Below are 72,089 nucleotides of genomic sequence, written 5' to 3'. Positions count from 1 at the left end.
CATCGTCCTCGGCTACCCAGCCCGACGGAGGTCATTCAGAGCCGCTAGTGTATCCACTTAACCGGCCCCGGTTGACCCCACGCTCAGGCCACCGGGACCCCAGTCCCTCGACGCACTGGCCAGGCAAGGGTCCCGGGGTACGCTCGGTAAGTTCCAGCTCAAGGACGCGCTTCTACAAGGATGAGATTCACGAGTTGCATAAAAAGACTAGGAGGCTGGAAATCATGATGGAGAACATGCAGAAGGTTTTAAACAACCTACGGCAAGGGAAGTCAAGCATGCCCCTCCCAAAGCATAAAGGGAAGGAGCATGAAAAAGGGGAAAACACTGTCCCCATAGACGGTGGGGGAACCCAACTTTCTGCCAGTGAAACCCCCCAGGCAAAGTACCATGGGGGACATAGGCCAACGAAGTGTCCCCAGGAGCATAGGCAGAGAGAAGATGAGGGTCATAAGAAAGATGCGGAAGTCCCCCCAAAAGGGTCACCCCCTGGCCTAAGAAAAAGGCTCCATGAGGAGAGGTCAGAAGTGAGAGACGCACCCCCCGCGGTTCCACCGAGGGACACAACCAAGGCGAGGGATCAGCCCGAGAACCCGCAAAATTCCTTATACGAAAAGAGGAGGGGACTAGACACCAAAATGCGATGCCCTCAAGGCAAGATCACCACTGTACTTGGGGGGCACATGGATGGTGGAGAATTCGACCGTGATTCACCCTTCACAAGGGAGATTCAGGCTGAACAAATGCCCACTGGCTTCAGAGAGCCTCGCATGACTCCGTATGAGGGTACTACAGACCCAAAATATCACTTAGACTCCTTCAATAACTTGATGAGGTTAAGGGGGGTCAACAGCAGAGCAAAATGTCATTGCTTCGTCGTTACTCTTAAAGGAGTGGCGTACAAATGGTTCAGGAGGTTAAGGCCAGGAACAATCAAGTCATGGCAACAATTCTCTGATGAATTTCTTCAGCAACACCATGCAGCGTGTGACTACGTCATGCCAACTACCAGCCTCGCTAACATCAAACAAGGCGAGAATGAAAGTTTGAAGGACTACATCCATAGATTCGGTATAGAAGCAACAAAGGTGGGATGTTTAACCAAAGCAGAGCTCAAGATGGCTATTACAGCCGGAGTTCGTCCAGGAAGCAAGTTATGGAGTAACATGCTCAAAAGAGAAGTTTCGGATTTGGACGACTTCTTCGAGAGAGCACAGAAGTACATACGTGTGGAAGAGGGCCATAAGAACTTCCATGTCGAAGAGAGCGAACCTTCCTCCAGTGGCCATACTACCAGTATGTCTGGGGATTCCATATAGAAGGGGGGCATCGTGCTAGAGGGGTCCCTGACCAAATTAGAGATCGAACGAAGACCATCTAGCCATGAAAGTCTCCACCAAAAGGGGTCTACAAAGTAGACACCTCCCAAAAGGGGTCTCCAAAGTAGACACCTCCAAAAAGGGTCTCCAAAGTAGACGCTTGCAAAAAGGGTCTCCAAAGTAGGCGCTTGCAAAAAGGGTCTCATAAGTAGACACCACCAAAAGGGGTCTACAAAGTAGACACCCACCAAAAGGGGTCTACAACGTAGACACCTCCCAGAAAGGGTCTCCAAAGTAGACGCCTCCAAAAAGGGTCTCCCAAGTAGACGCTATCCAAAAGGGTCTCAAAGTAGACGCTTCCGAAAAGGGTCTCAAAGAAGACGCTTGCAAAAAGGGTCTCAAAGAAGACGCTTGCAAAAATAGTACTATGCCTAATGACGAGAAGGACGCTTCTCGCAAGATATAATAAGCGCGCGCGAAGATATATAAAAGGATAACTAGAACCCAAGGGGTCAATATATCCTTACAGGTGCAACTAAGACGCATCACAGAGAGGCCTACCGAACCCCCTTTTCGCGTGGGTTCCAAAGGACCTCGAACATGATAAATATATAAAAAAAAAAAAAAAAAAAAAAAGAAGAAGAATAAGAGAATAATAAAAAGGAACGGAAGAGTCTACAAGAACGCCTAAAGGCCTCCCTATAGACTAGGGGGGTAAGTGTGGATGCCGAAAATCCACCAAATAAGAAAAACACACAAAAGAAGTTTCTAGTCCCTTAAAGAAGTAAATAGCTAAGGGGCACCAAGGGCGCCAAGTACGCAATGAAGGCAGAAGGTAATTATAGGCCATCGAAGTGTTAGACACTCGCAGAGCCCTAGGCCTCATGAGGTCATTCCAGGCCTCCAAGCTGCATCACCTTGTTAGACGTGTTTGTCAAGCACACATGGCCCTTATCCGTGCCCCTCGAAGTTAAGGCCCCAGCCTCGCGAACACCACTCCAGCATCACCCCGCGCATGCCAACACCTCATGCGCCTAGCCTTGCCCCGAGGTGTCCCACACAAAGGACCTCACGCCAAGAAGACGTTTCGCACCTAGGATGTATCCCATGTCTCATCAAGGCATGCGCCTCGCGCCCCGCGCGCACCAGGGGCCTCGCGCCCATGCGCCTCGCGCCCCGCGCGCACCAGGGGCCTCGCGCCCGCGCGCATCAGGGGCCTCGCGCCCCACGCGCACCAGGGGCCTCGCGCCCGCGCATGCGCCTCGCGCTCCGCGCGCACCAGGGGCCTCGCGCCCCGCGCGCCCATGCGCCTCGCGCCCCACGCGCACCAGGGGCCTCGCGCCCCGCGCGCCCATGCGCCTCGCGCGCCCATGCGCCTCGCGCCCGCGCGCATCAGGGGCCTCGCGCCCCGCGCGTACCAGGGGCCTCGCGCCCCGCGCGCACCAGGGGCCTCGCGCCCCGCGCGCACCAAGGGCCTCGCGCCCATGCGCCTCGCGCCCCGCGCACACCAGGGGTCTCGCGCCCTGCGCGCACCAGGGGCTCGCAATGAGGTATGGCCTCTCCCATGGCCTCGACCATGGCCTCGTCCATGGCTTCGCCCATGGCCTCGCCCATGGCCTCGCCCATGGCCTCGCCCATGGCCTCTCCCATGGCCTCGCCCATGGCCTCTCCCATGGCCTCGCCCATGGCCTCGCCCATGGCCTCTCCCATGGCCTCGCCCATGGCCTCTCCCATGGCCTCTCCCATGGCCTCGCCCATGGCCTCGCCCATGGCCTCGCCCATGGCCTTGGAGGTGAGAATACTCACAAAGGGCAAGGTACATGCATGAATATGGAATTTTCCTACAAACCTAAAGAAGTCAGAGTACGGATATAGTACCCTTACCAGACAAGTAGTGGGAATGCCAGGAGTGGTTATGCAAGAATAGGAGTTATGGTCCGTACGTCTACGGCCATGGGTCAGAGCCGACACCACTACCTCCTGCGCCACTACGCCTGCCACCACGCATTAGACATGGGTACCGACAAGTAGTGGAGACATCCTCCTGACACCTGCTTCTGTACGGGGTGTACGACCGCAACCTCTGAAGCCACTCCCCTGACACAGTACGTATGTACCACTTGGTCCCCTGGACCACTATGCATCTAAGGCCATTAGAGCCTACTATAAAAGGAACCCTAAGACCACCTGAAAAGGGGTTGGAAAATTCATTGTAAGGAGAGGCTATTGAGAAATATACTAGGATTTGCTCCATCATTTATCTGTGTCTACTTTTTCTTAAAGTTTATTCTTAGTTCTTACAAAAACCTCACTCGACTTACCTTTGAGTTTTCCGATCTAATTTCGTTGACGAGATTTCACCGTCAACACATCCCACGGAACCAATCCCGAGCTCTCGGGACCTCTCGGACCCCCACACAAGGTGGCGGAACGTCCCCCGAGCCCCCTGAGCAAAATCCTAAAAACTGAATTTTCCCCATGCCCAGAAATGGCCTAGGGCTACGGCACTAGCCCTTAAGGGCCGCAGTGCCCAGCGTGGCCTCCTTCCCTGATGCAACCTAGCACTACGGCGCAGAAGAACAGGGCCGCGGTGCCCCTTCGCGAACCCAGAATTCTGGGTTTTTCCCCAACATTTTCCCGAGCCAAAACACTCCCAAATCAATACCAAGGCATACCTAAGTCTCAAATTCAATCCAAAACCCCATATAAACTATCTAATAACTCAGAAACATCAACAAAAATCCTAAACACACAATCAAATCCCCAATTTACAAATTGGCTTAAAACTTTATAAAACTTAAACCAATAAACCAGAAACTTGAACCACAGCAGCTAATACATAACAGAGATGCATAAAACGCTTACCTCAAGTAGAAATTCGCCTCTGAGCCATCTCCAAGTCCAACTCCAAGAAAATCCCTCTTATTCCCAAACTGAACCTAGGCAAGCTTCACCCCCAAGAATCCACCAAACAGCCACACATATCAGCTGTTAACCTTAATATTTCTCTACAGAATTCAATCCAGATATTGAATATAACTTACCTTTGAGCCTGGGTCAATCCCCCAATTCCCAGCCTTGAATCCCTTGAACTCTAGCCTAGAATCCTTCAAAACTTAGTAAGTCTCCAATCACCAAGGAGATGAAGAAGAAATCGCATGGAAGGAAGAGAGAGTTGAGAAGTTTTGTTTTTCTTTCTTTCCTTTGTTTTCTAAACTGTTCTAAAATTCCCTCAGCCTTATCCCATCACAACTAGCTACCAAATGACCTAATTACCCTTCCATCTAACCCATACTCTAACTAATCCTCAAGGACAACTTAGACCTTTCCTAACTTCTTACAAATATACCATTTCCTCAGTTAGAGTAACCATTCTCAATGGTTACCTATGGTTACCCAAGCTACTAGAATACCATTAGCCATTAACCAAAAATCCCCAAACCCAATTTATAAAATTCCCAAAATACCCCTAGGCTCCTCCCGAGCCGGGTATTTAATCCCGTTGTGACTTTGAAACTAATTAGCTCCCTAGGACCGTCTCGGAACGTGCATCACAAATATATCACCGTTATATCAACAACATCACATAAATTTCATTTATGCCCTCAACGGGCTAGAATTACCAATTTGCCCCTAACAACCAAATGGGACCCACATGCATATTTATTTCACCTAAACATGCATTCTAACCACATATTCAGTAAATTCACATAAATTAATACAGTTTAACAATTATTTCCCTCTAGGCACACTAATCAAGGTTCCAAGCCTTATTAGCAAATTTGGGTCGTTACATTTACTTTATGGTGTATAATTTGTTGAAGATGGTATTTTTCTGCACTCTATGTGTTTGATAAAAAGCTTGTGAGGAATGGAGTATATGGTTGGTGTATGAGTGTTCTTGGGGTAAGTTATAATTTGTTATGTAGGAGTTGAGTTGATGCATTGTGTCACTTTGACCCCGCAATTGGGGGCATTTAAACTTTGGTATGGATCAATGTTGGCCATTGTGGTGTTTTTCTCTTAATCTTTTAATGACTAACAATGGTGTTTTTGGGTTCTTGTTCTTCATTTTTCTAATTTTTGGACAGCCATGGCTCCAAAGAAAAATAGAAATCAAGCTTTTTCATCGACGCCAATTCCCTATGATCTCCAAAGGTTTATGTCCACCGAGGCCTATGAGAGTTACATGAATGCCATTGCTCATGACAATGTGTGGGTCCTTGAACTAGGATTTGATCTTCGTATGCATCATGATCAACCTTTCCTCATGCATCAAATTGAGTCTTGGGGTTTGGAAAAATTGTGTGCTCATCCTGAACCTAGCATTGGTCCTATTGTTTGTGAATTTTATGCCAATGCCGTGGCTCATGAAAATTACAAGGTGCAAGTGAGAGGTGTGGAAGTATCATTCAAAGCATTTGATATTAATAGCTATTACGAGCTACCCCACTTTCAACGTGATGAATATGGTTTGGTTAAAGATAATTTTAATCATCAAGCTATTATTGATGAGATTGCAATGTCGGGTGCTGTATGGACTTTATATAATAATGGGGCTCCTCACTACATCAAAGCCGCTAATCTGGATAGTAATACAAAAGCTTGGCAGCAATTCATGGGGGAAAAATTAATGCTGACAGCCCAACTTGATCACGTTGATATTCATGAGGCAATTCTCCTTTATGTTATTCTCACTGACGAAACAATTAATGTGGGGAAAATTATTCATGGTTCCTTCATCCGAAGTATGATCCAAGTAACGAATGGATTTTATGTTCCCTCATTGATCACTGCGTTATGTAAGAAGGCGGGTGTTCCTGGGATGAGTCTAAAGACAAAGTGCATCTATTGCGCATTATTGATCACAATACCCTTGATTGATTGAAGGGAAAAACCGCTGATCAAGTTAATGATCAAGGCCAATCTTCTATTCCGGCGCCTGTTCCCCCTCTGAACGATAGTAGAAGAACCACTCAACAAAGTTTGCAAGCTTTGGAGCAAGAGGTTTATTATGGCCGACTTGATATTCAGGCCAACTCTCAACATATCCTGGCTCCCAACCAGAGGTTTGTGGAATATGCGAGCTATTAGGATACTTGTTATAGGATGGATCAGGCTCGTTTGAATGTAGGTATGTCTAGATATCCACCTGCTCCTACTTGGCTGCTGTAGCGACCCAAATTTTCTAATAAGGCTTGGGGCCTTAAGGACTAATGCCACGGCGCTAGGCCATTTCTGGGCAGGGGAAAATTTCAGATTTTAGGCTTTTGCCCAGGGGGCTCGGGGGATGCTTCCGCCATTTTGTGTGGGGATCCGGGAGGTCCCGAGGGCTCGGGATTGGTTCTGGGAGATGCTTTTGATTTGGTTAGTTATGGGAGTGCTATTTATGTGTTGTGACTAGGTTCTCGGTGAGGCTCGGATTAGAGGATTGTGCTCGAGGGTTCAGTGCTCAAGAAGCTCGGGACAAAGGTAAGAAAGCTGTTGTACCCATAGAGCAGGGCGAGGCCCCATAGTTGCGTTGCAGGGCACGACCCTATATGATTATGTGTTGGGTGTAGAGCATTGATTATGATAGTATATGTTTAAGTTATGTTTTAATGATGTTGTGTATGCATATATGTGAATGATCGGCAAGGGCCGGGATTGGCGAAGGCCGGGAATGGCAAAGGCTGGGAATGGCGAAGGCCGAGAACGGCAAGGGGCCGGGAGCAGCGTTTAGCACGCGGAGTGCGAGCTGCCAGGGTAAGACCCTAAAGGATACCTGGGATATCCTTATGGTGTAGACCGTAACTCAGGGCCTGGTAGAGCACCTGGGACGACATGGCTGTATGTGTTTAGCTTGTTGGCATATTGGATTATATGCTCAATGGTTCATATGCGTATGTTATCTATTTACGTGGAGTTTTCTTGCTGGTCTTCAGCTCACGGGTGCTCTGTGGTGCAAGTAAGGGCAAGGAGAAAGTCAACCAACCATGAGTATGGAGTGCGTGAAGCGGTGCGTACATGTCTGGTCTGCCTCGCCACCACGGCCAGGGGTATTTTTGGAAGTTGCTTGTAATGAACCCTATTTTGTCGTATAGTCGACTTTAAGTATGTTTTGAGTAGTAAATATTTATAAACAGTATTTTGGGATCCCAAATGTTAAACATTTTATGATTTTTAGTAAATGGAATTATTTTCAAAGTTTATGACTCTGTTTATAGTTTGATTACATATCTACCTTAAAACCTCGATTAGCGAGTTAAAAGCACGTTTTAAACTCATTTAGTAACGACTCTAAGGAAGTAGGGCGTTACAACTTGGTATAAGAGAGAGCCAAGGTTTATTGGTTCTGGAGATGGAGCGAACATGTACGCTCACTGTCCGTGACAAGCTAGACTCAGAGTTTGTTGGTATGATTGATTATATGCTTGAATATGTGCTTGAATGCCCTGTTTGCCTGCTTATTTCATATAGACCATGATGAATGAGTTAACATTTGCATGATGCCAAGGCATGGCCCGTTGTGTGTTATATGCTATCTGTATGTTATCTGGATTGCTGTTCATGGTTGGCTGTTGTGATTGGGAGGTGGTATTGGATTTTGTTATCATGCTTGATGAGCGGCATCATTGGTTGTAGGCATATAGTTGTGATGCCTCGACAATCATCTAGACTCCGCGGTAGTCGGGCCGAGGATGACAATCAGGGTCAGGACCCTCCACTTGCCCCATAGAATTGGCAAGAGATGTTTGCTGAAATGGAAGCCAGGTTGCAAAGAGTAGAAGAAGAAATTTGTCAGTTGAGGCAGCGGGACCCTCCACAGGTCACTGGGCTGCCAATTCAACAGGGTGTGGCACCAGTGCCGGTTCAGCCTGTGGTTGAGAACAGGTGGGAACCCTGTCTGAGAGATTCAGGAAGCAGCATCCTCCCACCTTTGAGGGTGGACCAAACCCACTGCGGGTAGAGCAGTGGATGAATATGGTTTCCTCTATCCTGAATTTCATGAGGGTTGAGGGAAATGAGAGAGTTTCCTGTGCTAGTTACATGTTTAGAGAAGATGCCCGCATCTGGTGGGATGTTGTGGTTCAGAGAATAAATGTGGCAGTCATGACCTGGGAAGAATTCAAGAATACTTTCAACGAGAAATATTATAGTGTAGCGGTCCGAGCTGCAAAGGTTGATGAGTTCATCAACCTGACTCAGAACCGGTTGACCGTGACAGAGTATGCTTTGAAATTTGACCGATTGGCAAAGTTTGCGCAAGATTTAGTGCCAACGGATGCGGCAAGGAGAGACAGAGTATGATGTGAAGATTACTTTGGATCCAGGGACTACTACCTATGCTTAGGTTGTGGACAAGGACCTTACAGTTGAGGGGGCCGAGGACCAGATCTGGAGAGAGAGCGCTGTTAGGCGTGATTCTAGGAGGACAGTGCCTCCTTTTATTGGATCCAGTCGGGGTAGTGGCCTTAGTGAGCAGAGCGCTGTTAGGCGTGATGCTAGGAGGACAATGCCTCCTTCATTCCTCCGACTTCTGACAGGAGGGCACGCGGTGCTTTTGGTGGCCGACAGGGCGGAAGTGACAACTGGAGGAGTTTCCTAGTGTGTCCTCGGTGCAGACGGTGACATCAGGGTGAGTGCAGGATCAGGGCCTGTTTTGTTTGTTGGAGTGCCAATCATTTGAAGAAGGATTACCCACAAGCCAGGAAGGAGGAGTCGAAGCAGGGTGACAGTCTCGCTCCTGCCAGAGTGTTTACCTTGACTCAGACTGAGGCGGAGGCTAGCCCCTCAGTTGTGACAGGTCAGACTTCTAGTGCTGGGTCTTTGTATACTGCATTGTTCGATTCGAGAGCTACCCACTCATTTGTGTCTGTTAGGGTGATAGATCAGCTGTGTAGACCTAGTGTTGTGTATGCTAGGGGTTTTCAGACTTTGTTGCCAACTGGGGAACTGGTAGTCTCTAGGAGATGGATTAGAGATTTACCAGTAGAGGTAGATAGTAGGTAATTGTCTGTTGATCTGATTGAGCTTGCGATGGATGACTTCAATGTGATCCTAGGGATGGATTTGTTAGCAAAGTATGGGGCGAAAATAGAAAGCAAGCGCAAGATGGTGACTTTTGAACCAGAAGGGGAGGTACCCTTTGTGTTCGTGGGGACGCCTAGTGGATCGCGAATACCTATTATTTCAGCATTGAGGGCAAAAGACCTGATGCAGGAATGTTGCATAGGATTCCTAAAAAATGTTGTGGACACTTCTAGGGTTGAGTCGGCTGGACTGGGTGAGACTAGATTGGTGTGTGAATTTCCAGATTTATTTCCAGCAGATCTGCCAGGCTTGCAGCCGCAGCGGAAGATTGACTTTGTTATTAAGTTAGCGCCAGGGGTGGAGCCAGTATCTAGAGCACCTTACAGAATGGCTTCGGCGGAGTTGAAAGAGTTGAAGATTCAGTTACAGGAGTTACTGGATTTGGGGTTCATCAGACCGAGTTTCTCACCATGGGGTGCACCAGTATTGTTTGTTAAGAAGAAGGATGGATCTCTTAGGATTACAGGGAGTTGAATAAGTTAACCATTAAGAACAAGTATCCACTGCCTAGGATCGAAAATTTATTTGATTAGTTACAGGGAAGAACAGTGTTTTCGAAGATAGACCTCCGATCAGGTTACCAGCAGTTAAGGATTAAAGAGGAGTACATATCAAAGATCGCTTTCTGAACGAGGTATGGAAATTATGAATTCCTGGTTATGTCCTTTGGATTAACCAATGCCCCAGTAGCTTTTATGGATATGATTAATAGGGTTTTCAAGGATTATTTGGATAAGTTTGTGATTGTGTTCATCGACGACATCTTGGTGTACTCTTAGTCAGAGACAAAGCACGAGCAGCATCTGCAGTTGGTTTTACAGCGATTAAGGGAGCATAAGTTATATGCTAAGTTCAGCAAGTGCGAGTTTTGGTTACCACAAGTTACATTTCTAGGCCATATTGTCAGTAAGGAGGGGATTCTGGTTTATCCAAGTAAGATTGAGGCAGTTAGAGATTGGCCTAGATCGAGCAATGTTCATGAAGTGAGGAGTTTTCTGGGTTTAGCAGGATATTATCGGCGGTCTGTTGAGGGGTTCTCCAGAATAGCTATGCCTTTGACAGAACTGACAAAGAAGAAGACAAGGTATGTTTGGATGGACAGATGTGAGAACAGTTTCAAAGAGTTGAAGCGACGACTGATCCCCGCGCCAGTGTTGAGTCTGCCAACAGATAATGAGAAGTTTGTGGTTTACTGTGATGCTTCCAGATAGGGTTTGGGGTGTGTTATGATGCAAGCTGGTAAGGTGATAGCCTATGCATTGAGACAGTTAAAGGAGTATGAGCAGAGGTATCCCATGCATGATCAAGAGCTGGCAGAAGTGGTATTCGCACTTAATATTTGGAGACATTATTTATATGGTGAGAAGTGAGAGATATACACCGACCAAAAAAGTTTGAAGTATTTCTTTACTCAGAAGGATCTAAATATGCGCCAGAGACGATGGCTGGAGTTGGTTAAGGATTATGATTGTGATATCCTTTACCATCCTGGAAAGGCTAATGTAGTGGCTGATGCATTGAGTCGGAGAGGCCCAGGACAGTTATTCAGTTCGAGGCAGATATTTGATAAGCTGGCTGAGGAGATGACTAGAGCGGGAATAGAGTTGGTGGTTGGCCGGTTAGCCAACATCACTCTTCAGTCTACACTCCTTGAGATGATCAAGGAGGCGTAGGGGAAATATTCCTAGTTGAGAGGTCACAAAGAGAATGTCTTAGTCAGAGCTGTTAAGGACTTTTCTCTTTCTGAGATGGGGTTACTGAAGTACAAGGGTCAGATTTGTGTTCCGATGGATTCTGTTTTCCGACGGGAGATTTTAGATGAATCACATACCACTCCCTACTCTTTACATCCAGGTACGACGAAGATGTACCAAGATTTGAGAGCTTTATATTAGTGGTCGGGCATGAAAAGGGATGTGGTGGATTATGTGGCCAAGTGCTTGACATGTCAGCAGGTTAAGGCTGAACATCAGAGGCCAGCAGGGTTGCTGCAGCCTCTAGGGATTCCGGAGTTGAAGTGGGAGGACATTACCATGGACTTTGTGGTTGGTTTGCCGAGAACTGTGGGACAGCATGACTCGGTGTGGGTGATTGTGGATAGGTATACCAAGTTAGCCCACTTTTTGCCTATCAGGATGACTTATACTGTGGAGCAGTATGCTGAATTATTTGTGAAGGAAATTGTTCGACTTCATGGAGCTCCGAGGTCGATAGTATCTGACAAAGACCCCACCTTCACCTCCAAGTTTTGGGGGAGCCTGCAGAAGGCTATGGGCACGCAGTTACCGTTTAGTACTGCTTATCATCCTAAGACAGATGAACAGTCTGAGAGGACGATTAAGATATTGGAAGACATGTTGCGAGCTTGTGTATTAGACTTTGGGGGATCTTGGAATAAGTATCTTCCTTTGATTGATTTCTCATATAATAACAGCTATCAAGCGACTATCGGAGTGGCTCCGAATGAGATGCTATATGGGAGGAAGTGTAGATCATCTATCCATTGGGACGAGATGGGTGAGAGAAGTTATTTGGGTCCTGAGATGGTTCAGAGGACCAATGAGGCGATTGAGAAGATTAGAGCACAAATGCTCGCCTCCCAGAGTCGCCAGAAGAGTTATTCAGACCTGAAACGCAGGAGTGTAGAATTTCAGCTTGGTGACCATGTGTTTCTTAGGGTTTCACCTTTGAGAGGAGTGAAACGGTTCGGTGTTCGGTGCAAGCTGAGCCCTAGGTTTGTTGGACCCTTTGAGATTCTGGAACGGGTTAGGGAGGTAGCTTACAGGTTAGCGATGTCTCAAGCTTTATCAGGGTTTCATAATGTTTTTCATGTGTCCATGCTCCGAAAATATGTATCAGATTCGACACACGTACTGAGTTATGAGAGTTTGGAGTTGGACCAAGATTTGTCCTTTGAGGAGAAGCCGGTTCGGATTCTTGACCAGAAAGATAAGGTTTTGCGGAGCAAGACCATCGCCTTGGTGAAAGTGCTGTGGAGGAACAACTAAGTTGAGGAGGCGACATGGGAACTTGAATCAGACATGCGGGAGCGGTATCCCGAGTTGTTCAGGTAATTTCGAGGACGAAATCTCTGTAAGGAGGGGATAGTTGTAGCGACCCAAATTTGCTAATAAGGCTTGGGGCCTTGGTTAGTGTGCCTGGAGGGCAATAATTGTTATACTATGATAATATATGTGAATTTAATGAATATGTGGTTAGAATGCATGTTTAGGTGATTAAATATGCATGTGGGCCCCATTTGGTTGTGAGGGGCATATTTGTAATTTTATCTCGTTGAGGGTATAAATGTGATATAATGGTGATATATTTGTGATGCATGTTCCGAGACGGTCCTAGGGAGCTGTTTAGCTAGAAAGTCACAACGGGGTCAAATACCCGGCTCGGGAGGAGCCTAGGGGTATTTTGGGAATATTATTAAGTGATCAGGAATTATTGAGTAGCGGTTAGCAATAGCAATAGTTTAGACATGTCGGGATTAAAATGGGGATTTTTAGGCACATTTGAGGATTTAGCGGGATGTGTTAAAAGACTAAACCGCCCTTGGTGGCATATGAGGACTTGGGGTAACTTAAGGGGTAATTGGGTCTTTTGGCAGCAGGTTATGTTGAGATAGGGATTGAGGAAATTTTAAAACAGTTTAGAAAATCAAAAGGAAAGAAAAAAAAATAGAACTTCTCAGCTCTCTCTCTCTCCCATGCGATTTTCTTCATCCTCTCCTTGGTGATTGAGAACTTGCTGAGTTTTGAGGATTTTGGGCTAGTGAATTGAAGGAATTTGGCTGCTGTGGCTAGGAAAGTTAGCTCAAAGGTGTGCTAAGGTCAGAGGTAAGGAGTTCATCTCTGTTTTCTTTGAGTTTCTAAGCTTGATTTTGAGAGATTGATAATGGAAGCTGAAAGTTGGTTTGTGGTTAGATTTAGTTTGGGGATAAGAGGGATTAGCTTGGAGTTGGATTTGGAGGAGGTTCAGGGATGAATTTCTACTTGAGGTAAGGGTTTCATGCATCTCTGTTATGTATGAGCTGCTGAGGTTTAATTTTTTGGTTTATGGTTTAAATTTTATAAAGTTTTAAACCAATTTGTGAATCATGGGTTTTATTGTGTGTCTAGGCTTGTTGTTGATGTTTCTGAGTTGTTAGATGGTTTATATGGGGTTTTGGATTGAATTTGGGACTTAGGTATGCATTGGTATTGATATGGGAGTGTTTTGGCTCGGGAAAATGTTGGGGAAAAACCCAGATTTCTGGGTTTGTAAAGGGGTGCCGCGACCCTGTTCTTCTGCGCCGCGGCGCTAGGCTGCATAAGGGGAAGGGAACTACGCTGGGTGTCACGACCCTTAAGGGCTAGTGCCGCGACGCTAGGCCATTTTTGGGCAGGGGAAAATTTCAGTTTTTAGGCCTTTTCCCAGGGGGCTCGGGCGATGCTTTCGCCACTTTGTGTGGGGATCCGAGAGGTCCCGAGGGCTCGGGATTGGTTCCGGGAGATGCTTTTGAATTGGTTAGTTATGGGAGTGCTATTTTTGTGTTGTGACTAGGTTCTCGGTGAGGCTCGGATTAGAGGACCGTGCTCAAGGGTTCAATGCTCAAGAAGCTCGGGACACAGGTAAGAAAGCTGTTGTACCCATAGAGCAGGGCGAGGCCCCATAGTTGCGTTGTAGGGCATGGCCCTATATGATTATGTGTTGGGTGTAGCCCATTGATTATGTTAGTATATGTTTAAGTTATGTTATAATGATGTTGTGTATGCATATACGTGAATGATCGAAAAGGGTCGGGAACGGCGAAGGCCAGGAACGACGAAGGCCGAGAACGGCAAGGGGCCGGGAGCAGCGTTTAGCACGCGGAGTGCGAGCTGCCAGGGTAAGACCCTGAAGGATACCTGGGATATCCTTACGGTGTAGACCGCAACTCAGGGCCTGGTAAAGCGCCTGGGACGGCATGGTCGTATGTGTTTAGCTTGTTGGAAAATTGGATTATATGCTAAATGGTTCATATGCGTATGTTATCTATTTATGTGGAGTTTTCTTGTTGGACTTCGGTTCACGGGTGCTTGGTGGTGCAGGTAAGGGAAAGGAGACAGTCAACCGACCATGAGTATGGAGAGTGTGAAGCGGCGCGTACATGTCTGGTCTGCCTGGCTGCCACGGCCAGGGGTATTTTTGGAAGTTGCTTGTAATAAACCCTATTTTTTCGTATAGTCGACTTTAAGTATGTTTTGAGTTGTAAATATTTATAAACAGTATTTTGGGATCCCAAATGTTAAACATTTTATGATTTTCAGTAAATGGATTTATTTTCAAAGTTTATGACTCTGTTTATGGTTTGATTACACGTTTGCCTTAAAACCTCGATTAGCGAGTTAAAAGCACGTTTTAAACTCATTTAGTAACGACTCTAAGGAAGTAGAGCGTTACAGTTGCAGCCATACCCACCACCGGTTCCCATGCCCATGGTGCCATATTAGGCCCCTGATGATGAGGATGTTGCTGGCACTGCAGATATGGTTATTTCTGAGGAGTAACTTGTTATGAGGGAGTTTTTCTTTCTTCTCTTTTCACTTTATTTTCTGTTTTCCTAAGTCCATTGAGGACAATGTTCTGTTTAAGTGTGGGGGAAGGAAATTTTCTGTTTTGTTATGTCCTTGTTAACTTTCCGTTATTTTCGTTTTATTTTGTGTTTGTTAGTATCTATCTTTAATTTTAGTTCCGTTGTGTTGGTCTTGTTGAAAGCATTGGTCGATGATGAAACTTTGAATTGTGCTTAAAGTGATGTTAGACAATGAGGAATTTTGTATGATTTGTGTGTTTGACTCCTATGTAAATTGTTATTTTGATTTATGTTTTTTTTTCTCGCTCTATGCCGACTGAATTCACCACTTAAATGTTTTGGAAAAGATTTAAGCTTGTTGAAAAAAAAATTGAAGTCCCAACCACTCTAGAAATCATTGATCAATTGTTTGAGGCGAAATCATAAATACACATGATTAGGAAGATGATTGAGGGAGTTCTTTGGATCATTTCAGGCGTTCAAGCCAACCTATTATATGATAATCCCCAGTTTCCCATGTTTGAGCCATGACGACTATTTCTTTTCTTCTATGAACTGAAATTTTTGACCTTATACTTCCTTGAAAAATATTTCTTTTTGTAACCCATTGCACCATGGTTATATATATATATGATTTTTGATCTTGTGGGATGGTTTGTTATAAAAAAAAGAAGGGAAATACTTATGGGTTATTTGTTTGGTTGTAATTTGTGTATGATATCTATTTCTCTCATTGGAATATTAAAAAAAACAAAAGAAAAAAAAAAGGGATTTGTAATGAAAAAAAAAATCTTATATGCAAATTTTGCAAAAGTATAACTGTCGGGGAAATAGTGAGATCATTATGGAAAGAAGAGTAAGAAAAAAATAGGTATTTTTTTAATTTTATGGGAAAATTTGGGGCAAGTTCAAAGAATGGAATTGATGTATGTTATGGTGTGATTTGAGCTTAAATGTATCTTTCTCAACTACCCTTAACCTTAGCCTGACATTACAAGCCTATAAAGACCTTTTGATTTTTGATCATTGTGTGTTTATATTAGTGGAGAATGATTAGTTAATGTCTATGGAGTGCATGCTTTTCATTGAAAAATATTTTGGTATGTAGGGACTGATTTAAAAGAAAATGATTTGGAAATTATGGATTAAATTTGATGCATTTGAGTTGATGTTGTGATTAAGTGCATAGTAAATTATTTTTGAAAATCAAATGGTGATTTACATATGAAGTTGAAATTCTAAAGAGTATGAAAATCTTATTTGTTTTGGCATTACTTATTTGTGTGATTCTCAGAGACATTCAAGCTTTTGACAAGACCTTTGTTTAGTGAGTCTAGATTAGCTTTTATTATTTTCATTTTTAGTTTTGTTATTTAGTGTTTTTCTAAGGGACTAGAAAAATTCAAGTGTGAGGGAATTTGATAAGGTCATTTTTGTATTAATATTTGTTAAGTTTTTCTGTGCTTGGATGGTGTTATGATAGCATTTTAAATAGTTTTAACTTGGTTTCGTGATTCTACAACATATTTTCTACATTGCATTTTATGATGATAAACTGACCTTTTGATGGCAAGTGTAGTTAAAATGAAGTTTTAGGAGTATTCCAAGCTTTCGGGATTGAAATGTTGAAGTGGCGGCAACGTACAAGCTATCTAAGATCAAGAATTGAAGAAATTGAAGGTAGGTCGCGGCTCATAAAATTCAGGCCGCGACACTTTAAATGGAATTGGAGTTTCAGAATATTTTTTTTCCCAGACAAGCCGCTGCTCAGTTTTTTCAGGCCGCTGCCTGAGTGACCAATTTCTGCATAGATTTTGTTCTAGGCCGCAGCTTGCATTTTCCAGGCTGTAGCTTGCGACGTCGTTTTCAGATTTTTAATTACTTTTTAATTAGAATTTAATTGAGACTATAAAGGATTATTAGGGTTAATTTTACAGAGTTTTTTTATTACGGTTTAGGAGAGAAAAAAGACTCAAAAAAGCCTGAAGAGAAGGTTACAAGACTACATTACTTTTGTCCATCAATCTAGTTTCTTTTCTTCCCTTAATCTCTTTAATCTTGATTATAATTATGTTTGTGATTATGATTACTATTATGGAGTAGGTTCTTTTTAGGTTAAGGGTTAATTCAAAACCCAAGACATGAATTATTGATTGTTGATAATGAATATTGTTCTTTAATTTCTCTCAATATTGAATTGTTTCTATTTTTCCAATTTAATGTTATGAATTTTGTGATTTCTTGTTAGGTGGCCAACTAATTATGGTTTTACATTATTCAATTCTCATCTTAGAATTACTACTCACATAATATTTTAGGATTCTAAGTGTATGTGATAAATTGCAATTGATAGTAATGTCAAAAGAATTGTTGATTGTGATGAAAAATAGAACCTAGGTTAAATGAATTATATGCTTCATTAATTTATTGCCCAGATTATCTTGTCTCCAAAGGACTTAATGCTTTATCTAAGTTAAACAGATTGTATGCTTCATAGATTTATTGCTTAGATAAAAAGAGTTAATTATTGAGCGCGTTGCCTTGATTTCTTGTAATAGGGAGACTGGGATAATTTTCTGGTTCAGCGTTATCTGCGGGTTAATAGTTTAATTGAGAAATTGGAACGATATTTATTATTAGTGATTGGGAATGATTGTTGAGGGTGGAGATTAACCTTTAACTGTTTCTTAATATTGTAATATCAATATTTAATTGCTTTCTAGTTTATGTTATTTAATTTTGAGTTTGAAATCTAAATCTTCTTTCTTTATTAGTTTTTATATTTTGAATAATAAATTGAATAGTAGTCCTTGTGGGTTCGACCCTTATTTATCATTATACTGAAATAGTTTGTATAAGGAATTAATAAAATCAGTAAATAAATTTGATACGGCATATGACACGGATCAGACAGCCACTGTATAGCTCAAATGAACCAAGTTTTTTCTAAAATTTGGTGGACATATTCTTGACATAACCTAGTATTCCACTGTAATATTTGGTAATAAAATAATGAACGGTTTGAGAGTTATTAAGTGTCAAAGTTTGGGAAAAATAAGGACTTGAAAATAATGTTATTTTTACCCCAATATTTGGAAAATATTTTCACCAATAAAAAATGCTCCTTGTGACTTAATATTTTACAAAGACCTAAAAGGCATACCAAATATTGAATTGGGAAATTTTGGTAACAATTGGGTAAGTAAATTTCAAGTTATGACCTAACAAAGTATGTAGTTAAAAATGGGAAAATTGAGGTTTTCACACCTAGTGTAAAAATAAGATTTTGGAACTTAAGATAAAAGTACATTTGTGCTTATTGCAAGACAAAAACTTGGTATGTTTTAAAAACATTTTGACCTAAAATACCACTTTGAGTTTAAGTGAGAATTATTTTATTAAAGAATTTTTATTCTTTCTAAAAATAAAAGATTTAATTTATTTATAAGTTGATAAATTAAAAGAGGGTTTAAAAACCCTATATATTGAGAAAATAATTAAGTAAATTATTTTTCTAGTAAGTAAACATGATTAATTAACTTCGGAAAATTAACTAATCAAGATAAGAAATTATTAGCGGTTTTCCTAATTAAGTTAACATTAGGCTATTTTCTTAAAACTTTTTTTAGAGATTAAAACCTTAAGAAAAATAAAAGGAAAATTAAGAGATTATTTTCTTGAAAAACAATTAAGGAATTTAATTAGTATTTTCTTGATATAATACCGGCTAAAATCTTTTATATATTTAACCGCCTGTTGAAAGTACGAGTTAATAGCGGAACTTTTAAAGAATAAGATTTTTAGCGGATTGTGGGAAAATACTATTGGGATACCTGAGCCTAAGTATCGAGACCATAGGATAGGTCTCCCCAAGACTTAGGGTTTAGTCTCAAAAAAAATTTAGTACGAATTTCTTGAATGGGTTTAAAACCAAATAAGGATCTATAATCCTTACAAGTGATTTTTAAAATGATCAAACTGCCCAAAATAATAATAATGAATTATGAAGTGCCATAATTAATGTAACACCCTGGTTTCCCCTGAACAGTTACGGTGAACAGTGAACCGGAAATTTGACCCGCTACCTGAGTCCTTTGGTTAAAAACGTGCTCCAAGTGTGATTAACAGGTTAAGGTGGAAAACTAATAAAAAGGAAAGGATATTTTTCATTACAAACTGCTCGGCAGAGCTAATTAAAACATTTACAAGTTGTTCTCAGTACAAAATGGTCATTACTATTTCAAATATACAATCCCACCGACCTAAGCGGCAAAAATAGGGTAAACCCCCTAGTTCCTCTAAGAACGCCTTGTCCGTGGTCGTCAAGCGGCCGCATATGTACACATCACCACCTAAGCTCTCCACTCAAGGCTGGGTGAGCTTTTCTTTCCCTTTACCTGCACCACATAGCACCCATGAGCCAAGGCCCAGCAAGAAAACTCAATAAAGCATGATATAATATCAACAATGATCATAATAATCATTCAGGACTATCAGTCCAAAACAGATAGGTGACAGTCGCAAAAGTCACAAAAGTGGGTACAGCCCCCCTCTAGCCATGTGACGATAAGGTCACTCGGGCTTAACTGATTAGTGAACCATTCATAAGTTTGAACATGATAGGTGTATGGTGAATAGTCACCAACATAACCTTCCTCATGACTTAAAGTCATAACCCTAGAACAGCGTTCCCTAGCCATGTGACAAACAGTCACTGGGGCCATAAGCCCTGGCTCTGAATAACTAGTCTTAGACTAGCCAAGCGCTTATAAGTTCATCTACCTTAGGGTCGGTCCAGCATTAATGCCTTAGAGCCATTCAACGCTGATATCGATTAGATCTAATCTTCATTTGGCTCGGCGTTCATGACGCTATGCCATTTCTGACTCTTTAGGTCAGTATCCCTCACTAGTCAGTACATATACAAGTATTCAACATTCGCTAGCATTTAATAGGCATTCCATGTCCATATTTATCAATCAACATGCCTCAATAATAATCATGAATGTCATATATACACAGGGTGTAGTTTTCTTACCTCAGATTCGAGCTAGAAAGATAAAAAGAACGACCCTTGAGAACGATCAACCTTTAATCCTTTAGTGGTCACCTAATCATAACCAAACACGGGACATCATTAATAATAATGACCAACATAGGTTCCCAAACCAATATCTAGCCTCCGGGAGATCAATCCAAACTAATCCAAGTAGTAGGAACACTCCCGAGGTCTATAGCTAAGTCCCCGGGGTCAAAACGAGCAAACGGGGTGAAAACAGGGCAAGGGCTGCGGCCCTGGCACCTTGGGTCGCGGCCCCCAGAATTTCCTGAAGCAAGCACCGCGGCACCCAACACCAAGGGCCGCGGCGCCCAGCCAAAACAGAACCCCCTCTTCTTCTTCATCGAGATAGGGCCGCGGCGCCCAAGAACAGGGCCGCGGCCCCCAACCCTGGGCCATTCCCAAACGTGTTTTCAACTTCTCCAAGCTTCCAAAATCATACCTAAACATTCCCCAATCATCAAAACAAAGTTCCCAAGCTTCCCAAAGCTCCAAAACCCTCAAAACCCAAGGTTCAAACCAACCACAAACTCAACAATTCACAAAGTCCAATTCAAAGCTTAGAAACTCTAAAAACTCAAAACTTTAAACTTAGATTACCTTTGATTGGGTTGTTTCCTGTCAAATCCTTTGGTTAAGAAGCTTCTAATCTTTCCTAGGATCGCTATGCCTTGATCCTCGCTTGATTCTGACTCCTAGAACTCAAGATATCTTCGAAAATGCTCAAACGGTAAAATGAACTATCGAAAGAGAGAACGTGAGGTTTTCTAACGTACATTCTATCTGATAAGCTATTTCCAGCTTAAGTAAACTCAAATAAAACCTAGTGCTCGGGGTCCCGAAAATACCCCCGGGGACATTATAGTCAAAACCCCCAAAATTTCCTCCTGATCTCATATATTCCCAATTTATCATCAAATAAACATTTCTATTACCCCAAAATTGACCCCGTTATGACAAAACCGCTAATCCATTATATATGACCGTCTCATGCCAAATAGCTTGAATATATCTCCATAGTAATGGAATCTCATTCACAAATCACATTATGCACCCAAATACACAAATTCACCCTCAATGGGCCAAATTATCAAAACAACATAATATTCAAATGTGGACCCACATGCACGCATATAACATCATATCATAATATAATTCACATATACATGCATATTGTCATTTAATGGCATAATTAAACAAGTATGGCCCTCCCGGCCTACTAATCCCGCCATTAAACCATATCGGAGAGTTCGGGGCATTACAACTATTCCCTCCTTACAGAAATTTCGTCCTCGAAATTTACCTGAACAGCTCGGGATACTGATTCTGCATGTCTGACTCAAGCTCCCAGGTCACTTCCTCGACCTTGATGTTCCTCCACAATACCTTAACCAAAGGTATCGTCTTATTTCAAAGGACCTTATCCTTTCTGTCAAGTATTTGAACAGGCTGTTCCTCATAGGAGAGATCTGCCTCAAGCTCCAGATCTTCATAGCACAAAATATAATTAACATCAGGCACATACCTCCGAAGAGTTGAAACATGAAATACGTTATGCACAGCAGACAACGCCAAAGGCAAAGCTAACCTGTAAGCCACATGACCAACCCTCTCCAAGATCTAAATGGACCTACATATCTGGGGCTCAGCTTGCCTTTCTTCCCAAACCTTCTCACCCCTTTCCATTGCGAGACTCTAAGGACGACGTAGTCTCCTACCTGGAACTCCACGTTCCTGCGTTTGGGATCTGCATAGCTCTTCTGTCTACTCTGAGAAGTAAGCATTCTAGCTCTAATCTTCTCAATGGCCTCATTGGTCCTCTGAACTACCTCAGGACCTAAGTATCTCCTTTCACCTGACTCATCCCAATGAATGGGAGATCTACATTTCCTGCCATACTGCATCTCATAAGGTGCAACTCCAATGATAGACTGATAACTGTTATTGTAGGAGAACTCTATCAAAGGCAGATACTTACTCCAAGATCCACCAAAGTCCAGTACACATGCTCTCAGCATGTCTTCTAATATCTGGATCGTCCTCTCAGATTGCCCATCTGTCTGAGGATGATAAGCAGTACTGAACTTCAATTGTGTCCCCATGGCCTTCTGCAAACTTCCCCAAAACTTGGAAGTAAAGGTAGGGTCCCGATCTCACATGATCGACCTAGGCGCACCATGGAGCCACACGATCTCTCTCACATAGAGATATGCATACTGATCAACTGTATAAGTACTCCTCACTGGTAGAAAGTGAGCTGACTTGGTGTAGCGATCCACTATCACCCAAATAGAATCATGTTGACCAACAGTCCTGGGTAAGCCCACAACAAAATCCATTGTGATGTCTTCCCACTTCCACTCTGGGATATCCAGAGGCTGCAATAACCCTGCCGCCCTCTGATGCTCAGCCTTGACTTATTGACATGTTAAGCACTTAGCCACATACTCTACTACATCTCTCTTCATCCCTGGCCACCAATATAACGATCTCACATCCTGATACATCTTCGTGGTGCCTGGATGCAGAGAGTACGGTGTAGTATGAGATTCATCCAGAATCTCTCGCCTCATTGCAGTGTCTAATGGAACACATATCCGCCCCATGTATCTCAACAAGCCTAACTCAGACACTATATAATCTCTGGATACTCCAGCTAGAACATCCTCTCTGATCTTGATCAGCTGTGGATCATTCAGCTGACCCTCCTTAATTCTCTCCAATAGCGTAGACTGTAGCGTAATATTAGCCAACTGGCCCACCAGCAACTCTATACCAGCTCTGGTCATATCATCAGCTAACTCTCTGGCTATCAGCCTCATACCATAAATCTGTCCCGGACCCTTCCGGCTTAAAGCATCAGCTACCACATTGGCTTTTCTTGGATGATACAGAATCTCACAATCATAATCTTTTACTAATTCCAGCCAACGCCTTTCCCTCATATTAAGATCTTTTTGGGTGAAGAAGTACTTCAGGCTCTTGTGGTCTGTATAGATCTCACACTTCTCTCCATAGAGATAGTGCCACCATATATTCAAAGCAAAGACCACAGCTGCTAACTCTAAATCATGAGTAGGATATCTCTTTTCATACTCCTTCAACTGACAAGAAGGATAGGCAATAACCCTCTCTGATTGCATCAAAACACAGCCCAAACCCTGATGAGAAGCATCACAGTAAATCACAAACTTCTCCTGATCTGTTGGAAGACTCAGAATCAGGGCTGTAATCAATCTCTGCTTCAGTTCCTGGAAGCTGTTCTCACACTTATCTGACCACACAAATTTCTGGCTCTTGCGTGTCAGTTCAATCAATGCAGTAGCAATCTTTGAGAAACCTTCCACGAAACGTCTATAATAACCTGCTAATCCAATGAAACTTCTAACCTCAGAAGCATTCTTTGGCCTTGGCCAATCTCTGACCGCTTCGATCTTTGCTGGATCCACTTTAATCCCCTCCTTACTGACAATGTGTCCAAGAAAAGATACCTGAGATAACCAGAACTCACATTTCTTGAACTTAGCAAACAGTCTGTGTTCCCTCAGTCTCTGTAGAACCAACCTCAAGTGATACTCATGTTCTGACTCTGACTGAGAATATACCAGAATATCATCAATAAATACAATCACAAACTGGTCTAGATAATCCTTGAACACTCTGTTCATCAGATCCATAAAAGCAGCAAGGGCATTAGTCAATCCAAATGACATAACTAGAAACTCATAATGCCCATACCTGGTACGAAAAGCAGTCTTCGGTATGCCTCCCTCCTTGACCCTCAACTGATGATAACTAGAACGAAGGTCGATCTTTGAGAATACCTTCTTACCTTGCAACTGATCGAACAGATCATCTATCCTTGGTAAAGGATACTTATTCTTGATTGTCAGGTTATTCAGTTCCCTGTAATCAATACACATTCTCAGAGAACCATCCTTCTTCTTTACAAATAGAACTGGTGCACCCCAAGGTGAGAAGCTAGGTCTGCTAAAACCTAAGTCCAACAGTTCTTGCAACTGCACTTTTAATTCTTTTAACTCGGCTGGGGCCATTCTGTAAGGCGCTCTAGACACTGGCTCCATCCCTGGTGCCAGTTCTATAACGAACTCAATTTCTCAATGCAGTGGCAACCCAGGAAAATCTTCTGGAAACACATCCAGAAACTCACAAACTAACCTGGTATCTTCTGGTCTCACTGGCACGACCTGAGTGGTATCAACCACACTGGCTAAGAATCCAATGCAACCTCCTTGCAATAAATCCCTAGCCCTCAATGCAGAAATCATAGGAATGCAAGGTCCATGCACAGCACTAACAAACACAAAAGGATCCTCACCTTCAGGCTCCAAGGTGACCATCTTCCTTCTGCAATCAATTGTTGCCCCATACTTTTCCAACCAATCCATACCCAGTATCATATCAAAGTAAGTCATAACCAACTCTATCAAATCCACTAACAACTCTCTGCCTTCTATTGTCACTGGCAGAGATCAGACCCATCTCCTGGATACCACTAACTCTTCAGTGGGTAACAAGGTACCAAACCCCACAGCATAAAAATCACAAGGTCTACACAGTCTATCAATAACACTACTAGAAACAAAAGAATATGTAGCACCAAAATCAATCAACACATTATAAGGGGTTCTAGCACTAAGAAGCTGACCTGTAACAACTGAGGGAGAAGCCTCAACTTCTGCTTGAGTCAATGCGAACACTCGAGCTGGGGCCGAGTTGTCCGCCTTTCTGGGTTCTTCTTTTCTTGCCTTAGGGCAATCCTTTTTAAGATGACCCACTGCTCCACATGAGAAGTAGGCCTTTGCCCTACATTCTCCCAAGTGATGCCTCTTGCATCTTGGGCACTCTGGATAAGACTTCCAGGCTTCACCACCACCTGGACGACCCATAGAAGTACCACAGGTTCTCCTATCAGGACCTGGAACTGGGAAGGTGTCAGGAACCTTCCTCTTCTGATCACTGGGGCCAACACCCCTACCTGAACCCACAAATGGAGGACTTGGCCTCCTGAATTCCTTTCTGGCTGCACTGTCACGCCAGATTCTGTTCTCTGCACTCTCAGTTGTGAGTGCCTTCTCAACAACCTATACATAAGTAGTAACCCCAGCCACAGTGGTGATACGTACATCTCGGGCTAATTTGGGCTGTAGCCCCTGCAAGAATCTCTCTCTCCTGGTCCCATCAGTGGGCACCAGCTCCATCGAAAACTTTGCCAAATGATCAAACTTCAAGGCATACTCAGTGACTGATATGTTCCCCTGAATTAGCATGATAAAATCCTCGGCCTTCGCCGCCCTGATCGCATCATTATAATATTTTTCATTGAATAGAGTTTGAAACTCTTCCCAACTTAGGGCATTTACATTCTTGGTCTGGGTAATCACTTCCCACCAAATCCGGGCATCCTCCTGAAACATATAAGTGGCACAGGCCACCCTCATAAAATCAAGGATAGTGGTAATCATACTCATCCATTGTTCAGCCTTGGCAGGATCTGCACTGCCCTCAAATACTGGAGGTTGTTGCTTCCTGAACCTTTCGTAAAGAAGCTCCCATTTATTTCCAACCTCAGCCAGCTGCCCAGCTACTGGCACCGACACAGGAGGTGCCTCTGATACACTGGCCACTATAGGCCCTTGCTGTTGCTTTAAGAGACGAAGCTCTTCTCCCTGTTTTAATATTGTAGCCTACAGATCACTGACTATCTACTGCCAGTTAACAGGAGCTGGCTGTGGAATCTGAGACTGGTCATTTTCCTGACCCTGGCTATTATTATTATTCTGGCCTTGATCACTCTGGCCAGCTGAAGTGTCTGTCTGCCCTGGATTCATAATTCTATCACTGATACCTTGCTGAAATAATGATCAATACGGTCAGTCAGATAGTAATAACTAAACCTCTTGCTGCCTTACGGTCCAAGAACAAGCAGACAATTATCACATTCCACAGCCATACAGATATACAAGGAGATACATGTCTATAGCATTTAACACTCAGCATGTATCACATAATGGTTCACAATCAATCATACTTATAAGTATGCTCCAGCAATTCCCAGTACTATTAAGCACACAGTTGCTGAGGATATAATATTTCAGGCCATGGGTTTAACATAGTGCTTCATGCATACAGGTAAAGCATATATGATGTATTTAAGCAGTCATACATATAACTACATAAATAGTTACCAAACCATGAGTCGAGCTTGACTTCAGTGATGTGTGTACATGCCCAGCCAGTCTACAAGAACCCTAACCTTGGCATTGCTCTGATACCAAGTTGTAACGCCCTGGTTACCCCAGAACAGTTACGGTGAATGGTGAACTGGAAATTTGACCCGCTACCCGAGTCCTTTGGTTAAAAACGTGCTCTAAGTGTGATTAACAGGTTAAGGTGGAAAACTAATAAAAAGGAATGGATATTTTTCATTACAAACTGCTCTGCAGAGCTAATCAAAACATTTACAAGTTGTTCTCAGTACAAAATGGTCATTACTGTTTCAAATATAAATCCCGCCGACCTAAGCGGAAAAAATAGGGTAAACCCCCTAGTTCCTCTGAGAACGCCTTGGCCGTGGTGGTCAAGTAGCCGCATATGTACACATCACCACCTATGCTCTCCACTCAAGGCTGGGTGAGCATTTCTTTCCCTTTACCTGCACCACATAGCACCCATGAGCCAATGCCCAGCAAGAAAACTCAATAAAGCATGATATAATATCAACAATGATCATAATAATCATTCAGGACTATCAGTCCAAAACATATAGGTGACAGTCGCAAAAGTCACAAAAGTGGGTACAGCCCCCCTCTAGCCATGTGACGATAGTGTCACTCGGGCTTAACTGATTAGTGTACCTTTCATAAGTTTGAACAGGATAGGTGTATGGTGAATAGTCACCAACATAACCTTCCTCATGACTTAAAGTCATAACCCTGGAACAGCGTTCCCTAGCTGTGTGACAAACAGTCACCGGGGCCATATGCCCTGGCTCTGAATAACTAGTCTTAGACTAGCCAAGCGCTTATAAGTTCATCGACCTTAGGGTCAGTCCAGCGTTAATGCCTTAGAGCCATTCAACGTTGATATCAATTAGATCTAATCTTCATTTGGCTCGGCGTTCATGACGCTAAGCCATTTCTGACTCTTTAGGTCAGTGTCCCTAACTAGTTAGTACATATACAAGTATTCAACATTCGCTAGCATTTAATAGGCATTCCATGTCCACATTTATCAATCAATATTCCTCAATAATAATCACGCATGTCATATATACACAGGGTGCAGTTTTCTTACCTCAGATTCGAGCTAGAAAGATAAAAAGAACGACCCTTGAGAACGATCAACCTTTAATCCTTTAGCGGTCACCTAATCATAACCAAACACGGGACATCATTAATAATAATGACCAAAGTAGGTTCCCAAACCAATATCTAGCCTCTGGGAGATCAATCCAAACTAATCCAAGTTGTAGGAACACTCCCGAGGTCTATAGCCAAGTTCCCGTGACCAAAACGAGCAAACGGGGTGAAAACGGGGTAAGGGCTGCGGCCCTGGCACCTTGGGCCGCGGCCCTAGAATTTACTGAAGCAAGCACCGTGGCACCCAACACCTAGGGCCGCGGCGCCCAGCCAAAACAGAACCCCTCTTCTTCTTCATCGAGATAGGGCCGCGGCCCCCAACCCTGGGCCATTCCCAAATGTGTTTTCAACTTCTCTAAGCTTCCAAAATCATACCTAAACATTCCCAAATCATCAAAACAAATTTCCCAAGCTTCCCAAAGCTCCAAAACCCTCAAAACCCAAGGTTCAAACCAACCACAAACTCAACAATTCACAAAGTCCAATTCAAAGCTTAGAAACTCTAAAATCTCAAAACTTTAAACTTAGATTACCTTTGATTGGGTTGTTTCCTGTCAAATCCTTCGGTTAAGAAGCTTCTAATCTTTCCTAGGATCGCTATGCCTTGATCCTCGCTTGATTCCGACTCCTAGAACTCAAGATGTCTTCGAAAATGCTAAAACGGTAAAATGAACTATCGAAAGAGAGAACGTGAGGTTTTCTAACGTACGTTCTATCTGATAAGCTACTTCCAGCTTAAGTAACCTCAAATAAAACCTAGTGCTCAGGGTCTCGAAAATACCCCTGGGGAAATTATAGTCAAAACCCCTGAAATTTCTTCCTGATCTCATATATTCCCAATTTATCATCAAATAAACATTTCTATTACCCCAAAATTGACCCCGTTATGAAAAAACCGCTAAGCCATTATATATGACCGTCTCATGCCGAATAGCTCGAATATATCTCCATAATAATGGAATCTCATTCACAAATCACATTATGCACCCAAATACACAAGTTCACCCTCAATGGACCAAATTATCAAAACAACATAATATTCAAATGTGGACCCACATGCACGCATATGACATCATATCATAATATAATTCACATATACATGCATATTGTCATTTAATGGCATAATTAAACAAGTATGGCCCTCCCAGCCTACTAATCCCGCCATTAAACCATATCGAAGAATTCAGGGCATTACAATTAATTTGAGTATACTGTATGGATAATTACTGTATTGGCTAAGCATAACTGGACTATACATTGGATGGTGAAATCCTGCTGAGAGCTAAGGACTCCAAGTAAGTCAACTTCTATTGTGTGGCTACAACATGAAACGACTATTGTATTGTATGCTAGTATAGAGACATATGCACATATATACACTGTCGTAGAAAGTTTTCATAAAGACGTTAGTCTAGTGGGTGCTGATTCAAAAAATATGACCTGTAGATATCCGTCGTATTCTAGACGGCTGATCCCCGTCACACTGCTTGATTTTATTATGTCTGGTTCATTACCGCGATGAGTGGCCAAGAGGTGAGGAGTTTAAACCTAGGGGTGCCAAAATGAATGGAACCTAGGGGCCGTCATGCTTACTTCATCAGTGAATGGTTAGAACCTGAGCAAGTGCTCTGATAAGTTATTCCCGGATAGTAGCCATGAATATTGGCCATTCAATGAGAGTGCCTAGAGATACTAGGGGTTGCCAAGTTTGAGTGAGGCTGAACACACTAAGGGCAACTGCTCACCAACACCACTGATTAACATAGAACTCTATTAACCCGTGTAACTTCGATTACACTCTGGAATAGTAGCAATGCCTTAGGTAACTTGATGGTTAACTTTGTGAGGGATTTACTCTTGGATAAGTAGTAATGCCCTAGGTAACTTGATGGTTACCCTTGTGAGGGATTTACTCTTGGATAAGTAGCGATGCCCTAGGTAACTCAATAGTTACCCTTGATGGGGATATTTATTGGCTAGATCTTAGTGTTGAGACTATGTTCTCTCTTACAGATTAGCATTTATGCTGGTGGGCGTGATATGCCTGAATTGTTGGAAATTGTTGAGCGTTGCTCTCGAATTATATTGTGATATATTATATCTGCTTGCTCTGGGATTTTTTGAGTGCAGGGATTTATCTGTTTATCAGTAATAGTTTGGCATTGGTTATCAGGCATGACCATAAGTTTGCTAGGATGCGCTTTCTTTCTTGAAATTGATTGTTTAGGTTCTGGATCGATCCTGAACCCTAATTTTGTTAAGATATTGTTACTAGTGGTCAGTGACCACTTGTCTTCTTTGCATGCTTTTGTTTTAAAGTTGAACTTACTAAGCGTTTTCGCTTACCTAGTTGTTTCCTGTTGTAGGTAAGAAAAAGGGAAGGCAATGTAGTGAGCACTGAAGTCTACCTTGTGAATGTACATGTGGACTAACCTTTTGGGAAGCTGTTTTGTTTTTGGAAATGTTGTTTTATTTTCATAAACTAGGCTCAGTTTACTCTTCATAAACTATGTTTGTATTAAATATTAAGTATGGCCATATGACTTTTAAATTTTTTTTTTATATGAGTTTTTGAGAGATTTTTTTACATGAAAACGTTGATATTTCTACATTAACGAGTCTTGAAAATTCGAGACGATACACTTTCCCCTCTCATGATTTCTCAGTTCTTCTAGAATAGTTATATCTCCATTGCTTTCGCAATAAGGTACTAGTAGCTTATTCAAGTCTGAAACCCTTTCCAGAATGGTAAATAACTCATCTAGATCAAATAGCATATTTAACTGCTCAGTTGCTGTTACATTCATGCTTCTATTGTGGAATATCCAATTTTGAAATGTCCATTACATTTCCAGATTAATGTGTTTCCTCCACAGTTATAGAAACTGATTCTGATGTCAATCTTTGTAGATTTCTATCTGATTGAAAATTAGTTCATCCTTTGGGATTTTAGGTCACTCCCTAAATATACAAACATATAATCTCAATTATATTCAAGGTACTCAGAAAATCAAGTCCTTATAATTATTCAATGACAAAATCCAACATTGGATTGACAACAACTAACTATTCCCACTGTTTAAAAAATGTCAATTTAAAGACATCACATTCGATACATTAAACAGTCCATCACTGAGTTGTAGGAATATTGTCTCATGTCCTTCTGTTTTTTTTTTTTTGTAAAAGAATAAATGAACATTATTATTTAGATAATACATCTTCCTGACTGGGAAGGCATAAAGCCTTTCTTGGATTTTTGCAAACTAAAGTATTCAAGCTTCTTATCTATATAAGTTTCTTGAGACAGTGCCAAAAGATTCTCCTTTCAATCTCTAAATATTTGAATGTATATAACATATTTGGTTTTCCAATTCTAATATTTAGAAATGTTCAGCTAACCATTTCTGTATTTAGATAATTTCTCTACATCATTCCCAATGATCAGAATGTTATCAACATGAAGAATAAAAATCACAACAGAATCTTTGATTAAATCAAAGATATTTAAGATTTGATGACTTGTTAAAATCCAAAGGCGGATTTAAGAAGCCTTGCAAAAAACTTTGCTTTTGATCTTTTATTTTGAATCTTTCTAGTCGAGATCTTCAAACGGTTTTGTCATGTCAGCCATTCAAAAAAGACTATTTAGACACCCATTTTAATAAATCTCACAATCCATGCAAAAAGCAATGGATAACAGTATGTAAATCGATTTAAGCTTGATTACAGTAGAATTTATTTATTCGAGTAATAAATTTCTTCTTTCTGTTTATAGGCTTCGACTATTAACTTACTTTGAACAGTCTATACTTTCCTCTATTCTCCTCTTCATCTTGAATATCCTGTTGCAAACTAAAGTTTAATGAACTTTAGTTGGATGTTCAAGAATCCAGATGTCATAGGAATTCCAAATTCCATTTCTAGATTCATGGTGTTTCAACCATTGTTGTCAGTTGCAATCTTTCATTGCATACTAGTATGTGAATGAAACATAGTTAGATTGTGTTAGATACAACCAACTGAACTTTATGTTTGTAATGGAGTAGTTACTAACTAACGCTCACACTATAATAAAGCATTACAAAATTTGTGATATTATTTAGTTTTATCATTGTTAATTATCAGTAACTCTCTTACTTGACTTATAATCATTATTTCTAGTACAGGTTAACTAGAAATATAGTGATTATAATGATCATGATTCATTAAAGTAACATTTAAGAGATACAAACACTTTTGTAAACTCTTTATGATTATTAAATTATTTCAGTAAATGACTTTATGGAAAACTTTCAATTATTCACATAACTACTTGTGAATCCCAACTTTTAAGTCTTTGATGATGTACAATCAAACATGTACAGAGTATAATAAGTGTCAAAATTATAGAAATAATAAAAACGATAATGATCACTCATCATTTATTTAATCTTATCTAATATGATTATATTCCATTTCCAAAATACTAATGTTGCTTAGCATTCCAGTTGTATGTTAGTTGGGTTTGAATTCCAAGTTCACATGCAAATTACTTGATTTCCAAATTTGAGTTTAGAATTCCTTTTGATCAGATCAAACATGTCTTAAGTGACCTTACTTTGAATGTTCCATGAAAATTTCTATCTTGCATTCAACAAAGGTAAACATATCTTCAATAAATGTTAGTCAATATTGACTTAATATTCATTATCTGATTTAGCTTCGAACATTAAAAGGTTCAACATACATCTCCAAGTATTAGCTAAATGATTATGTGATTTTTGAGCCTTTATTAGAGAAATGTCTCTTTGGTTAACTTTAATTAATAGACTATATAAAGAGGGAGAGAACCAAAGAACGATTCTAATAAAAGATTGTCTTTTATTTATTTTATGTTTCCATTTAATTATGGATCAATCTCAAGGATAATTCACATATACGTTTCACTTAATTGTTGTTGGAATAATATATCTTATTTATTAAATCTATGATTTGCACAATAATGAATAATTCATAATTATCAATATACTCATTGATGAAGTAGGTAGAACAAATATATTTTAAAAATAACATCAGAATTTATTATTTAAAAGAAATATTAAATTTTCTCACTCATCAATAAAGGAATCTAAAATAAAATTTCTAGAAAGAATTCCATAATCAATTTGAAGAAATAGACTTAATAAAAAGTTGAAATTAAAAATTACATTCCATGCTAGTCATTCCTTGTTCTACCAACCTGCAATCATCTTCTTGTTTCTTTTCCGCATTTCTTTTTTTTCTTGAATAATGCGCTCCTGAAAGCAAGATAGAAAATATGGTTTGTGGCATACAAATTTGAATCAACTATTCAAATACATTAAAAAGAGATGAGTAAATCATATTTACCATTTCTTCTTGCAAACTTCTAAAGTGATCAATAGAGTCTCTTTTGATCTTTTCCCATATCTCGTATGTGGAATCAAGGTTTACATATGTTGATTTAATATCATCAGGCATAGTCTTCAGTATGCAGTGACGAGCCAGATAATCAAATCTCATCAAATCCGCATATTTTTTATGATCATCATTAGATAAAGTTGATGGCTCATTTGGAGGCACATCAATGATTGCATCATACACTTTTAGTTTACTCAGAACTACATGTATACCTCTGTACCAATTATAAAGATTGTTGAAGTCTAAATGAAAAATACTTAGGTAGCTGTCATAAGGATTCACTGGTTCTTTCACATTTTGAGTTCCTTGATTATGATTAAGAGAATTAACCATTGTTGCTGGAAATAAATAAATAAAATATAATTAATTAAAACATATAATAAATGTTAGATATTATTCAGAAAAGTAAACATGATGCATGAATGCAACATATAAAAAAACATAAAAAATAAATACTATTCCACAATAAATTAATTTGAAAATTAATGGACCAGCCTTGGGGTAGGTCTGACTAACTCCAAATTAATTTTGAGACAAATCTCAATTTCATAAGTAAAAACTTAAAAAATCCCTTTTTCTCTTTTGACTTATGAACTACCGTTATTTTTGTTAAGATGTACTAGTCGTGCTCGAAAGCCTAGATACACCTTTGGAGTGTAACCTATTATTTTTCGATTAATGACTTAACTCAAGGGTGTGCCTTAGGGTCAGTCAAACTTGAAATACATCATTAATTTTATTCTCATAAGAGAAGTCAACCTTGAGATAAAATAAACATATTCGAAAGCCTTTCCTTAGGGAGGTCGCAAATGAAGGCGACACGAGGCCATTCCTATGCCTCTCGGTGTTCAACAATTAATGGAGACCATGGGACTTATTGTCATAACTCCATCTCCCATTCACTATTTTGGAGAAGTATGTTTTTCACAAAATCAATATTTTTTAATTTAGTTGTAAAAGTAAATTTAATTATTCTTACCAAATGATATTCTAAAAATTACTAATCCAATTAAGTAAAAAATAAAATGAATAAATTGTGCCCTTAATTCTAATTTTAATTTTGCTTTAATTAAAAGAATACCATTTTTATTTTAATAAAATATTTTTCATTAAAATAATAAATTAAACAATTTTAATATACCATCTCAACTAGTTAAGACTAAATTTATTATTAAATGAGTTATCATATATAAACATATAATAAAATATAAGACGTTCCTAATAACATGTTTCTATACGAATGTAATGCATGCTAATTGCACATTGTGTGTATATGAATGGCATGTTATAATGCATGACAAAACATTAAACGTTTTAATCATATTCAAACATCTATAGTAAATCAACACGGGTTGGTAACTTTTGGGTATTTCTAGAAACAATTACAACACTTGCAAAATATACATGAAATTGTAACCTAGACTAGCTAAGGCCTGATGAAGAATGCCTTGATCTCGAGCCTTGAGATGTAGTCTTGTTTAGCCAATGCCACCCTTTTCCATATCCATTTTGAATTATAAAACTTTTAATTATTTTTAAAAAACCTTTTAAAATAATTAAACTTTGGGTATTAACACCCAAATAGTTTCTAAGGCCCAGTTTGAATTTGGGTTATTGAACTAAAAAAATAAATAAATAAATAAACGATTTCATTTTAATAAATTAAAATTAAAAATAATTGAAATTTTGGATATTTTAATTAAAACAATTTTAATTATGGAAGAGAATAATTAAAATATTTTTAATTAAGAAAAATAATCGAAACTATTTTAATTATAGAAATTACCAAATTAAAATCATTTTAATTCAATTTCAAATTTTTAATTAAATAAATAATTAAAAATATTATAGGTAACAACACATTAGGGTTTGCATGACACAAACCCTATGTGTGTCATCAAGAAGGGGTAGCGACAAGGGAGTCCAGCGGCAAGGAGGGAGCTTGGTCAGCCACAATGGTGGCGAGCACACGAGCGACGGTGGCGGGGCGAAGTCGTACGATCTGTACGGGCGTACAAACGGGGGGAGGGGCACCTCAGGGTGCATGCCACAGTGGTCAATAGTGGGGGTGATGTCGTCTCGATTTTCGTGCCAAAACTCCGTTGAATCTAATTACACCAATTTTATAATTTACATTTCAAAAAATAAAATTACAAAATTCCTATGCATAAAAAATGGCATACACTTTTCATCTAGAAATATTAAGAACAATTCCTAAACCAAAAATGACCATTACAAACAACCCTTAAGAATCTATCATCATCAATATAAACATTCATCCATTCAAATATATATCACATATAATTTAAAAATGTACATAATCCCACACAATAATTAACAATATGCAGGGATTAATGACTACTCTTGATACACATTGTTGGAAAAACATCCAGAGTACGCTGGAAAATTGCACGGTGGGCCCGTAGATAAACAAAATATTTTTTCCCAGCGCTCATATAAACAGTTTATACATTCAAGAATACTTGCAGGAACCATTCATATACAATATTATTAATCATGCAACACACACATATATATACACACACACCCATACATGTCTATGTTGGGGTTTTATGCCCCAATTAAAACTCAATTTCTTTGTAATCTCATTTTATTATCAATAAAATAATAGAAATCATATTTTGACTTAGTCAATCACTTTGCTCACATGTTTTATTTTCATGATTATTTGTTTAATATAAACTTCTATAAAATCCTGAGCATATAGCTAATCGTATTTAAAGTGATGTAATCATAGTGGAATATAAATATGATTATATGTTCATTCATAAGTTAGTCTTAAGATTAGTCAGCGCACATGATGTACCTTGACCTGCCAATCTATGATATGATCTACTTACATATTGCAGTGTTATGTTCTTTCTAGATCATTAGCAAAGTAGATAAGATCAGATGTATTTGTTACATCGGACTAGACCGATATTGTCAGTAGATAGGATAAGTAAACATACCGTTATTATCTATTCTAGTCATATCATATAGTTGACCATAGGGAAATTCAATCTCAATCATCAGTGGTTAGTATTCTAACTGATTGTATTATTTGAGTTCTTTGACTTGTTCGTTACCAGCTAACCCTACGGACTAGCCCATATTTACATCTTGGGAACTGGGTAGTATAATTGAGTGGGAGTGTTAATCAAAGATATGAACATCTATAGCTTCTGATGAAGAAGTAAAATGATGGTTTCCTTTTAGTTTGGTTCAAGGTGCTAAATGATATAGATCTCATTTGAGTAATTAATATTAGTTTACATTAATATCATTTACATGGAACTAAGTGTTTTAAGGATAAAATACAATGAGGGGTAAAACTGTATTTTAGTCCCATCTCATTGTAGACCGTTTATAGAGGATTGAGTGATAATTATGGTTATAAAAATGGATAACTAATAACTTATCTATATTGCTTATAGAGTGTTCTATAAATTCAAGAGTGCAATTCTGGGTCTTTAGTGGAGTCACAAGGAATTAATAAGTTAGTAAATTTATTTGTTAAATTTATGATAAATTATTGGAGCTTGATTTCATAGGCCCATAATCCCCCCACTATACCTTGGATAAAATCATCTAGATAGTCTCAATTAATTGATTTAATTATGAATTAGAATTATTAAAGTTGACCAGGTCAATTTTGGATAGTTTCACAGAGTTATAAAATTTTAGAGAAGAAAAGAGATTTTAGGTCAGATTTATTAATTAAGACAAATTGTTGTCTAAATTAATAAATAAGTTTAAATCAAAGTTCAAATTATAAATAATTGATTCCATAAGGATTTAAATAATTATTTAATTAATTAATCAAAAGAAAATAATACGGGCCTTGATTTTAAGTCCAATAGCTTATAATTAAATGGGAAATTTCACGGGTCTAAAGCCCATGATAATTTCGACCTAATGACTGATATTACCTATTATTTTATTGATGTTTTTTTAATTAAATAAATGACCTTGTTGACGCGGTTTTTCGCCAACAGTGTATTTAAGAAATAATAAGGTTGATTAGTGCTTAATAATAAATCGAAATATGAAATGAATTCACAAGAACACAAATCTTTTTACGTGGTTCAGTGGTTAAAACTAGCTAGTCCACGAGTCTATATTATTGTTGTTTCTCTCTCTATTTTGGCAGAGTTTCAGTATTACAGAATAATCGTCCATTTTCCTGTCCAACATTCTCAGTATTTATAGAGAAATTCCATGGACAAGTTTGGGAAGCTGCGTGAGTCCATCACGGATTTACATATTTATTACATATATTTCCAATTTATATTGGGATATGATTTGATCATAAAGTAAATGTTCTCCTAATATCTGGGACATTAAATATGACAGGATGGGCATAAATAATCGTATAAAAATACCCGAGTCTTGGGGGATCCGCGGGTACGCAATATATTAGAGACACCACGAGCTGGATATTTCTCTGAGCTCGTACTTCACAACCTTCATGTCTGCAGCTCAAGTTAAACCCAGGACACCTAACACCACACGTGCCCATGTGAAACTGAAAGTTCTTATGTGGATAATAAATAGATGTCATTTCCTTGGTTATTTCTTCGTATATTTATTTGCCAGCTGTACCCGAATTGGGTGGATGACTCGAGCTGAAATTAGGGTACAACATTTGCCCCCAAGCTCCTGCTCGTGTATGATGTCATCTTTTTTTACCTACACAGTAAGGGCTTTTAGCCTTCTGTTACACAAAACTATGCTTGCCCACTACTCGAGTACTTGACACGTGGTGTACTGCAATTGGCGTTTATTCAGGTTTTGAGGACTGCAGCAATTGTCTTGTCACCTTTTTGCCGTCGTTTTTTCTATTTAAACATGGCCTTTGGATCTTGTACTAACCAAATTGGATGACCCAAATTATTTTACGTAGTTTACGTATAAATAGGGTAGGCAATTTTCAGGTTTCACCACCTTTCATTTGAAAATTTTCCATATTTTCTCTCCTCTGTATTTTTGAATCCTTCTTCTTTCTCAGAAAAACCTAAAAACCATTTGTTGCACCCAGTTACACAGGAGTCTTCCAGGAACTTTCCCTTGCAAAGTCTACTTCTTTCTATCGAAGAACATACTGTAAGTACCTTGTCTTTTGGTTTTGAAGAAATTTTCCTTTTACTAGTTTTTTTTCACCATGGTCATCTGCATTTCACCGTAGTCAATACGAGGCTATTTCCCAAAAAAAATTCATGAATAGGCTTCAACTTAGATTCAATGAGTAGGTCCTCAAATATCTTTGGAACTATGACATTCATAAAATTGGGTAATTTCTGGGTAATCCATGGAGAATTTAGAAAATACCCATTCGGGATATAGAAGATGAAAAGTTTTATTAGGGTTCAAACCATGTTGCTTAGGGGTCACGCTTCTTGGGTGGTTTTGCACTAAACCACCTCCCAAGGAAAGCAGTGGCTTGACATTTTGACACACAGATCCCTAAATATCAGAGGTTTGTTTGGAAATCGAGGCGCGTAACTTAGGATAGCGCATGACATGACGCGATGGGGCCGAGGCTAACTCAGCTCGTACATCAAAAGTAAACCATTCCCCCATACTTCCGCGACGTAACCCTTTAATCCTCTTAGGTCACCTACTAATTAGGTCATTTTTTTCGTTTGGTGATCTGATGGCTCCCAAGAAGACCCCCCCCCTGAAGAACGCAACTAGCTCGTCCTCTTAGCGAAAGAAAATGGGGAAGGAGGTCACCTCTGAGTCTCCCATTCCCCACTTCGGTCCAGTGGTGGAAAAGGAGGTAGTGGTTGACCCCAACGCCTACTTCGAGGCAGAAAGAATCGTATCCAAGATTACGACCTAGGGGAGGGTGAACAAGATCATGATGAGCGACAACATCGAGGTAGGGACCGATGTTCTCATTGCCCGACTTGCTTTTGAAGGGGAACGGAGCTGCTCCCTTCTCCAGGAAGATTTCGTGGCCTATAGTTACGAACACTTGAAGGCGGGTGCCTTCCTTCCCTTGGACCAATACTTCGTGGATTTTCTTAATTTCATGAAGTTGGGTCCATTTCAGCTCCCCTTAAATTCTTATAGGCTTTTGGCGGGGCTGAAATACTTGTTTTTGAAGCATGAGTGGGAGGTCCCAACTCCGGCAGATATATTATATTTCTTCTGCCTCAAAACCATCCTAGAACAAAGAGGTCGAGGTGACGGGTTCTAGTATCTCACTAGATTCCCCAATTCTGCTCCCATCATCGAGCTCCCAAGCCACCCTAACGACTATAAAGACTTGTTCTTTATGTCGATCGGGTTCTGAAACTATGAACACAGATACTTCAACCGTCCTCGTAAGTTCTTTATTCTCTTACCTTAGCTCGTGAAATTTTATTATTTCCAAGATATCTCCCCTGTACATGTACTAACTAAGTTTATTTCTCGTACAACCATATTTGCGAGGATGGAAAAGTCCACGACCCTTGGGGGTCAGTACGAGAAATTGTCTGGGTTGCCCCCCAGTGAGAAGAACTATCGTCAGATCATGAATGACGTCATGATGCTGGCGTGCCAGTTGATTGGCGAAGGCCAGACGTTGGCCTTAAGGACCCAGGCTACCTTCCCGGGAATCCACGAGCTCCCATCCTCTCAAGAAGAGGCCTTGCCAGCCATCGAAGGCGAGGAAGAGGAAGAGGATGAGGTGTCTCTTGTGCGAAAGAGGCGGGTTCCTGAGGCTTTTCGGGAACCCGATTTAGAGCGAGTTGCGTCAGGGGTAGCAACCGGCCCCTCCGACCAAGGTAACCCATATCCCTATAGGGAACTAGATAGGGTTGTTGCTGATTTTAGGTTAGTTAGATTTAACCCAAATCAGCTCGTCCACCGTCATCCTCACAACCCAAACCGTAATATCACCCTGCTCCAGTGTGTAGACCACTTGGTGGTGTGTCATGACAAAAGTTACCCTAAGGGCACCATTGTTGTAGATAATACCTTCAATTTTAGGTCCGCCATCTTTGAGGAGTACGAAACCAACCGTAGGACATGGCCTTCTTTGCTCCAGGGCGGCTTTGCCCCTGGATTTAAGCAGTATGTAGATGAGCCTAGCCCCGAGGCAGAACCAGAACCTAAACCTCCTAGGATCCAAGAAATACTAATCGTAGACTCTCATTCTCCTCCAGTAGCCCCAAGGGCAGAGGTCATGATAATAGACTCCTCCCCCAACCCAGAGGGTAGGATCTTTATTTATTTTCTTTCTGTATGTTTTTTACTTTATTTGAGAACTAATCCCCTCTTGTTCTTTTCAGGCAAAGAAATGGAACAAACTGGAGCTCCTGACCTCCGTACTTCTTTCCAGGCCGGGAAAACCAGCTTGGGCCCTGTTGTGAAGAGGCCCAGATTTGCGAAGAAGGCCCCTCCAGCAGCGGGAAATGTCTCAAAATCCCTCACTGAGGGGAAAGGCACGAGCTCGACAGCTCCGGTGTCTTCCATTACTGAGAGGAGGATTCCTCCTCCTCATCCTCCACCTTGGTTCGCTCCTCCTCGGGATCAACTAATACAAGCTGATCCTCTAGCTCCTCCTGCCCCAGCTGCGACCGTCCGAATACCAGTAGATCCCTAGGATCTAGAGAAGATCCCCAAAGCCTTTCAGAGGATCCTTTACGAGACAGCGAGCCACATGGTGGGGCATGCCTATAACGCCAACTCGAGGGACTTGAGGACTATCGAGGAGCGGAGCCCGGAGAACCTCCTGGAGTTAGCCTTGGGGATGAACCTTATAGTAAGTTATCCTTCCTTGGTGACATCTTTCTTTTTATCACGTCAAAGGATATATCTAACTTGCCTTGTTATTTTGCAGTCTGCCCTAGCTCAATATCGCAGTATAGCCTGGGCTAGGGCTAGGGCTAGAAATGATGAGCTCCAAGAAGAAATAAACGCCTTTAAGACTGCCCTGGCAGCTTCCCAAGAAGGCGAGTAGGTCGACAAAGCTGCCTTCGCTCAAAAGAGCGAGTATGACGCCAAGTTTGCCCTCGCCTCATCCTAGGAAAGAGAGCATGCTGCAAAGATTGCCTTGGTTCCTCTCCAGGCTCAAACTGCACAACTCCAGGTTGAGGTTGATGAAGCCAAAGCAAAATTGCTCGAGGCCGAGGCTGCAGTCAAAGAAGAGAAGGCGACCCCATTGTCATCCATGGAAGATATGTTGTACCATTGCTGGGCCTTTAACCAGGATGGGAACTTTTCTTTCATGGCTTCCGCAGTGTGGGATCCATACTGTTGACGCGGTTCTTCGGCAACAGATAATTAAGAGAAGAAGAGAAAGAGATTAGTACTTAAAGGTAGAACCGTCACAGATATGAAATCTTTGTGGAAAGAACTAGGTGACTCCAGACACGTTTTTAAGTGGTTCGAAGGTTAAAATCCTTCTACTCCACTAGTCAATATTATTGATATTCTCTGGGTAATTGGTTTACAAAGTATATAGTTCTTAAAAGACTATTTTTCCAACCCCTATCAACTCCCAGGGTCTCCATATTTATAGGAGAAGGCACCTGGAAGTTGGTAGGGAGGTCATCTCATGACCTTACCATTTGTCATATCAAGTTTGTGATATTCATGATTAATTCCTAAACCTGACAAACAAGTGTGGTCTAATCAGTATGGAAGGAGATAATGGGCCGCACGGCCCAATTCATCCGTGGGTGTCTGAATACGCACGATCCTGCTGCGTGTCCGAGAAGTCAGGGGGATATCGGACACGTGATGGCAGGATTATGCACGTTTATCTTGCGTGTTGACTTCCCATAGGGTCAGAGCTTCCTGAGAAGCTCGTTACTGGAGCAATTCATAACCCGAGCTCATCCGTCCGTTGTCGCCGGATGTTATTCCCAGCTCCTGGTGCAACAAGTGCGAGCTAGAAAGGGCCCGTCCTGGAAATAGAGCCTCTGGCCTGTGGGAACCTCGGACTAAATCATGTTTAGTCCGAGGCTCGTCCTGCTAAACAGCCCGTGGGAAAACCAGGGCGTACATCTGTCCCCCAAGCTCCTGCTCGTGGTTCATGACGTCAGATATGGGAGACCACAGTAGGGGCTTTTAGACTTCTCCCACAACCCTTCGCATTCCATGCTTTTCGCAGGCGTCTGATACGTGGAACGCCGTGGGTGGCGACGGTACACTCTACGAGAACCGCATTAAATGGCCTAGCCTACTGTCCAGCAGTCGTTTCACATTTCGAGTGGAGGGTCTCCCAAGGGCCTTTTACACGTGATCCTTCCCGTGTATAAAAAGGGGTGGTCATTTTTGAGGAGTACGGGACCAACTTACGCACGTGGCCTACGCTCCAGAGGGGCATCTATGCTCCGGGGATTAGGCAGTACGTAGAAGAGTTCAGCCCCGATTCAGAACCGGACCTAGAACCTTCGCCAGTTCGCGAGATAATCGTCCTAGGCTCTTCCAGCTCGGGGGGTAGGGCTCCCTTAGTATTTGCTTTCTTATTTCCTTTGGACCTTTTGTCTTTATTTCTGCATGATTGCTAATAACCATGTTTTTTGTTCTTGGCAGAAGAGATGTCTCAGCCCGGGAATAGTCTGCGGGGCGTTGTGTTCGGTGGGAATCCCCCAGCAGAGCCGAGGTTAAAGAGGCTTCGCGAGTCCAAGAGCTCGGCCGGGGCCTCCACCAAATCCCCGGCTAAGGAGAAGGAGAATGCCCCGCCATCCAAGGTCGCGGGGGCGAACCTCCCTGTCGCCAGGACAGGGCTCATGCACCCGCCACCCCAACGATCTCCACTAGCCGCGCAGGACGGGGTAATAGAGGTCGGGAATCTGGCCGCGGCAGCCCCGGACGTGCGTATCCCGGTCGACCCCCGGGCTCTGGAGAAGATGCCCGAAGCATTCCGGGGTACGGTGTATGAGTCGGCTAGCTACGCCGTCAGACACTTCTACAATATCAGGGAGAAGGAGCTCCGGGCCATCGAAACAACGAGCCCGGTCCGAGTTATAGAGTCTGCGATGGACATGACCTTAACGGTAAAGTGCCCCCTTCTTTTAAGGCTTTAACACTCACACGCCGCCTTTTTCCTTCCAGTTTGTTAATTTATCATTCTTTTCTTGCAGGGCATTGCTGCCGCCTACAGAGGAATTGTTAGGACCAAGGCCCAGCTCGAGGGTTTGGAAGCTGATCACCAGACCGCCCTCCAGGAGTCTCAGGAGGCGAGAGACGCTCTGGCGGCCTCTAAAGCCGAGCTAGAGAAAATTCGCTCCGAGAACCAAGAGCTTAAACACTCCCTGGCCGCATCCGAGCTAGAGAAGATCCGCTCTGAGAACCAGGAGCTTAAAAACTCCCTGGCCGCATCGCGGACAGATCTTGAGGCGGCGAAGGCCGAAGCCCAGGCCTCCCAGGCCGCCCTGAAAGACGAGCGGGTCGTGCCGGAGCAGTCCTTACAAGACCTGTTCTATCACTGCTGGTCCCACAATCCGGACGCGGACTTTTCTTTCATGCCGCCGGACCTCTGGGCATTCTTGTTGCCGCAACTTCAAGCCCTCCTGAATAAGGAGGTTCCTCCATCGGAGACTGGAGAGGCCTCTGCCGCGGCGGAGCAGGATGAGACCGCGACCTCCAAAGGGCCAACTGATGGGGCTTAGGACACTTCTTGTTTAAGTATTTTGAACTCTTTCTATTGTAATTTTCTTTTTATGTGAGGCGTTTCCGCCTCGAGACAATTTGCTCAGCCAGTTTTACATATATATTTTTATGCATTTGGTCAGAATTCATCTCTTTATTTTTATGAACTTAGTTCGAGTTAACTTTATCCGTATTCCGGGCTCTTTAAAGAAGATCCGCGTTCAACAAATTTTAGTTCACCTCTAAGTTTTCTGACCTGGTTAAGACCAGAAACTTATTTTGAAAAAACTTAGTTCGCGTCAACTTTTATCCGTATCCCGGGCTCTTTAAAGAAGAACCGCGGTCAACAAATTTTTGTTAACTTCTAAGTTTTATGACCTGGTTAAGACCAGGAACTTATTTTGAAAAAACTTAGTTCGCGTCAACTTTTATCCGTATCCCGGGCTCTTTAAAGAAGAACCGCGGTCAACAAATTTTTGTTAACTTCTAAGTTTTATGACCTGGTTAAGACCAGGAACTTATTTTGAAAAAAACTTAGTTCGCGTCAACTTTTATCCGTATCCCGGGCTCTTTAAAGAAGAACCGCGGTCAACAAATTTTTGTTAACTTCTAAGTTTTATGACCTGGTTAAGACCAGGAACTTATTTTGAAAAAACTTAGTTCGCGTCAACTTTTATCCGTATCCCGGGCTCTTTAAAGAAGAACCACGGTCAACAAATTTTTGTTAACTTCTAAGTTTTATGACCTGGTTAAGACCAGGATAGGACTTAGTTTGTGATAACTCCTATCCGTAGATAAAAATTAACACCTAAGTCGTTAAGGAGACCTGGATATATCCAGGTACCATATGCCCCCCAAGTAACTGGGAAAGGGTCTTTCGTTGTTACTTTAAAATTACACTTGCAAATAACGAGAAACATTTGATTTTTATTTATACATGGAAGGTGACCTTCTAGGCCTTACAAATGGCTCATTGATAATATTTCTTTAGGTGGATAGCATTCCAAGTCCGCGGGACCGCCCCTCCACCAAGTCGAGCTAACTTATAAGTTCCCTCTTTGATGACTTCGATGACCTGGTATGGTCCTTCCCAGCTTGGTCCCAAAACCCCATCTTTGGGATCTTTCCCGGCCAGGAAAACTCTCCTCAAGACCAAATCGCCGACGCTAAAGGCACGTCTTCTGACCTTAGTGTTGAAGTAGCGAGTGATTTTCTGTTGATAACAGGCGAGCTGGAGTTGTGAATCCTCTCGCCTTTCATCCACTAAGTCTAAGGAGTGGCATAGGAGCTCGTGGTTCTCATCTTGGTCGTAGGACTGGACCCTGTGCGACAGGACCTTCACCTCCACGGGGAGGACTGCTTCACTTCCAAAGGTTAGGGAGAAAGGAGTGTGACCCGTGGGAGTCCGATGTGAGGGTCCTATAGGCCCACAGAACTTGGGGGAGCTGTTCTGGCCAGATCCCCTTTGCCTCATCTAACCTCTTCTTGAGGCATGCCTTCAGAGTTTTATTGACAGCCTCGACCTGGCCGTTCGCCTGGGGATAGGCCACGGACGAGAAGCTTTTCACAATTCCGTGCCTTTCGCAAAATTCGGTGAACAGGTCGCTGTCAAATTGAGTGCCATTGTCGGAGACGATCTTTTTGGGTAGGCCAAATCGACATATGATGCTTTTAACCACGAAGTCTAGCACCTTTTTCGATGTTATTGTCGCCAACGGCTCTGCTTCGGCCCATTTGGTGAAGTAGTCAATGGCTACCACGGCGTAACGGACCCCGCCTTTTCCGGTGGGCAGGGCGCCTATTAGATCTATCCCCCAAATGGCGAAGGGCCAGGGAGACGAAATCATTTTTAGCTCGGTCGGAGGAGCTCGTGCAACCGCGGCGAACCGCTGACACTTGTCGCACTTTTTTACATATGAGATCGAGTCTTTCGACAGAGTCGGCCAGTAATAACCCTGCCGAAGGATCTTCAAGGCCAGGCTTTGCCCCCCAGTGTGATCTCCGCAGAATCCGTCATGAACTTCTTGCAGGATGGCCTTCGCTTCACTTGGAAGAACGCACCGGAGGAGAGGTAAGGAATGCCCACGTCGGTACAACACCCCCTCGACTAGCGTATACCTCGGAGCTTGATAAAGGACTCGTCGTGCGTCGTTGCGCCCTTCGGGTAACTTGCCCTCGACGAGGTACTCAACAATGGGAGTCATCCAGGTCGGCCTGATGTCAATCATTTCAATATCTGCTCGATCTCCGTCTATGCTGGGTTTCTCCAAGAACTCAACTGGCACCAACCCCAGGGTTTCTGTCTCTCCCGAGGTGGCGAGCTTGGCGAGAGCATCTGCGTTGGCGTTCTGCTCCCGAGGTATCTGTTCGATCGACCCTTGCCCAAACGTAGACAGTTCGGATTTTACCTTAGCCAAATAGGAGGCCATCTTGGGACCCCGCGCCTGATACTCGCCTAGAACCTGATTCACCATGAGCTGGGAGTCGCTGAAGCATTGGACAGAGCTTGCCTTTAGCTCGCTGGCTATCCTAAGTCCAGCTAACAAGGCCTCGTACTCTGCCTCGTTGTTAGACGCCTTGAACCCGAACCTCAGCGCCGAGTGGAATCTATGCCCCTCTGGGGATATCAGAATGATGCCGGCCCCGGAGCTGTTCTCGTTAGATGAGCCATCAACGAAGATCTTCCACGATGAACTTGAGGAGGCGACCTGAGGTGAGTCTTCTGATGGGATCTCATGGAATCCCGCGCATTCTGCCACGAAGTCGGCCAAGGCTTGACTTTTTATGGTAGTTCGGGGAGTATAGAAAATCTCGAACTGACTGAGTTCGACCGCCCACTTTAGCAAGCGCCCCGAGGCTTCAGGCTTTTGCAAAACCTGCCTTAGAGGCTGATCGGTCATGACGTGTACAGAGTGGGACTGGAAGTATGGCCTGAGTTTTCACGAGGCCGTGATTAGGCAGAACGCCAGTTTTTCCATCAATGGGTACCTTGACTCAGCTCCGAGGAGTCTCTTGCTGATGTAATAAACCGGTTTCTGAGCCTGGTCCTCTTCTCGCACCAGAACAGCACTAGCTGCGTCCTCAGTGACGGCCATGTAGAGGAAAAGAGGCTCTCCTACCTTGGGCTTTGACAGCACAGGTGGCTCAGCCAGGTGCGTTTTTAGGTCGAGGAATGCGCTTTCACACTCTACTGTCCATTCGAACTTCTTGTTTCCTCGGAGCAGGTTGTAGAAGGGTAAACACTTGTCGGTCGATTTGGAAATGAACCGGTTCAGTGCTGCCACCCTTCCTGTGAGGCCTTGGACATCTTTCCACGACCTGGGGGAAGGAAGCTCGAGCAATGACCTGATCTTGTCGGGGTTTGCCTCGATTCCTCGGGTATTGACTATGAAACCCAAGAATTTCCCCGATGGGCACCGAAAGTGCACTTCTGAGGATTGAGCCTCATGCCATATTCTCGCAGTATGTTAAAGCATTCTTCCAGATCGGTGACGTGGTTGCTGGCAATCTTTGATTTGACAAGCATATCATCGACGTACACTTCCATGTTTTTCCCGATCTGATCCGCGAACATTCTATTTACCAGCCTTTGGTAGGTAGCCCCGGCATTCTTAAGACCGAACGGCATGACCTTATAGCAATAGACATTAGTCGGGGTCATGAAGCTGGTATGATCCTGGTCTGCTGGATTCATCGCGATCTGATTGTAGCCCGAGTACGCGTCCATGAAGGACATGAGCTCGTGCCCCGCCGTGGCATCCACCAGTTGATCGATCCTCGGCAATGGAAAGCAATCCTTGGGGCAGGCTTTATTCAAGTCGAAAAAGTCGATACAGGTCCGCCACTTCCCATTGGGCTTTGGAACTAACACGGGATTGGCAACCCAAATGGGAAATCTGGCTTCGCAGATAAAGCCACATTTTTTGAGCCGGGCCACTTCTTCTTCAAGGGCTTCGGCTCGGGTTGTCCCTAAACACCTCTGCTTTTGAGACTTGGCAGGGACGCTTTTGTCTAGGTGGAGCGTGTGCATGATTACGCTCGGACTGATCCCTATCATGTCCTCGTGCGACCATGCGAATACGTCCAGGTTCTTTTTCAGAAACGCAGTCAGTTCCGCCTTTCTTCTATCGCGGAGGTTGTTTCCGAGCTTGACCGTCCGTGATGGGTTTTGTTCATCGATGCCTACCTCCTCGAGATCTTCAATAGCTTGGAGCTCGGACCTATCCTCGCCTACTCGGGAGTCAATGTCCTCGCTTAGGGCGAGCTTTTCTTCTTCGGAAGCCCGAGGTTTTTCAATCTCAGGAGCCGCCTTGGGTCCCTGTGATTCCTCTTCATCCTGAATGGCCATCGTCACCTGCCCGGGTTTAGATTTTCCCTTCATGGAAATGCTGTAGCATTCCCTGGCAGCGAGCTGATCGCCCTTGATAGTGCAGACCCCTGTTGAAGTAGGGAACTTCATGGCGAGGTGCCGGACGGACGTGATAGTTTCGAAAGCAACGAGCGTAGGTCGGCCCAAAATTGCATTGTAGGCAGCGGAGCAGTCAATGACTACGAATTCGAGTATTTTGGACACTGTTCGGGACTCGTCTCCTAGGGTGATCACCAGCTCAATCGTTCCTATCGCTGCTGACCCTTCTCCTGAAAAACCATATAGCATCATCGAGGTTGCCTTCAGCTCGGAGACGGTCAGACCCATTTTTTCTAAGGTGGAACAGAATAGGAGGTTCACCGAGCTCCCATTGTCAACTAACACTCTCCTTACTCTCCGGTTGGCGAGCTGGACTGCTACGACCAAGGGATCGTTATGAGGGAATTGGACATGGCTCGCGTCTTCCTCCGTGAAAGTGATCGGTTGTTTCTCTAATCTTTTTTGTTTTGATTGACGCTGTTCCGGGACGAACTCCCCTCCATTGTGGGCCTTCAACTCATTTACGTACCTCTTCTGGGCGCCTCTGCTCGTGCCAGCCATGTGTGGTCCTCCAGAGATGGTGGAAATCTCTCCCTCGACCGCGGGGGGAAGGACGTCCTGATCTACACGAGGCCCAGGTTGACTGGCTGGGATCTCCGGAGCGGGTCGACTTGTCGGGACCCTGTTCCGCGAGTATTGCGCCAATGGACCTGCTCGGATGAGAGTCTCGATTTCATCTTTGAGGTGCCTGCAGTCGTCGGTATTGTGCCCGACGTCGTTATGAAAACGACAGAATTTGGAAGCGTCTCTCTTTCCCTTAGGGTGCTTTATTGGCTCCGGTCTTTTCCAGGGGACTCGAGTAGCGTTGGCCAGGAAAATATTCTCTCTGGTTTGGGTGAGCTCGGTATACGTTGTGAACACGGGCTTGAATTTATCCACGGACTTATTCTTCTTTTGACCGTGCTGGCTGTTTTCACCATTCCCTTTTCTTTTGCCGCCACCGGGCTGGTTACTCTGCGTGACGTCGGGAGTCGCTACTACGATCTCTGTTCCCGTCCCAGCAGGCTTCTCGAGGACCTGGCTGGTCCCCGCGGCTGAAGCTTCAGCTTCTTCCAAGTTTATCCACTCTTGGGCTCTGTTAAGGAATTCACTAACTGAGCTGACCCCCCTCCTTTGAATATCCTTCCACAGATCTCCGCCTACTAGGATCCCGGTCCTCATAGCCATGAGTTTGGAGCTGTCATCGGCGTCTCTGGCTCGAGCAGCGACATTTGCAAATCTGCTCAAGTAGGCTTTTAGCGTCTCTCCAGGTTGCTGTCTCACGTTAGCTAGGGAGTCGGCCTGGACCCTAGCGGCCTGAGAGGCGCGGAAAGCCCTTTTGAAGTCAGCCGAAAAGGTCTTCCAGGAGCTGATTGACTGCCTTTTACTTTGTTTGAACCACTGCCTGGCAGGTCCGGTTAGGGTGGAAGGAAAGATCAAGCAACGAAGCTCTGGCCCGATGTTATGAGCCATCATTAGGGTGTTGAACATCCCTAAGTGGTCAGATGGGTCGCCATCCCCGTTGAACTTTGACAAGTGAGGCATACGAAAGCCAGAAGGGTATGCCGTTGCTGCTATGTTGGGGGCGAAGAGCTCCATCTCATCCCCTGAATCATATTCGTCTTTTTATTTCTCCGACAGGAGCTTCTTCATCAGCTCCTCCATTTGAGTTAAGCGCTCTAGGGTTTTGTCATGAGATCCTGGGTTATTACGGGGCTGTTCAACAGCTCCGGACCCGTTGTACATATTAGGCGGGTTGTTGCCCCTCCTATCTGGAGATAGGTCATTTGGGGCATTCCCGCCATTACGTACTTCGGATCGGACCCCAACTGAGCGGGCCTGGCTACCATCCCTAACTCGATCCTCTCTGTGAGAGTTGAGGCGATCTTGAAGGTCGCCTCCCTGGGTAGTATGGTGACTTTGTGCTGAACTTAGTCGCTGTCGCAGGCCTCCTCCCGAAAGATCACTCCGTGTACTACTGGTCCAGTGACTCCTGTTGGACAGGCTCGAGGTGCGTCTTTGGCGGCTCCGACCTGATCCTTCCCCCGGCACCCTGCTGCGCCGGGAAGGCCCGGCCGATGGCGGGTCTCCCCTACTATTTCCGTAGGTCGGGATGTCTCGGACGGGCTGAGGAGACGGATATCTGATGGGAGAAGGAGGATGCCTGACCGGAGAGGCGATCCTAGTGCCGTCCGGACGGACTAAATTTGGTGGGGGCCCCTCGGCCCTGCCAGCTTGCTGGTTTCGCGCTGGGCGAGCTGGACGAGGAACTGGACGTTCTTCGGGGACGGGCTGACGTCTTCGGATCCCCTCGGCCCTCCTTTGGGAACTTCCTCGATCTCTTCTAGGCGTCCTCGAGGAAGGCTGAGAGCTAGGGGTTGATGTCCTAACCGAACGGCTGTACTGCTGCTGTTCGGTCTGAGGCATTTCCCTGAAGTTCGCCTCTTGATGGTGCGGTGAAGGGGTGGAGTTGGCTGCAGGGAGTCTACCCGAACGGCTACGCCTGGATCAATTACTCCGGCGAGACTTAGGAGCCTCGCCTTGCCTCTCTCCAACGTTACCGTTGGTTGTGAGAGGGGGTAGTCGACTCAGAATATCCTGGATTTGCTGACCAGCTGCTGCTAGCTGGCTCCTCAGCTGAGCATTCTCCATCTCCACCGCAGTGTAATAACATGGATTCGGATTAGGCGGCCGGGGCGCCGAACTACCCGTGTCGTCTTGGCCGGCCGGCTGCTTTCCTGGCCTCTGCTGGACTTCAGGAACTTGCTCATCAGGGAGGGCAACATGGCGGGCCTCCTGCCCATCATCCTGTTCTGTCTCGTTGCCATGTTTGGATCGAGTGGTCACCATAGTTGTATGTTTGTGGTAGTACTAATCGGACTTGCTCTCAATGAAAGCACCAAACTGTTGGCGCGGTTCTTCGGCAACAGATAATTAAGAGAAGAAGAGAAAGAGATTAGTACTTAAAGGTAGAACCGTCACAGATATGAAATCTTTGTGGAAAGAACTAGGTGACTCCAGACATGTTTTTAAGTGGTTCGAAGGTTAAAATCCTTCTACTCCACTAGTCAATATTATTGATATTCTCTGGGTAATTGGTTTACAAAGTATATAGTTCTTAAAAGACTATTTTTCCAACCCCTATCAACTCCCAGGGTCTCCATATTTATAGGAGAAGGCACCTGGAAGTTGGTAGGGAGGTCATCTCGTGACCTTACCATTTGTCATATCAAGTCTGTGATATTCATGATTAATTCCTAAACCTGACACACAAGTGTGGTCTAATCAGTATGGAAGGAGATAATGGGCCGCACGGCCCAATTCATCCGTGGGTGTCTGAATACGCACGTTCCTGCTGCGTGTCCGAGAAGTCAGGGGGATATCAGACACGTGATGGCAGGATTATGCACGTTTATCTTGCGTGTTGACTTCCCATAGGGTCAGAGCTTCCTGAGAAGCTCGTTACTGGAGCAATTCATAACCCGAGCTCATCCGTCCGTGGTCGCCGGATATTATTCCCAGCTCCTGGTGCAACAAGTGCGAGCTAGAAAGGGCCCGTCCTGGAAATAGAGCCTCTGGCCTGTGGGAACCTCGGACTAAATCATGTTTAGTCCGAGGCTCGTCCTGCTAAACAGCCCGTGGGAAAACCAGGGCGTACACATACCTTGACAAATTCAAGGCTCGGATCTTGCAGGAACCGTCAGAAACGGGGGATGCTTCTGCAGTGGGCGATTCGGAGGGCAAGGAGGTTACATCCTCAGAGCGACCTGGAGGAGCTCAGTGAAAATCTTTTTCCTTTCATTTTTGTTTTTTATATTTTTTTGTAAACAATTGCCTTTGGAAATTTAGAATAACAAGGCGATCGCTGAGCTCTGGTTTCTCCATGGCGAGACGCAAGAAGAACAGCCAAAAGCCTGCTTCAATTTCGACGGTGATTGCTTCTCCGGTGATTCAAGAGACGTGTGAAGAACGTAGAACTGAGAAGGATGATGATGTACTAGAGGATGAAGACGATGAGTTCAAAGATTCGATGGTGGAATTCCCAGATTTTGGTTCGCGAGATGCTTTGGATCCGGAAAGGGATCCGTCTGATGTTTTAGGGACTGGAGAGATTGGGAAGGATCAGGGTATTGGTGAAGATGATTGTTATCCAGACTTCCGGATAGCGTTTAGATGGATAGCGTTCGGGAAGCAGAATTATTAAAGTCCTTCACGGAGAGTGACCAGTGGTCGCGGATGGACAGAAAGGCTTCGCCTCTCCCGTGTAGTGTCTAGCACACTCCTTCAAACAACCGCGACCCGGAAGCTCGTTAGTTCTCCCGGACTCCCGAAGGGATGTCCTTCGGGGAAGGTCCTTCCAGGAGAAGCTCTTCAGGTTATCTTCGCGGATACGGTTCTGTGCTTCGCACGGAACAAGACCAAGTGGTCGAGTCACGGAGGAGGCATAGTTGGGATGATATTCACCTGACACAGGATCTCGCCTGACAGGTCAAGGCCGCACACATCCCAGCACGCCTAAAGGTGCCTTTTCGCCTACTGTTCCGCTGACTGTCTAGAAAAGGCAGCTACCATTTGGTAGTTCCCATACTTTCATGTAATTATACCTGCATAGAGTCTTATAGCCATGCTACGGCAGTAATTGTATCCCTTATTTATGGCTGTAATTAAGACTCAGGGGACAGAGTAAAACCCTAATAAAAAACCCTAGCTATAAAAACCCCCTCATTTTACGATAGAGAGGAGGGCCAACAAATTACATAGCAAGAACTCTTCTAAAATCTCTCTAGCTTCATCTTCTTCAAGAGAACCCGAGATAAACACTGTGAGTGTGTGAAGTTCTTGTACACCAGCCATCTTACTGTAATTCTCTACAAGTATAATAACATCGACTCGTGGACTAGGGCTCGTTAACGCCTGAACCACGTAAAAAACATGTTTGTCTAATTATATTCCTGCACTTCTACAGTTCTTATCTTTTTATTATTCTGTTTGTATTCGTTTCCGAAAAACTCGGTAAACATTTTGGTGCTTTCATTGAGAGCTGTAGGAAGTTGTTAGTCAGCTCTTTTTCTGTGTACGTTTTTTGTATTCACTCCGTGCTAAAAAGATGGTGACTACGAGAAAATCCGCGATTGACAAAAATGCTAGGGTCAACCCCGATACTATGATGGAAGATGCGGTACAAAACGAACCCTCGGACTACCAAGGTGAAGACCCGACATCCCGCCAGGATCGGGTCAGTACTGAAGATACGACATACTTAGAAGACGAAGAAGAGTATGTCCAAGACGGTTACTACAAAGACGGCTGCTACTACGAGAAGGATCCAGAACTGGTCCAAGTAGCCGAAGAACTGGCGGTCACTAAGGCCAAGCTTGCTGAGCAGGAGCGCGTCTCCGAAAAAATGCAGCGCATGATGGAGCGCCTCCAAAGCAAGTTCGGAGATCTGGGCGACTCGGACGAGGACGCCTCTGTTTTAGGTGGTGCTGATGCCACCATGCCGGATCCAGCCGCTGCTGGACCATCCAAAGCCGCCCCTAACAAGGGCAAAGAAAAAGTTGGGGAGCCTGTGCGCACTAACACCCCTGCACCTCCTAAAGGCGTGAATCACCAGGCCGACTGCCCCCCCCCCCGCGCGCAGTAGGTCTCTGGCGCTCCTAAGCCGAGATGTCCTTCAGCCCCAAGGGGGCACTCTGTGCCTAAAGGGCCCGGTGCTAAGGCACCCAGGCCCAGGGGAAGGAACAACTGCCCCAGTGATTCCGTCAACCAGGACGGTCGGGCTGCGGACACGCACTCCGAAGATAGCTGGTCCACGGTGGACCTAAGGAGAAGGTTGGAGGCCAAGTATGAAAAGACCAAAGGAGAAAAGGCCCGGCCTCGTGGAGATGACCTGCGAAATCATCTCAACGACAAGCTCCGAGGACGTGACCTCCCGGAGAGCGATACAAAGAGGCTCGAGGAACAGATCGCTGCCTTGACCAAGCTGGTCCGGAAGCAAAGTGGGGCCCTGTCAGACTCTGAGGAGGAAGACCCGGAACCATGTATTCGGAGGATCGCGGAAACGTCCCTCCCGGATAACTTCAAAATGCCTCACATAGAATTATATGAAGGGAGGACAAACCCGCGTACCCATCTAGCTAAATACAACAAAATGATGCAAGTAGCGCGCGTCAGTGAGGACGCCAAATGCATGTGCTTCTCACTCACCCTTACCAAGTCCGCGGAGGACTGGTGGAAAAGATTATCTCCCGGATCCATCCACAGTTGGAAGGAGCTACAGTCCACATTCAGAAGGCAGTTCATTGCTGCCCGAGACCACGACATGGAGGTTGGTTCCTTAACCAACATCAAGCAGCTACCCAATGAGAACCTCAAAGCTTTCATTCAGAGAATGATGGAAGCTGCTACTAAGACCAAGGTCAGCGACGACATGAAGCTGATCGCCCTTCAATCGGGCCTTACTGTCGGCTCCCTGCTATTGGGGGAAATGCAAAGGAGACGGGCAGAAACGCTGTCCGAATTCATGTCAAAAGCTCAGGGAATCATCAACCTTGAGGATGCCTACCAGCAGGCCTTTGGAGTTCCCCCAGCTCCGACGCCTTCCGTGACAGCACCGAGCTTTGCTTCGCAAGCTCCCGCGCCAGCCCTCACGCTTCCAGGAGCCCAGTTCACTCCAAGCGTGTATGGGCCTTCCGCGTCTGCTCAGACGCCAAGTCAAACCCATTTCTCTGGGTACGGAGCTGTACAAACCGGATGTAGTATCGCTCCCGGACCGCCGCAACCGCAAGCGGAAGGCCCAGAACAAAATCTGAGCCAATCGCGGAATAAACGAGGCGGAAGAAACTCCAACCGGGGGGACCATTCAAAGAAACCCTAGAAGAACTACGAACCCAAGTTCACGGAGTACACCAGTTTGATAGATTCCCGAGAGAATGTCTATCGGGCGACCTGTAATTTGGTCAACTACAGGAAACCCCCGAAAGTGTCTCACGAAGGAAGGCGTCCACGAGACTCCAATAAGAGGTGTGAGTTCCACGGAGATGTGGGGCACACCACAAACGAATGCCTTCAGCTGAAGGATGAGATCGAGTCCCTGGCAAGAGCGGGACACCTCGGTCAATGGGTGAGGATACCCATAATCTATCCCGGACAGGGAGTAGTTCACGAAGCTTCATATTCCCCGGGACAGAGGGGGACCGCTTTGGCTCCTGGAGCCGGTCACCCCCAAGCTCCTGGGTCTCAGTTCCCAGCGCTTCCTGCTCCAACCTCTCCGGCACCCATTGCCTTGTTGGCTCCAGGACCTGGCAACCCATATCCGCCCGGCCTTGCTCCGCCACCCATTGACGGACACGTAGCCACCATTTCCAGAGGACCGCACCTTGCCGAAAGCACACGCAACTCCCAGAAAAGGTACTTGAGGGAGTTAGAACACACCGGGGAGATGTGCGCCTTGGTTCAATCACCTGCTCAACGTCCCCGAATGATGGACCTTCCCATCACCTTCACGGAAGACGACGCCCGACATGTGCACTTCCCCCACAACGATCCCCTCGTGGTGGAAGCCCAGATTGCCAATAAGAAGGTCTCGCGGATCTTGGTCGATAACGGAAGCTCCGTAAACATCCTCTTCAAAGCTGCCTTCCATGCGATCGGATTAACCGAGACAGACCTGACCCCATGCCCCATCCAGCTTCAAGGGTTCAATGGGGATGCACTCATGCCATTAGGCAAAATTCAACTTCCAGTCACCCTCAGAGGAGAAAGTGACGCTTGTGCCTTCAAGCACTGCACATTCGTGGTGGTCGACTGCCCCACGGCGTATAATGCCATCCTAGGCCGACCGGTCCTAATAGATTGTGGGGCCATAACCTCGATTCGTCACTTATGCTTGAAGTTTCCATGCGACGATGGGCGTATCGGCACCATCCGAGGAGACCAACGAAGTGCACGAAGCTGTTATAACGTCTCCGTCCGATCCGTCTACACGGTCCAGGAGACGGTCGCTGCCGTTCCTTTGGCGGAGGAATTACCAGAAACTGGGAGTGCTCAAGGGGCATGCTTTGACGAACTCGACCCTAGAGTGGGGGTTGAGAGAGCGATAGAACCGATGGAGGAAGTAGAAGAGGTGATCCTCAACTCGGGAGATCCCACCAAAGTCATTCAGGTGGGGAAAAACCTTCCGTCGGCCATTCGAGAAAAGATCGTGGCCACTGTGAGGAATAATCAGGATATCCTGGCATGGTGCCACGCTGATATGACGGGGATTAACCCTAACATTGCGTGCCACGCACTCAACATAGACCCATCTGCAACTCCAATTCGCCAAAAGAGGAGGCCGTTGGACCCAGTGAGGGCCGAAGCCGTCAAAGCTGAAGTGGACAAGCTGATGTCTATAGGCTTTCTCCAGGAGTCACACTATCCTGTGTGGTTGGCCAACCCAGTTCTGGTCCCGAAACCCAATGGGTTCTGGAGAATGTGCATTGACTTCACGGACCTAAATAAAGCCTGTCCGAAAGATTGTTTCCCTCTTTCGCGAATCGATCAGATGGTAGACGCTACTTCCGGGTATGAACTCTTATCCTTCATGGATGCGTACTCTGGGTACAACCAGATCAAGATGCATGTCGCGGACCAGGAACACACCAGCTTCCTCACGGACAAGGGTGTCTACTGTTACGTGGTCATGCCTTTCGGTTTCAAGAATGCTGGGGCGACGTACCAGCGTCTAGTAAACAAGATGTTCAACGACCAGCTGGGGAGGAATATGGAGGTGTACGTAGATGACATGTTGGTAAAATCCAAGACCTCCGGGGACCACAGTGACGACCTTGAGGAAGCTTTCGCCGTGATCCGAAAGTATGGAATGAAACTGAATCCGAAGAAATGTACTTTCGGGGTCTCGTCAGGGAAGTTCCTCGGTTTCATTGTCAGCTCCCGCGGAGTGGAGGCCAACCCTGAGAAAATTAAGGCGTTCATAGATATGCCCTCTCCCCGGAAGCATAAGGATGTCCAAAGCGTTACCGGAAGGATAGCTGCTCTCAGCCGCTTCGTATCTAAGGCCACTGACAAATGTGTCCCCTTTTTCAATGTGTTGCGAGGAAACAAGAGGTTCGAGTGGACCCCCGAATGCGAAGCAGCCTTCCAACACCTCAAGGAACATCTAACCCGAGCTCCCATTCTGTCCAAACCTGTCGAAGGAGAGGCGTTGTTCTTGTACTTAGCTGTGACAAAACACGCCGTTAGTGCCGCACTCGTCCGGGAAGACGGCCGTATCCAGCTCCCTGTGTATTACGTAAGCAAGAGGTTACTACACGCCGAGTCCAGATATTCAATGATCGAGAAACTCTCCCTCTGCTTGCTAATCGCTTCGCGGAAGCTAAGGCCCTATTTCCAGGCGCACACCATCAGAGTACTCACCAACCACCCTCTCCGACAAGTCTTGCAGAAGCCCGAGTCTTCTGGCAGATTGCTTAAATGGGCCATGGAACTGAGCCAGTTTGACATCCACTACCAGCCACGTGTTTCCATAAAAGGACAAGCTCTTGCGGACTTTATTGTGGAATGCTCGGGAATGAATGACCTCCCGGAAGATCCTGTCCCGGAACTTCCCACATGGAAGGTCTATGTAGACGGAGCCTCAAATGAAAAAGGAGCTGGAGCAGGGGTCATCCTAGTATCTCCCCAAGGACATCAGCTCCAGAGCGCCATCCGTTTCGCGTTCCCTGCATCCAACAACGAGGCAGAACACGAAGCCATGCTAGCTGGATTGCAACTGGCCAGAGAAGTCGGAGCCCAAAAAATCGAGGTATACAGCGACTCCCTACTTGTGGTAAACCAAATATCCGGGGAATACCAGACGAAAGGCGAAAAAATGGCTGCCTACGTGTCTCTCTCCCGCGGCCTCCTGCAGCATTTCAAAGGCTACCAAATCCGCCAGGTCCCCCGGGACCAGAGCTCACTCGCGGACACACTGGCCAAGCTTGCAACAGACCCGGAGATCGCACAATATGGCCTAGTGCCCATCGGGCACCTAGAAGCACCTAGTACCGAGACACAGAGGGTAAATGCCATCATCGACCATTCCCATTCCTGGATAGGACCCATCCTCAGATTTCTCACCACTGGAGAGCTCCCCACTGATAAAGCTGACGCAAGAAAGCTCCAGCATCAAGCTCCCCGATACGTGGTTATGGATGGAAAGATTTACCGCAGGGGGTTGTCCATACCCTTCCTTAGGTGTGTTGCCGGAACCGAAATCAGCGCCATCATCCATGAGATTCACGGAGGCTTCTGTGGCGACCATACCTCCGGGCTGAGCCTCTCCAAAAAGATCCTTCGACAAGGATACTTCTGGCCCACCATGAAGAAGGATTGTGTGGATTATGTCAGAAAATGCGAGCAGTGCCAGAGGTACGACAAGGTTCCGCGAGCGCCGCCTACAGAAATTACCTTAATGACCAGCCCCTGGCCGTTCGCCGTTTGGGGCATTGACCTAGTAGGTTCCCTTCCGACTGAAAGGGGTGGAGTGAAGTATGCCATAGTCGCGGTAGACTACTTCACCAAATGGGCTGAAGCTGAACCTATGAACACGGTCACGTCTAAGAAAGCACTGGACTTTGTCATCAGGAATATAGTGTGTCGTTTTGGGCTTCCACGAAAAATTGTGTCCGACAACGGGAAGCAGTTTGATAGTGAACATTTCACGGACTTCTGTTCTTCGCATGGAATCATCAAAAGCTTTTCCGCAGTCGCCAGACCTCAAGCTAATGGGCAAGTGGAAGCAGTAAACAAAATCTTAAAGACCACGTTGAAGAAAAAACTCCAAGCATGCAAGGCTCACTGGCCGGAAGAGCTTCCGCGAGTACTTTGGGCCTATCGCACGACAGAGAGGACTTCGACGGGGCATACACCTTATTCCATGACTTTCGGTTGCGAGGCCGTCATCCCAGTAGAAACTATGATCCCATCTCACAGGCAGGACACCTACGACCCTACCCGGAACCACGCCCTTCTCCAGGAGTCCCTGGACATGATCGAAGAGCTCCGGGAGCAGTCACAGGTCCAACTCAAAATGTACCAAGGCAAGATAGCCCGACACTTCAACACAAGAGTCAAGAGCCGTACATTCGAAGTTGGGGACCTTGTCCAACGGAGAGTATTTCCTGCTACGCAGGACCCGGGAGTGGGAGTCCTCGGACCTAACTGGGAAGGCCCTTATGAAGTACAAGAAAAAGTGGGCCATGGGACGTATCACTTAAGGAGACTCAACGGATCTAAAGTCCCACGCGCCTGGAACGCGGAGCACCTCCGTCGTTACTACCAGTAGGCCCCGGACTATCTAGTCGGAAGTCCTTGGTGAAATTAACAAAAGTGTAAAATGTGGAAATAATCCTCCCTACTGTAAAACACGTGCCTAACAGGCTAATTTAATGAAACACGGAGAGATTCACTCCGCTTTTACTGCACTTTTTATCCCTGTGTTCAAAGCTGCGTTTTAACAAGTGACCACGCAGTCCGGAGACGTCCGGACCCCACGCTCACTTGGGGGGGTATACATGGCTAAGGCATAGCCATACGTCCCTTGAACAAAACATACACAGAACACCACTTATGTGCTAGCATTGTGTTTGAAATTTTTAAATTGTTAAGCTTAGGTTAATTTGTTGCCATGAACATGCTTGCATTACGTGTCATGTGTGCATTATGTGTTTATGTGAAAATTGCCATTGAAATGCCTGCCATTATGCATCATGAAAATTATCTCCTGTGTAGCCCAGCGATGAACAGGACTGGGGGTTGGGGCACATTCAGAGAGCTACGCCGAAACACCCCCAACCTCCAGGCAAGTCCTTCAAAAAATGCTCCGCGACCGCTATAGAGCTTTGCTTCGCAAGCTCCAGCTCCGAGTCCCGCAAGGCGAAAGATGGCAAGATCCGCGACCGTTGTAAGCCTTGCTTCGCAGGCTTCAGCTCCGGATCTCACAAAATAATGCATGGCGAGCTCCTCGACCACTGCAAGCTTCAGCTCCAGGAGCAGATATGGTCGATCCCCCATTCACAGCAGGCCTTGCTTCGCAAAGCCCCTGCTCCGGGATCGCACATGGTGGGCGTGGCAATTTCCCCGACCGCAACGAGCCTTGCCTCGCAGGGCTCCGTGCCAGGTCCCTGAAGTCAGCCACCATGAGGTTCGCAACAACAGTTAGTGTTGCTTCGCAAAGATCTAACCTTAAGTCTAGCGACGCTCACCAAAAGAACTCCCGTTCCAGCACCATGGAACGGCGCACCTTAGCAATCCCAGCAAACAGTATAACTACAAGTCCCGGGATTGGCTATTTGCCTTAGGAAAGCCGAAATACGGTGAAAGGAGTCTGGCCGTTGGAACCAGGAAACCTTCGTAACCTAGAAACTATGTGGGAAAAGACATCAGCTGTTAGAGCTTCAAGTTGGAAGTGCATAGGTTCTGGCCGTTGGAACCAAAACCACATGCGCCCCTACAGCAGTTTCTACCGTATAAAAGTCTACCCTAAACGCAAAATTAAACAAAGAACTCGGCAGAAAAGAAAGGAGAATGCTATAATTATGGCAAATATGTCTGCAATGAGAAAAGAGTACAGGGAGCTTCGCCCCAAAGAAAAACACAAATGAAAAATAATAATCAGCAAAGAATATTTTTCACGGAAAATAAGATCCCTTCAAACACTGGGGGTGGCAGTGGCATCCTCGACCGGGGTCTCGGAGACAGCAGTTTCAACTGGGGCTAGCAGAGCCAGATCATTGGAAGATGGAACGTCATCAGTGGCAAGTTCAGAGGTCCCCGCCTCTTCAAGGACTTCTGCCTCAGGGGCTCCAGCAGGCTCGTCAATGTTGTAAGTTTGGACGTACACCTCTGGGCCTTGATCCCACACCTGTAGCTTCTCCCTCATGGCGTCGGCATCCTCTCCCAGATAGCCTAGTACCTCCGGGTTCACTTTCCAGAGTTGATGCATGAGGACCACATGCGATATATTAATCGTCCTGTTCTGTACCACCTCGGCATCCTCCTTCTCCTTCAAGTGCTCCGCCTCGGAGGTTGCCAGCTTTGCCTCCGCGACAGCTAATTGAGCCTTCAGTTTTTCCATCTCGGCCTTGGAGGCATCCCGCTCTCCCTTAAGAGAATCAATCTCCTTGCGCTGCTCCTTATTTTGGTTCAGCACGGATTGCTTCTCGGTTACATGCCCCCTGGCAGTGAATTGCAAGGCTCCGATCTCTTTATCCTTCTCGGCGAGCCCCAACTCCAGCATAGACACGAGATCCCTGCTCCTCTTATGAAGTTGCTCCTCCTCGTGCAGCTTATTCTGAAGAGTGGAATATTCCTCTTGCTGCTTAAGGAGGAGATCATTTTTCGATTGCAAGCGGGCTTCCAAGGTATCCTTCTCCACCCTGGCTTGGGACAGCTCTTCCCGGAGCTTGGAGTTTTCGGCCTTCAAGTCATCCGACCGTTGTTTGAACTCATTCTCTGCGCTGGCCCGGTACTCTCGATATTTGGCAAGATATTTCTTGTCTGCCTCTTCCTCAGCTGTGCGCCGGGCCCGGTCAGTCTTCTCCGAAGCCTCCCCCCTTAGGCTCTCGACCTGTTGGGTCTGTTTCAGCTTCTCCGCCTCCAAGGCCTAGCGAGCAACCTGGCTCTCCTCCAGTTGAACCAGAACTGTACCCACCTCCCGGAACGAGCGTTCCGCGATGAGAGAGGCCTGCAAGGAAAGACAACAGAATAAGTTAAGAAGAACCAAATGCACTAAGACAGATGATCCCAAAACACAACAACTAACAGCTTACCCCGGACAGTTGCTGCTTCACGGCATGTGTCAGCAACAACGGATCCTTACTGCTACTGATGGCCCATTTCTCAGAATTGAGCTCGCACAAGCTCAGGGCCATATCCTCCATCATCTCCGCTCCGAACGGCGCCAATGCACGTCCGAGCCTAGGCACCAGCCTCTTCTCCAAGGCTGGTTCATCCAAAACCGCTCCAGCCGGGTGAAGGGATCTCACCCCCTCGGCCAGCTCAGCTCTCTTCACGACAGACAAGTTGTCTGCCCTTCCCTGAGTAACAGCCTTCTCGGCCTCCAACCGCCTCTTCAAAAAATTATCGGCCCGTCTTACACCCTCCAGGAGGGCAGCGGGGAAACGGGTTGGTTTCTGAGGGAAGTGGAACTTCAGGCCAGGCAGAGGAAGGTTTCTTTGCTGAGAAGAAGGAGACCCCGAAAGGGTGGACTCCCTTTAAGCTGCAGGAGGAGGAAGACGGGGTATTAGGGACGGTAGCGAAGACACTACCGCCCCGGTCTGTTGTTGCAGCTGATGTTGCTGTTGATTTTGCTGCTGTTGTGGCAGTGTTAGTTGCCTGTGTTGTTGTTGTTGTTGCTGTTGGGGTTGTTTTTGCTGCTGAGTGGGGGTAGTCTGATGGTGACTGCGCGCAGTCCGGAGATCTCCATCACCTCCAGGTGGAGAATGTCTAAGGCGTTTTCTCTTGTCGCCTTCAGCCTCCCCTCCGGAGCATTTGCTCACCCCGGCCTTCTTCGCGGGGAACACAAGACCTTCCCCATCGCTGCTGCTACTCGAGACCATCATGGTCTCGGAAGGGCCATCGGCAGGAGACTTCTCTACCCCCGGAGACACTTGCGCTTCGCCACTTGTCTTCTTGGGAGTGGCAGCTTTACCTCCCCTACCAGTTTTGGCCTTTCGCCCTTTCCCCTTGGACGGGTCTTGGCTAGAGGCAGCCTTCTTAATAAGCAAGGTAGCTCTCCCCAACATTTTTGCTTCGGGATGTTCTGCAAGAAACGTACGAAACAAGGTTAACGAACCAGCAAGCAATGTGAAAGAAGATAAGCAGAAGACAAGGAAATCAACAACATAAAAGCACAAGCAAGTCCGCCAGCAGGGAACAAGGAACAAAAAAGAGAGACGTTTGAGAGGGACGACCATCCACGAGAAACGTGGATGGCCTTCCCCGAGCGAAACAAGACACCGCTTCCTGCTCCAGGAAGCTCCCGTACTCCTTGAAGTCCGGGAATGACATGCTGAGGGAAGAAGGGTCAACCATGATGACACCTTCTGGCAGACTACCGTCACTCAAACACCCGAGGAGCTCATCTACCCTATCGCAATATCTGTCAAAGGGTACCCTACGCGGATCTAGCCTAAGGAAGCGGGGATCGAACCCCATCTGAGAGGTCCGGGAAACCTCAGATAGGCTGGGGGTGTGAATCAATCGAAAGCTAGCCTTACCTATCCCGGAGGTGCCAGCTCCCGGAGTCCCTTCATTGGGGTAAGCCGCGGCGTAGCGAGCCTCAATTTCTTCCTCCTCCGACTGGGGGTCGGGGAACCTCTCCGCCCAACTGGGGGAAAAATTATTCTCGTCCTGGACTGCCTGGCAGATCACCTTGGACAGTTCCAGGGCAATCTGCTCCCGGACGTCAGCGGACACCTGACTTTGCCCCCTGCCACTCACTGGCCCAATATTTTGGAAGGAGGCGAGTAGCCCATACTCTCTCAGAGATTCGGTGGTCACAAGTCCTTCCACCTTCAGCTCTTCCTCCGAGAGCCCCTCGTAGAATTGCGACCTCCTTATCATCTCCGCACAGTGAGGCGTCCGCGGGATGGCTTCTGCAAAATTCAGGCATGAGTGTTAGAGATCCTCCCGAAAGGCAAACCAAACGTAAAGAAACAAAGTTAAAAAGGAGAGGAAGGAGCGCTTACCAGGGACTTTGAAGTCCAAAGATAGGGCTGGCACCCTCTTCAGTGGGAAGCCAGTCGTCAGGAACCAGTACTCCCGGAGATCTGGAACCCTCGCGGTATGACAGGTGGGACACATCACGTCCGGGTGCCTCTCCAGCCTGTAAAATCCCACCTTGTCTGGATGGCCTCTCATGGGCTGAGACTTCAACCCGTAGAAGTACAGCACCTCCTGCGGGGTAGGAGCCTCCAGGTCCCGGGACTTGCAGAAGATGTACTACCCCGCTAGGAGCTTGTAGCTGGGGGGAATCAACTGGAAGGGGGCAATCCCCGCCTTCACACAGAAATTGGCAAAGTAACTTCTTAGGGGCAAGTGCGCCCCACACACTATGTGTGCCCAGCTCCAGGCACCGAAACCCTCGTGACTCTGACTAGCAGACTCACCCAGCACCGACAGACGGTGCCACATCAGGCCTGGGATGTTCTTCAGGCCTGCCTCTGAGGAGTACAGCTCCAGCATGCCGTAGTTCCTGAGCAGGTTCGGCTTCTGGTCCATCTCCCAGATTGAGCTGTTGGTGGTCGGTGGGCTAGCCGCGACCACTTTAGTCTTTCCTTTCCCCTTTGCGCCGGCGACAGGGGAACCTTTCTCCTGGGCAGATTCAGCCTCTACCGCAGCGACAGTTCGTTCCTTTGAGGTGTTCGTCACTGAACAAAAGAAACAAAGAAGAAAACACTCTAAGCAGTCAGCACCCTTGTCATACCCTAACGGTATCAAAGGCGTCGGGGAGAACCTCCCCGAAAACTGCTTGGAGAGGCTCCCACCGAGCTTGCTGAGGGGTTGGCACCAGGCCACCCGAAAGGCAGCAAGGAACCAAACTCAAACTCCGAGCCTAAGCCCGCCGAGAGAAGTGTTTTTCCAGAGAAAGACACCCTAAAGGCGTTCGCGCTTATGCCCTAAAACAGCAAAACGGGGAACAACTTTCCAAACGCCAATCGTCAAAGCATGGAAAAAGATTACTTATTGACTCACATCAGTCACATGCCTATCAAAGCCCTATTCACGCATGCACATAGACGATACTGGCAGAAAACTCAACTCTAACAACTACCAACAACCTAAGGTTTGGGAAGAAAGAGCAAAGTAGAAATACTTACTGGTATTCGGGTAGTCGAAGATTGAAGGAGTAACCGGGTCACTGCACAGCACAATCGCGAGAAGTAAAAGATGCAAAGACAAACGACGATTCAAACCCTGAACTTCAGCGAACAAACCCACTGCCAAATCAAAAGAAAAGTTTCTAGATTCCTTACCAAAAGAAGTGGCAAGTTCGAAGGAATGGAAGCTTGGAAACCTGAGAGTTCGAAGGTTTGGGAATCTGAGAATCTGAAAGCCCGAGAATTTGAAAGCGTAAAGAGGAAGAAAGGTCCGTTCCCTCGTTTTTATAGCAGGAAAGAAGTCGTTTCAAATTCCTCAAATGGATGGTCCCGATCTTCCCATTCCGTGTGCATCGGATCCAACGGCTGGGGGCAAAGGGCCGGTCCTATTTATGGCACCTCGGATAGGAATAAAGTATTTATTTCCCATCATTGCACCATCTCGGGCCCAGCGTACCATTAAATACCGTCAAATCACCACTTAGACGTCTGACGCACGCGAACTCAGCCAATCACCTCACGCGCACATCTTGGTCACAGAACCAGTCCCTGCATGACGCGTGGCCCTCGCCATACTTGAGTACTTGAGATCAAACAGAAGAAACTTCCTTCTTTTTTCATACTAACACTCAGACGGGAAAAAAGAACTCTTCCAGGAACACAGGACGTGACCCCTCGTCTAATCTAGAGACATGAATACCCGGAGGACTGTACAAGCTCCCGGACCTCTCAAGCTCCGTGACCTTGGGGGGTAAATGTTATCCAGACTTCCGGATAGCGTTTAGATGGATAGCCTTCGGGAAGCAGAATTATTAAAGTCCTTCACGGAGAGTGACCAGTGGTCGCAGATGGACAGAAAGGCTTCGCCTCTCCCGTGTAGTGTCTAGCACACTCCTTCAAACAACCGCAACCCGGAAGCTCGTTAGTTCTCCCGGACTCCCGAAGGGATGTCCTTCGGGGAAGGTCCTTCCAGGAGAAGCTCTTCAGGTTATCTTCGTGGATACGGTTCCGTGCTTCGCACGGAACAAGACCAAGTGGTCGAGTCACGGAGGAGGCATAGTTGGGATGATATTCACCTGACACAGGATCTCGCCTGACAGGTCAAGGCCGCACACATCCCAGCACGCCTAAAGGTGCCTTTTCGCCTACTGTTCCGCTGACTGTCTGGAAAAGGCAGCTGCCATTTGGTAGTTCCCATACTTTCATGTAATTATACCTGCGTAGAGTCTTATAGCCATGCTACGGCAGTAATTGTATCCCTTATTTATGGTTGGTGTAATTAAGACTCAGGGGACAGAGTAAAACCCTAATAAAAAACCCTAGCTATAAAAACCCCCTCATTTTACGATAGAGAGGAGGGCCAACAAATTACATAGCAAGAACTCTGCTAAAATCTCTCTAGCTTCATCTTCTTCAAGAGAACCCGAGAGAAACACTGTGAGTGTGTGAAGTTCTTGTACACCAGCCATCTTACTGTAATTCTCTACAAGTATAATAACATCGACTCGTGGACTAGGGCTCGTTAACGCCTGAACCACGTAAAAAACCTGTTTGTCTAATTATATTCCTGCACTTCTACAGTTCTTATCTTTTTATTATTCTGTTTGTATTCGTTTCCGAAAAACTCGGTAAACAATGATTATCTGAGTCAAGCTAAAGATAAGTGGTCCCAGTTTCGCTCCTTGTTGCCTAATCAGGGAGGGGCTAAACTTACATTTGAGGAGCCAATTGTTAAGGAAGGCATTCAAATTGCCCAGGTTGATTTGGATGAGATTCAAGTAGAGACTTCTTTCTGGAACTCAGCTGTGGTTTGTATGGTGCTTGGGGCTAACCCACCATTTGCTGTTTTTGAGGGATTTGTTAAGAGGATTTGGGGTAAACTAGGGATTGAGAGAATTGCTCGGCTTAATTCTGGTCTTACACTTGTTAAGTTTCGAGATGAGGCCACAAGAGATTTGGTGTTAGAAGCTAGGGTTCTGCACTTTGATAGAAAACCAGTGATAGTGAAGCCTTGGTCGGTTGATTTGGATACACTTAAGGCTGTGAAAACTGTCCCTGTTTGGATTAGATTGCCAGGGCTGGGTCTGCAATATTAGGGTACGAAATGCTTAAGTGCTCTTGTGAGCACAATAGGGAACCTGCTTCTGGTAGACAAAGTTACTAAGGAAAGGTCGATGATGCAATTTGCTAGAGTGTTAGTTGAAATTGAAATATCTGAGGCTCTCCCTAAATCTATTCAGTTCCTCAATGAGAAAGGGAAACTAATGGAACAGCTTCTGGAGTTTGAATGGCTCCCAACTCAGTGCAGAGGGTGCAAGGTGTTTGGTCATACAGAAAGTATGTGTAATAGGAAGCCTACTGAGATTTGGAGGCAGAAAGGTCATATTGGAATAGTTGAGACTAAACAAGGTGATGTGGAACAGCTGCCAGCTTCAGAAGAAAAGAGTGCTACTAGTGGAGGAAAGGTTGCTAATACGAAGGATTTAGCTGATAAGGGGTTAGCTACAGGTCAGGGGATATCTTAGCCTCAGGTTCAATTAAAGAATTCAGATCACATAGATGATGCACCAGATAGGAATGTTAATGCGACAGACAGTTTGGAATGGAGTACTCCTAAAAGGGGAGGTGGTCATAAGAAGGTAAATAGGAAGATACAGAGCAATCTGAGAAATTCATATGGTGCTTTGCAAGATAAGGTAATGGAGGTCACAAACTTGGGATTAGCATCAACAAGTTTGTTTAATGGAGAGTCACAACATGCTTAGCTGGAATGTTAGAGGTATTAATAAAAGGGAGAAACAGGTTTCTCTAAGTAAATTCTGTTTTGTGAATAAGATTGGTCTTGGAGCTTTTTTGGAGACCAAACTTTATGGTGATAAAATTGGGAAAATGATGAGTACTTATTTTAAAGGGTGGAATTACTACTTGGGTACTAATTCGGAGGGTCGTATTCTGGTTTTGTGGCAGCCTCTGGTGGTGTCTGTTGAGATTTTGATGGATAGTGACCAATTTCTTCACATATGTGTTAAAGGGATTAATTCTAGTAAAGTGTTCTGTGTTACTTTTGTTTATGGTAGGAATACCACTGAGAGTAGAATTCCTCTTTGGAGTGATCTTGCTGGGTTAAGTTTCCCTGTTAAACCTTGGGTTGTGGCAGGGGATTTCAATGTTGTTTTTGAGGGTACTGATAGAGTGGGTGGTCATATTATCTCTGCTGTTGAGTTGGAGGATGCTCGAAATTGGAGGGCTTTGGGGTTAGTTGATGAGCTGCGTTCCACAGGGTCTCATTTTACTTGGACTAACAATCAAGAGAATGATAATACAATCTACTCTAAACTGGATAGAGTGTTTAAAAATGAAGAATGGCTGGATTTGTTCCCTCAAGCTGAAGCTTTGTTTAACTGGGACCTTCTATCTGATCAATGCTATTGCATTATCAAAATGGGAGCTGCTGTTAACAGTGGTCTTAAGCCTTTTAAATTTTTTAATATGTTGACTGAGCACATGAGATTTAAGGACACTGTTTTACAAAGCTAGAATAAACCTATTAAAGGAAGAGGGCTAGTGCGTATTGTCAGAAAGTTGAGTGGACTTAAGGTTGTTTTATGCAAGTTTAACAAGCATGTTGTGGGTGATGTGGCTCAGCATTACAATTTGGCGAAGGAGAAGTATCAAACTACTCAAGGTTTGCTTCAGAGGTGTCCCCACTCGACTGAGTTACAAAGGGAGGAATCTCTGGCTGGTGCTTGTTTTGCTTATCATTTTAAAGCTTATGACTGTTTTTTGAGACAAAAAAGCAAGGTTGATTGGCTGTGTTATGGGGATGATAACACGGCTTATTTTCATGCGTGTTTAAAACAAAGGAGGGCCAATAATTGCATTACTTCAATTGTTTCGGAATCGGGTCAGTTAATTGAGAAGTTTGAAGATGTTGTGACGCATTTTGTGAATCATTTTCAGAAAATTATGGGCAGTAATAGTAGTGTTTCAGTTCCTTGTTCAGTCCTCTTGTTTCAGACTTGGTCTTTGTTTATCCCTGGAGCAGCAAATTAAGCTTGTTAGACCGTTTACAAAAAAGGAAGTAAAGGATGCCTTGTTTAGCATTAGTTCTATAAAAATTCCAGGGCCGAATGGGTTCGGTTCTGGCTTTTTTAAAGCTATGTGGGGCAGTATAGAAGCTGAAGTTTCATAGGCTGTTTTCGAATTCTTTGAGAGTGGTGTTATGCCAGAGGAAGTTAATATGGCTACCATTTGCTTGGTTCCTAAAATTGAGACACCAGCTAAGGCAGTAGATTATAGACCTATAGCTTGTTGCAATGCAATCTACAAGTGTATTTCAAAAATACTCTGTGGTAGGTTGGCTACAGTTCTGCCTAGTTTAGTCCATCAAAACCAAGGAGCTTTTGTCAAAAATAGGTTGTTGGCGCATAATATCCTTATTCTTCAGGATATTATAAAAGGCTATAATAGGAAAAATGCTTCCCCTAGGTGTGTGATGAAAATTGATCTGAGTAAAGCCTATGACATGCTAGATTGGAATTTTATGGAGACCATTCTCTCAGAGTTTTGTTTTCCTATCAAGTTTATTAAGTGGATTATGGCGTGTTTGAAGGATCCTTCCTATTTGATTCTTATGAACGGTAGAATTCAAGGGGAGTTTAGAGGCAAAAAAGGCCTTAGACAAGGGGACCCAATATCTCTGTTGTTGTTTTTTTTAGCTATGGAGTATTGTACTAGGCTGTTAAGTCAAGCTTCTTTGGATAAAAGGTTCAGATTCCACCCGAAATGCAAATCTCTTAAGCTAGTCAATCTATGTTTTGCTGATGATTTGGTCATTTTTTGTAAGGAGGTCTCTAATTCTGTTCAGATAATGAGGGATAGTTTTACTGAATTCTGCAAGGCTTCGGGTTTGTCTGCTAATTTACAAAAGTCGCAGGTCTTTTTTGGGGGTTTGGATGATAGAGAGACTCAACAATTGCTTGGGAAGATTCAGTTCACTGAAGGGAATTTTCCTCTCAAATATTTAGGGGTTCCTCTTCGAACAACTAAGTAGAGGGCTGGAGATTGTGCTATCATAATTACTATGATTCAGCAAAAGCTTCATACTTGGGCTAGCCGTCATCTCTCATTTCCAGGGAGGGCTCAACTGGTTAATACAGTTCTTTTGGGCTTGAGGTCGTTTTGGATGAGTATTTTTATGCTCCCTAAGAGTGTTACTAAGGAGATAGATCATTTGTGTAGAAATTTCCTTTGGGGAGTTAAAGAAGGCAATGTTAACCGCAGTAAATTACACTTCACTGCCTGGAGTCAAGTTTGTCTTTCGAAGTGTATGGGTGGTCTTGGCTTTAAGGAGGGTTGCTCTTGGAACACAGTTCTCCTTGCTAAATTTGTGTGGGCTGTTTCTAGTAAGCAAGACATTCTTTGGGTGAAATGGGTGGACTCAATCTATCTAAAGGGTCAGGATTTCTAGTCCTATTCTATTCCTCAGGATGTTAGTTGGTATTGGAGGAGACTAGTGAAATTGAGGTACGTTTTCTCTGCTATCATTTTAGTTGCGGCTGTGAAGGGTGATAAACTCTGTTTGAAATTGTTGTATTACAGATTACTCAACAGGGAAAAAGTTGAGTTTGCTGATGTGGTTTGGTGCTCTGTGGCAGTCCCGAAGCATAGATTCATCCTTTGGCAAGCTTCTCTTGGTCATCTCCTTACTCGGGATAAGCTGCATTATTGTAACTTGGAGCTGCCTTCTTTACTGTGTCCTGTTTGTGAAATGGAGCAGGAATCTCATGCCCATTTGTTTTTTTTCTGTCCCTTTTCTCAACAGCTCAGGGCTCATTTGATGGATTGATTGGGTAGGGATATTTGGCCGATTACTTATGATCATTGGTGTACCTGGATGTGTGGGAAGCCGAAAAGTCTGAAGCATCAGTTGTTTGCTGCTGCATTGGCAGCTGCTGTGTACATGGTCTGGAAAAATAGGAACCTCTGTGTGTTTGAGTTGAGATCTTTGGCCATTGGTCATGTAATTCAGTTGATTAAGTTCAATATTAGGTCTAGATTAGCCAGGTTTCCTAAGCTGAAAGTTAAGGCTAGTGAGGTGGCGTTCTTTGAGGCTGTTACTCAGATGTAACTGTTTTTGTTTGGCTCTTTGAGCTTGGTTTGTAATCTTGCTGGTTTGGTGCAATATATTCATTTTTTCCATCAAAAAAAAAAAACAATTGCCTTTGGGCTCAGTCCGAGGTTTTTCTCCTCGGGACAATTTTATTTTAAATTTATGTATCTAACTTTTTATCTATGCATCATTCCTTTATTATCTCTCATGTTTATGACTCCTTAGACTTGTACATTCGAGATTTTAGGAATCGATTTTTAGATTGAGATAGATATTTTGAGCTCGGTTATATCCAAACTTTATGTGTTGATTTATATCATACCTGTTAAGAATCAGGCCTTGGACGCGGTTATATCTGGGATTTTAAATATTTTAAACTTAATTCGTGTTAGGTTTATTAACAACTCGAGCGTTAAAAAGCCCTCAATTTTAACAAATTTTCCCAACTTTCCAAGTTCTGTATTTGGTTGTAACCAGGGTTTTAAATGATCTAAACTAAGTTTAAACTAGGTTTATTGACATCTTGAGCACTTAAAAAGCCATATAATATTCAATTTTCCAAGCTTCTAAGTTTCAGACCTGGTTGTATCCAGGGTTTCAAGTAATTTAAACTTAGTTTATGCTAGGTTTATTGACATCTTGAGCTCTTACAAAGCCGTCGAATAATCAATTTTCTAAGATTCTAAGTTTCAGACCTAGTTGTATCAAGGGTGTTATCCAATAAATTAGCATTTGTGACGTGGCGAATAATCTCTTGACACGTGCCTGACACCTGGAGCGTCTGCTAGAGTATCGACCAGGAGACACACCAGAAGCAGGACAGACCTGTTTTTACCACGACCAGACTGGTCGGTGGTTCCGCTGGCAAAGCAACATTTATGGAAAGATCTTATGTATCCCGAATTTATTTCATGCAATCTTCTGAATATCCCATGATTCAGGGGATAATATCTGTAACAATATTGGGCAACCCTCCATGGGCCTATAAAAAGCAAGAGATGGCTCATGGGAAGGGACCTTTTGGCAGCTAAAAAACCATAGAAATATAGAAATTATCTGTGAAAACTAGTATTGTTTATGAGGAGTGTTGAAACTCATTGAGCCCAAGCTCTCTGATCACACTTTTGTTCCCATATCAATATCATTCTAAGTGGATGTAGGTCATTACCAGATTCTGGGGCCGAACCACTATAAATTACTGTGTTTTCTTTACTTTTGTCATTACGTTATTATCTATACATATTCGCCTATATCATTCATA

The 72,089-nt window shown here is 44.4% G+C and overlaps 1 protein-coding gene across 1 annotated transcript; it reads left to right on the top strand.

Moving 5' to 3' along the window:
- The first annotated feature begins 51,737 nt into the window (after positions 1–51,737).
- On the top strand, positions 51,738–68,769 carry LOC133825291 (uncharacterized). Its single transcript, XM_062258254.1, has 6 exons — positions 51,738–51,981; positions 66,370–66,798; positions 66,850–67,224; positions 67,309–67,412; positions 67,552–68,179; positions 68,270–68,769. The coding sequence occupies exons 1-6, from the start codon at positions 51,738–51,740 to the stop codon at positions 68,767–68,769; spliced, it is 2,280 nt and encodes a 759-aa protein (XP_062114238.1).
- The last annotated feature ends 3,320 nt before the right edge of the window (positions 68,770–72,089 follow it).

The sequence above is a fragment of the Humulus lupulus genome, chromosome 3 (genome assembly GCF_963169125.1).
Source record: "Humulus lupulus chromosome 3, drHumLupu1.1, whole genome shotgun sequence".
NCBI lineage: Eukaryota > Viridiplantae > Streptophyta > Magnoliopsida > Rosales > Cannabaceae > Humulus > Humulus lupulus.
The sequence above is the reverse complement of the archived record's forward strand: the minus strand, read 5'-3'. Positions and strand labels throughout refer to the sequence as shown.

Bases quoted from the DNA above. Each gene is read 5' to 3' on its own strand.
- LOC133825291 (XM_062258254.1), top strand. From the start codon at position 51,738: ATGGCGAGACGCAAGAAGAACAGCCAAAAGCCTGCTTCAATTTCGACG. The intron at 66,799-66,849 runs GTCTGCAATATT...TGAGCACAATAG, and splicing joins GATTAGATTGCCAGGGCTGG to GGAACCTGCTTCTGGTAGAC. The intron at 67,413-67,551 runs GTAATGGAGGTC...TTTGTGAATAAG, and splicing joins ATGGTGCTTTGCAAGATAAG to ATTGGTCTTGGAGCTTTTTT.